Below are 72089 nucleotides of genomic sequence, written 5' to 3'. Positions count from 1 at the left end.
AATCTATGAAGAAGCAGAGTCAGAAAATAAAGGGGATCTGGGAGCAAAATACACAATCAAAATAAAGTTTCTGCCGAGTTAGAGTAGGATGTGGACGAGCCTCTAAATGCCAAAGGTGGCTTTTCAGCTTCCCAGCTCACATCCCCCTCCGCTGTCCTGAGAAAAGAAAGCAGCAAAGGGCTCAGCCTCCTGGGGAATAAATACTAGGTGGTGATGTGGGGAAAATAAAGCCTTTCTTACCAGGGCAGAGAGCACTGATGCAAAGGGCCAGTCAGTGCTGGGTAGTTGCAGAACTGTCGGAAGTAACCCTTGGAAGCTCAAGATGGGGCATAAAAGAGTTGAAATAACTTATTGTGAGCGCAGAGCTGTGTAGTCTGACAGTTGTTTCATGTGGAAAGATCGGGTACTTGAGTCAATCACGGCAACTTCGAAATGTTGTCATCCCTCTCTGGTTTAGTGTTCCCCTCCACTTGCATATCTGTAAACTGAAGCCGACAACAGCAGCCTTGCAGACACATGGAGAGAACTAAGATAGTGTGTATGAAAACACCTACTGTAATATCTGCATAACTTACGTCCCCCTGGAAGTTCATTTTTCCTCCGACTGATGTCAATGATGCTTGGGGCATAGCACCGAGACAGAGTGGGGACTTCAGAGATGCACGGGTTCCACCTGAGACCCCTATTCTGCCTAAGGAAGGACCATAGGAGTTATCTGATCTCAGGGCATGCTGTTGAGATGTTTCTGAGCTTCAGTTTAGTCACTTATAAAATGGGGTCATAATAATTGACTACCTGTGGTTGTTACAAACATTAAAGCAGAGAATGAAAGAAAATGTCTTTGTGTGTTAATATGAGCCTTCATTATTATTACCATCATCATTAGTATAAGGCCCAAGAGTCCACTATACTAATACTAGTCCATTCACTCTCCCTTCTCCCTCTTTCTTCTTTATGTATAAAGACACTTGTCATTGGATTTAGGGCCCACCCCAAGTCCAGGATGACTCCATCCCAAAATCCTAACCTCAGTTACATCTGCAAAGACCCCTTTTCCAAATAAGGTTATACTCATAGGTTCCCCGGGGCTAGGAGATGGGCACATCTTTGGGGGAATCACAATGCAACCCAGATGTGAAGAATAGAAATGAATGCATTATGTAATACCAGGTAGTGACAGGGCTACAAGAACGAGAGTTAAGGATGAATGGGGGATGCTTTTTGAGTAAAGGTCTTCCAAAGGTGATATCTGAGTCAAGAGCTAAATGACACCAGGAGAGAGTAAGACAAGCAAAGAAATGGAGGACATGTGTTCTAGGCAGAGCAAGCAGCAAATACAAACAGACAGGAAAACCCAGAGTTGGGGTGGCTGGAAGCACAATGAGGGAGCAGGGTGGTAGGGAAACAGATGAGGGGGCTACTATGAATTGAACGTTTGTGTCCTCCCCAAGCTTGTATGTTGAAATCCGAATCCCCAGTGTGATGCTATTAGGAGGTAGGGCTTTGGGGAGGTAATTAGTTCATCAGGATGGAGCCCTCAGGAGCGGGATTAGTGGCCTTATGAGAAGAGACATGAGAGAGCTTCCTTCTTGTCCCTGCCCCCCACCACAAGAGGTCACAACAAGAAGACAGTCATCTGCAACACAGAAGAGGACTCTCACCAGAACCTGGCCATGCTGGCACCCTGATCTTCGACTTCTAGCCTCCAGAGCTATGAGAAATAAGTTTCTGTTGTTGATAAGCCACCCAGTCTGTGATATTTTTGTTACAGCAGCCTAAGCTAAAAAACACACAGGTCATGAGGAGGATTTTGCACAAGTTTGATGGGGAGCAAGACAAGACTGAGAGCAGCAGAGACTTCATCTTTAAGGCAGACATTCTATTTTAAACCAAACCCTAGAAATAGGCCTAAACATTTCAATAGTTACGTTCTCAAATAATTAGCTCTAATAATAAGATAACACTCCAGGAGCAATTCTTTGCCAATATTAAAACTAAATTCAGGATTTCCTACAACGTCTTTTCATCATCTTGTGCTTCACTGAACATGTCATGCGTTTGCATAAACGATTCCTTCTGTCTGCATGCCCTTCCCCTGTGTGTCTCCTCCCTCTGCGGGTTGGTCAAAGGCCACTCACCCTCCCTCCACGCTCCAGGGCACCTATTCCCCTGAGCACTTCCTTCACTGCCCCATCAGTGTCTGTTTACAAGCCTGCCTCCCCACATCAGTGTCTTACTCATCTACGGAGTCCCAGAAACTAGCACACTGCACAATGGGTGCTGAATAAATGTCTGGTAAATGTGTGAGTGAATCTTGGTCTTATTTAATCTGATTTTGCCTGCATTTATTTATTCCATCCCATTATTTAATTAAACATAGACTCTCTTCTGGTGTTTAGTGAATTTGTAGAAGGTTGGTACCAGGATACAATCTAAACATTTTCTAATAATTCACTAGAATTGCTTTCAGGTATGAGCCTATTGTTCTGAAATTGCAAATGCCTCAAAAAGCAGATGAGTGGTAGGTGTTTTCCCTACATTAAGTTTGAGATAACAAAGCCAAAGCAAGCTGCATTCACCTGTCCGGGGACACCCACCAAATCATTGCAACAGAGCAGCTGAATCTGCATCACAGGGAGCTGCTGTCTTCCATCCCTGTCCTGTACTGAGCTCACTGAGCTGTGCTGTATTTTCATGCACATGAGTTCCGAATAATCAGTAAAATCTGTGAACCATGCACCTCCCCCGCCACCCACACATACAAAAGCAGTGAAAAGACTCTGCTCCCTTCAGTTACCCTGGTATGAATGGACACACCAGCCGTGGCCTTCAGTGGTACTTCCAGGGAAATGGGGTCTTTGGAAACATTCTATTTTTTGATGAATTCTCAGATTCTCCTGATCAAACTTTCTCTCATGAAAACTCTAAAGCTGAGTATGTGCAATTGTGTTAAAGCATGGTGATTGTGGAAATGAACACAGAACCCAAATGGGTGCATTGCCCCAAAGGAAAAAGACACCTGAACCATTGTAGACAACATGCATTCTCAGTTATTGGTGGGAATAAGACACATTCCAGATGGACTTCTCTTTCATGTTTGAAAAATGCCTTCCTTTATATAAATATTGACTAGATCCAGTTAGCCTGAGCATCTAGACAGAAAGATATGCATTACATATCTTCTGGAAGCGAGTGGAGTACACAACACTTCTTGCATATGTTTGACCACACGAATGCTTTATTATTTTTCCCCTGGATAAATATTTGGGAATGCTCTGCCGATGGAAATTTTAGCACTCTATAGTAATAGACCTTCCTAGACTTAATACACTCCATAGAAAAGGCCCACAGTGTAAATTATACTGTGACAACACTGATGTAATTACCTTGGCTAGCTTTACCACGGATATTACCAGAATTGCATTATTTCACAGCCATTAAGATGTCAAGAAAGATCAGGACACTAAAATGCAATATTGGGAAAAAATAGAAAAAAAAAAAAGAAAATCATCACTACATATACTTAGTGTTTAATATGGTTATAGAAAAATATCCTGTACAAAGATAAAACTTATGACTCCAATTATATTTCACTGGTGATTTTATGAAAAATCTCCACTTTGAAGCTCCCTGATAATCAATGCTTTGCACTGGAAAGTCAGAAAACTAGAGAGAGCAATGTATCCTGGTGACCTAGAACGGAAAGTAGAAAACTGGTTCCAAGTGGGTTCAAATCCACCAGTCAGGTCCCATTAGCACCACTGGCCCATAGTACTACTTGGTTGTGCTGTGAGGACATTCTTCAGGTGGTGGAACATCCTAGTTTCCAATTTTGAATCCAAAGTCAAATGTTTCCCAAATAAATGAACAAATTTAGGCCATAGTGAGTCTGCTTTCCTTCCTGGTTTTGTAACTATAGAAAATGCAGTGGGGGGATATGAATAAATGTTGTCAAAAGATACAAAGGTGTAATTGTAAGTCCTGAAGATGTAATGCCCAGCCTGCTATAGTTAATAGGACTGTGTTGTATACTTGAACGTTGCTAAGAGAGCAAATCTTGAATCCTCATCACAAGAAAAAAAGAACGTTGTTAACAGTGAGAGTGATGGATGTAACCTAAACGTATCTGGTAATTATTTTGCATTATATACATACATCCGATCATTATGATGTACACCTTAAACTAATGCAGTATTATATGCCAATTACATATTAATAAAACTAGGGACCATATGGAAAAAACCAAGGGACCCAGGAAGGAACGAGGATTCTTCCGCCACAGTGGTCAGGTGCTGGTCCAGCAATAAAGAAGTGCACATGGGGCTCGTGGGTGAGAAGACAGGGGAAAGGGTGTGAACGCTAATGCTGAAGTTCCTGGCTGAGAGTCAGAATAGAAGCTACTGTGCGGGGGATGTGGCTCTGATGTTTTCTTAATTTAAATGTAGCTATCTGTGACCAGAAACTTCGCATAAACCAGAGTGCACTGCATCCAAGGGCCGTGCTACAGATCAGCTTTCACAGGCACTGAGCCTGTTACCTTAAATGAGATGTGGTCTGTGTTTTTCAGGACATCAATTTACCAAAGTAATACAAAGGAAACATTGCTAGCCTCATTAGGGAGTGCTGCCTTACGAGGTGACATTAAAAAGAGATACCCAGGTGCAAAAACTAGGGACATCAACACCATTTATTTAGATACCAAAACCAAAAGTGATGATTAAAGGAAAACAATGATCTCCTGCCTCTTTAGAGACAGGCCATCATAATAAATTAATCGGAACACGGAGTAAAGACTTTACAGATCATGCTTCACTGGATGTTACAATGTTAAGACTGTGGCGATTAAAAAGAAGTAGACAGCTTGCGAGTGGTATGAGTAGTTCTTACTTTGGCCATTTATTCTTTGATGTGACTTCCTAGTCCTACTCACTCTGTGCAAGGGATTTCACTGAGTCAATCAAATTACTCTCAGTCCACACCTGTAAGGATCTTTCTCCGACCCTTTTTACCTAGTGGATGAGAGAACTGGCTTTGGAATCAGGGGGACCTTAATTTACACAGAACCCCTGCCATCTGCTTTGAATAAGACAATCAAGTTTTCTAAGCCTCTGTTTTCTCACCTGTAAAAAGTGGGGTAATAAAAGCTACCTAAATAAGTCTATCTATGGCAAAGTGGAATGAATATAAAGCCTCAGAACAGTATGTAGTCCTAATCATTAGCAAATTAATGGTGAGAAATAATTATAAAAATAATTAGCAACTACTTTTGAAGAATGATAAAAGGGAACTCAGAGGTCGGTTATTCAATCCAAATCTTTCACTATTTGAGTGAGGACACTGAATTGTTTACTTCTAAATGGTTTCCAAACACTCTTTTTAAAATGTATTTGGCAATATATTGTAGACCCACCATTTGTCAAGGTCTGTGGTAGGCACTGGAAATTCAAAGTATATATTTATTCACTGTGCATGCATATATACTAATTACTCATACCCAGATTTATTCAAGAAATAACTGATGGCAGCTGCCCCTCGAGTTCAAAGCACACAAGAGGGGAACGAGGCACGTGACTGATCCCATGGTGTGATGGAAATCTCACCAGTGTCGATGAAAAAAAAGAAACAATGACTCTGCCAAGAAGGTCACTTCACAGAGAAGGTGGTGACTTACTGGGTCCTGTAAGAAGAGAAGGAGCAGAGCGGACCATATCCTTGTAGGGTAGACAGAGGGAGTATCAACTCCACCTTACTAATGAAAAAAATCAACAACATGGAAAAAAAAAAACACTTAAATCATCCATGGTTACATAAAAGATCAGGGGCAGAGTTGGATCTGAAATTCAGATCCTATGACCTATATCCACTTCTACTCTTTTTTTTGCACACATAGGTTGGGAAATCTCTTCCATGCCTTGCATTTAAAAAAAAATTATTTGTTTATTTGTATTGAAGTATAGTCAGTTACAATATGTCAGTTGTCAATTTCTGGCATACAGCATAATGCCCCAGTCATGCATATACATACATACATTTGTTTTCATATTCTTTTTCATTAAAGGTTATTACAAAATGTAGAGTATAGTTCCCAGTGCTATACAGAAGAAATCTGGTGTTTTAAAAATACTTTTATACATAGTGGTTAACCTTTGCAAATCTCAAACTCTCAAGTTTATCCCTTCCCACCCCTTTCCCCCCAGTAACCATAAGATTGTTTATTACGCCTGCAAGTCTGCTTCTGTTTCCTATATGAGTTCATTAGTGTCCACTCTTAATAATCCACTCTTTCTCTTATCCTCCCAAACTAGTAATACCTAAGTTTGCAGAAGGAAATAATTTCAGCAGTTCAGTTCCATTGGGGGATAACTTTTTATTTCATTTCTTCACGTATCATAGAATTTTTTCTCTTACTTGATTTGTGCCATCACTTGCTTTATTTCACTTTACTTTTACTCTTTCCTTCTTAATCAGATGCTGCTCCTTTGAGACTATTTCATTCTCACTTTGTATATAGCAATTTGTTTCCTCCCCTTTGGGAGTTAATTTATGCATATTCTAAACATAAGCAAATAATGTAAATGCAGATAGGCTTCCAATGATACTTCCCAAGGGCCTAAGCTGAACTTTGTTTCACTTGGTGTGGCCTGATGCACAATGTCCTGACCATAAGGCCATGTCCCATTGGGCTATTTCAGTTGTAAAATGAACTCTGCATTTGATTTTCAGACCACTGGCTCATCGTGATTAGGGGCTGTTGCGGCAAATGGACCGTAGCTGTTTTGCAATTGAGAATTATTAAAATTTAAAATATATCCATAAATACATAAGTGCCTATTATAGATCAAAGTTCTAAAGATTAAATATGCACAAATACAGCTCATTTTACAAAACCACAGACTCAAAATTACTGAAAGCCAAATAACAGTACCACTTAGTACCAAATAACCTTAGTTAAGTCTGCAGTAAGGATACTGCATTAATGGAAAGCAACTTCTTTTACAGCTTGAGAAGGCATTTTATTTTATATGAGGAACTCAGCAAACACAGCTCTCATTCATGGGATACTATAGCAATGTTAATGTCTAGAAAATGATAAGGTATCATCTAATATTATTTAATGCATGGACAAGGATACCATTTTAGGCTTATTTACTTCACTGATTGACTTGATTCTGGCCCTTTGAACAGGTTGATAAATTTTAGCTATTTCCTTTTATGATTATTCACAGACGATACCAAGCTTTAAATTTGTAACCCTCTAGGAAGGTTCAGCCAACAAGTACAAAACTGGGTGTTGCTGTGACATGTGTAGGTTGATGCCTCCACAAATGAACAATGAAGCCTTGTTCTTACTGATACTAAATAGATTATACTACAGAATTAAAAGGGAAAAAAATCAATGCTGGGAAAAGAAAAACAAGCAATACAATTAGAACCACATTTTGATTTGTCTTGGAAACATATTTTTTGTTGTTATTAAAGTTACTGGTCTATTAAATTGCATGGGAAAAAAAATAGAACTCATTACATGGAGTGTTCTACTTTGCCACAGCTGGAGTCTGGATTGCACACTTATTAGTTATGTGCACTGGAGCAAACGGGGAAATACAGATTAGGGGAGTTTCGCATTAGGGGAGTTTCAGTGTCCTCAGGACCTTCTGGATGATCCATGGGGACAGAAAGAAGAGTGAAGTATCCGTTTGTCACCCATTGTCCAAAGCGAACAACAAGCACTAGGAAAAGGTTTCTGTTTCTAAATCCTTTCCTGATAGGAAGGAAAAAGCAAGAGAGTGAAAGGGAGAATCCACTGAAGATTAAACAGAGAAGGGAGAGAACCACAACCTCCTTAGAACCACTGAGATGGGAAAGTCTGCTTGACCAATTCCTTAGACCAAAGACTAAAAAGAACTTATCCCTCAAAAGTGATCTCAGAAACAACTCACGGGACATGTCCTTCTAATCCTGATCACTTAAACTCTGGTGAACATCAGACTCCACTGGGTTTCCTCATCAAACTATGCCAGTTTGATGCACGCTATGTATTGCGGCCAAAACATCAGCACCAAAACAGTTAACAAAACAAAGATAAAGGTGATTGTATAATTTACCACCATCACTAAGGAAAGGATTCTAATGGATGCCACTAACTGAGCACTCACCACTTACTAGGAGTGGTATAAAGTGTTTCACACACATCACATAATTTAATCTTTTATGACAGCCTGCCTCAAATTACTTTTTTGGTAACAGAGCCCATCCTTGCTTTTTGGAGTATCATGATGCCTTCTACACAGCTCATTTATAAGGAAGGTCCCATCCCTTGGCTGGAGGGGCAAACATATGACTGGTTGATGAGAACTCCAAGCGGGTGGTTAGTTTAGCAGTGAACACACGCTGACTAGTGTCTGACCAGTCTGACGGAATCCAAGGACTTTTCCTGAAACTATCCAATTTTGTGAAAACCCCTCTGGTCACCTACTGTAAAGTCTTTCCCTTCCTTTCTTTCTCCCTATATGTCCTCTCCTGCTCTTCTAACCACACAAAATTAGCCAGTTCATTCACCATGGAAACTACTGTGGAAAAGTCATTTTTGTATGCAAAAGAAATAAAGTGAATCTTTAATATACTCTTGTTGAAAAGTTGCTGAACCCTGGGACATGTAAGACTGTCGAAGTATTACTGAAGCATAGAAGCGATTTTAGGAGAGTCAGAATGAATGATTAGAATTTAAGTGGCTATCATAAGATTTAATTTACAGAGGTGGATAAGCCTTTCACCACTGATATTAGGGAGCCATTACCAAGAATGAATATATGTGCACATTACATTTAAATGGTTCCTCCACCTCTTGGAATGGCTTGGGATCCCTTCTAACTAAAGGATTATTAATTGTTTACTTTTAGTAAACATTTGTGCTTAAATTTCTCCAAGAAAATGACATGTAATATTTGAGGGTTTAATGATGACTTGATAACTTTTAATATCAGACCCAAAAGTGAATCATGTTGATTGTATATCAAATAGAAATGAGACAACTTTTCCTAACCAACACAGAAAAATACACAAAATCATATAGTGAACTTCATATTTTATACAAGGCTGACAACAATAACAAATCCAGTTTTCAGTATTTTGTTTTAAAATCTGAGACTATGTGCACGTACAGAGATAAGATTGCACCAAATTTCAGATTTTAACTCAGCAGGAAAAAATGTTGTAGTCTAAAAATTATTCCAAACTCAAGATACCAAAGTGAACAAAAATACTTTCACATTTATATTCTACCTCTCAACCCTTGCGCAAATACACAGAACCCAAAATATCTCTTGCAATTATCTTAATTACTGTTACCTTTGATTTATCTTACAAGGGTAATGCATTTGAAATTGTAATTTCTTATTAATATCTGCTAGATTTTACTGGATTTTAAAAATATTACTTCTTTGTTGGTCGGTCTGATATCTTAAATATATTTGAGTCAATGAATAGAGATGTTAAAATAACCAGTTTTCACTTCAAAGGATCAGTTTCTGTAGGGCCATAATTTTGCAATGCTAATAATTAACAGATTCTTTTAAAGACAGATCTATTTTGTCACCAACATTTTAGTATATGTTGGTAGAAGAAATCAATATATTAAATACTGATCCAAACTCAAGATGTCTTCCACCAACCTAATGCTTTGTACTTTGTGTTTGAAGTATTTCTCCAGATAGGACAGATAGGATAATGGAATATGCACTGGAAAGAGAATCTGAAAAACCAAATTTTTATTAAAGGTCTGTAACTACTTTGCTGTGTGACTTCTGACATACTGCTTAACCTCTCTGTGCCTTACTATATCCAAACTGCTTTACAGATCTCCCCTCAATCAATACGAGAACCAAATGGGATAATAAATATGAAAGGCAATGAAAATGACAAAATGCCAAATTAATGGTTGGACCTGTCCATCACTGACTAATCAAATATTTAATGAGAAACTACCAAACATAGAGATGATTTGGAAAAGAAAAAAACCCCAAAGTGGACAATGGGAGAAATATATAAATTATACCAACTGCTATAAGAAGAGTTTAGTTCAAATGCTATGGGAGTTCAGATGGGGAGAAAGATGATTTTGACTAAAATGAGGGATAAGAAGAGAAAATAAAATGACAGTATGTGAAATGGGTCTTGGGAAATACTAGGACCTGGATTTCAGATGAGAAGACACGAGGCAGGTGGGGGAGGAGGTCAATGGTTTGAAAGGACAGGATTATCTATCACCTGTTTTGATAACACAACATACAGGGCACCCCTTTAGTCAACAGTGGGGATCACCTAAAGCTTTTGAAAGAAGAGGAGGAGGGGAAGGAGGAGGATAAGAACAATCAAATACCCTTTACTGAACAACTGATATATCTAAGACACTGTTTTTCCATCCAGTATCTCAATGTTGTGATATGACTATTATTGCTATTATGTTCACTGATAGTTTGGAAAATTGAAAGGAAATCAAGAATTACTTGGATCTAAGATCAGTTTTTTTCAATTCTATCTGTTTCATTTCTTCTTAAAAAAAAGAAAGAAAAGAAATAGGAATCAACTGAGTAACAAAAACATGGCAGCCTTTCCACTACATCCTGCCCCATGATACTCTCTGGCAAGAGGATTGTGGTTGATTTTATTTCATAATTTAAAATATTTTTACACTCCTATTTCATATGGCTGATTGATGAGTGCAGAGATAAGGTGCTTGCTCCCAAATGAGAAGTAGCAAGCTGCAAGACGGACCCTACTCCAGTGGATTTAATCAGAAATCAGGTTCAGAAATGAGTACTCATCTGCACCTGCTCAGCTCTCCAGTGACCTACTGCTCAAAAGACTACATATTTAATTTAGTTGGAAAAATACACGTCTTGGAGGAGGACGAGCATATGGCTCCCCGTCCACATGCCCCTTGAATCACAGGTATTTGGGGAGTTCTCCATCTGCTCTTCTCACCCTCAGCTTCCTGCCCATTCCCACACCTGCCCACGGTTTTATAAGGGAGGCACCAGAGTGTATTTATTAAGAGCATGAGCTTTAATTCAGACAAACATAGGGGAAACTCATAACTCTACTTGCTAGTCATGTGACCTGAAGCAAGCAGCATAAAGTGGAGATAAAAATATCATAGAATAGTTTGAAGCTTTCATAAATATAAACATGTGAACTGCCTAGCCTTGAACCTGGAATATCAGCACTCCAAAAACTTTGTGTTATACAGACTATTCGTGTTTTATGTCCACATCAGTATCATCTCCTACAATACACAATAAAGGCATTGATTTGCAATCAATACCATTCGCTACAGGTTCATAGCTATTCAGTAATCATTTAGCGTGCTCCATGTGTCAGTCACTGTATTGTGTACTGGGGAGGAAAAAGGAAACACAGTGTGTGTGAGATAAAGTCCCTCCTCTTGAGAAGCCCACAAGATAATGAGGTGTAGACAGAACTCTAAAGAGATTCCTAGAATATAAAATAGGCTAAGAACATGGGGAAAACTCGTGACTAATCCTGTCCAAGCAAATTAATAAAAGCTTCACAGAAGAGTGACATTTCAGGTGAATCTGGGTATCCAAGTAGAATTCTCTATCGGACAGCATGAATGAGACTAGGATGCTCTAGGAGAGAGGATAGTATCTGATGTGGGAGCAAGCAAAAGATTTTAAGGACTAAAAGACATTAGGAATCACTGGAGCAGCAGTCACATAGAGGGAAGGGTAAAGAGATGAAATGATAGATATAATTGATCTTTAGACTGTGAGAGGCCTGCTGTGCCACAAAAATAGACTGGAAAAAAACAAAACAAAGAGTATTTTTAAGTTATGTTGGCAACAGCGTGAGGGATGGATTGGTCTAGGGAGAGACTGGCAGCAAAGAGCCCAGTTAGGACACCAGTGTCACAGTCTCCAGACAAAAGATGATGGACGGACTGATCCAAGACAGTGGTAAAAAGAAGCAACACAGAGAGGTATTTGGGGAAAGAATCAACACAGATTGGTGACTGGATATGAGGCAACAGAAAGAAGAGAATGTTAAGATTTCTAGTCCTAAAAAGTTGGCATGCGGGAAGGGTATAACTCAGTAGTAGAGTGTGTTCTTGGCATGTCCATGGTCTTGGGTTTAATCCCCAGTACCTCCATGAAAAAAAAACTTAAAAAAAAAAAACACCCTAATTACCTACCCACCTCCAAAAAAAAAAAAAAAATCTAGGGGGAGGTATAGCTCAGTGGTACAATGAGTGCTTAGCACGCACAAGGTCCTGGGATCGATCCCCAGTTCCTTCATTAACTAACTAACTAAATAAATAAAAACCCAATTGCCTCCCCCAAAAAGTATGCATGTAACGAAATAGAGGGGAACTAAGAAATATACAGAGAAGGTGTGATTATCTGCAGTTCTATTAGCCTTCTTCCCACTCTTTCCTGACCCCTAGCCCAATACATATTAGCAAAAAGCTGGACTGTTTGTTATATACATTTCTTGAATGTAAAATATGCCTGTTTAACTCAAACTATTTTTCTACCATTTTTAAGAATTATGAGTTATTTTAGCACTCAATTAATGTTCTACAATTAAATATGTGATAGCTCTTACAGCCCAACTCTAGATTCACATAGTCATCCACGTATAGTGGTATTAAGCCATGGTTAGCAAGATTTGTATAATTAAACTTATTCAAAAAACCCTCAAATCCTTTTTCTTGCTGACCCTTCAAATAACCCAGTAAGATGCATAAATAGACCTAGAGCCTCCTTTTTTAGGTGGATTAAGAGACTTAAGCCTACATAGAAAACAGGCAGAGACTGGTTGCTAGAGTAGAGTCAAATTTTATGACTGCAACATCAAGGAATCCACAAACGTAGCCTCGCAGACATAGAAATGTGAAGAAAAACTGCAAAAGATAATGTATCAAAAATGCCTCCAAATTATGTAATGTCAGATTTGTGCAAATCAATCAGGAACTGCCAGACTTACCAACTACCCCCTTAATATCATGATGACTATCAGTATAGGACACTGGCATCTCCTGTTATAGTTTTTAAAAATCAAAATTTAAAAATTCAATGTGAACAACAAACATTTATTGATTATCTTCTATAATCACAGCTACATAAATAGTTAATTACCTACACAATACCCATCCTTATTTCCACTTTAAGAAGAGAACCTTGATTTTATTAAGACTGGAAGGTAGCTGATTTTTTTCCATTCTCTAATGAAACTAGGAGTAGTCAGTGAGATATAAACGAAAGTAACTGGGCAGGGCATCTGGGGAAACACTTTAAAGGAGGCTAGACTTTGTGGAAATTGAGCCCTTTTCCCCTCTCCCTATTCCTTCTTCTTGTTTTTTTGGCTTGTATCTGTATGGACCATAGCTCAAGAAGGGAAAGACATACTAATCCTTGTAGGACAAAAAGAACGGGCTTGCCTCTTCCACATCAGCCTGAGTCAGCCTACTGCAGACCTTCGTGTGCACAATAAAAATATAACACTTTAAGTCAGCTAATGTCACTTGGATTTTCTGATGTGTGCAACCAAAACTAATTAATAAGTGGTATAGATAGCCATATGTTTAGAGCTTGGGAAAGTAAAGCTAAATAAAATGCGTAAGTAGTATGAAAGACTGGAGGAGAATATAACCGTAAAATCAGTACTTTTTTATTCTCTGCCCTCAACAGTCTAACCTACATTGAAGAATGGATGAGGGAAAAAGTTACATTTGTGGTCATGATAATCTTGAGTAGCATGAGGAATGAGCCACTATCACATAAACTCGAGTGATCAGTCATGGGGTATCTTAAAACCCTATATTTTTCTAGGTACCAGTAGGGAAAAAAGATATGATCCTTATTTTCAAACAGTTTATAAACTAGAAGGGGAGACAGGCTAGTTCTTGACAATGAATGGCATACATCACAGCCACAGCAAGTGCTGCTAAGCAGCTTTCAACTCAACAAATACTCTCCCAGGGTGAGATGCCCTGAGAGGGCAGACATGAGTGAGAAATAATGTTGCAATACTTTAAAGCCTAGCTCCCTGGGGAGGAGAGACAATTCTCGTGGTATAATATGGCAGACTTGTGTGAATTTAATAGTCATGGTTTCAATTTTTTATAAGTAACTTTTTATGAGTTGAATTTGTGTTGTCCCCCCCCATCAAATTCATATGTTGAAGTCCTCACCTTCAGCTTCTTAGAATATGATCTTCTTTGGAAATAGGCTCATTGCAGACATAATTAGTTGAGATGAGGTTATACTGGAGTAAAGTGAACCTCTAATCCAATACAACTGGCATCCTTGTACAAAGGGGAAATGTGGACAGAAATGCACATGCGGGGAGAACATAAGAGGAGAAAGGCTGAGAACTGGGTGATGCTCCCATTAGTCAAATGTCAAAAACTGCAAGTAAACCATCAGAAGCTAAGGAAGGGGTCAGTCAATTCTGATCCTCTGATGTGTGTCAGGAATGGGTCTCAGTGCTGGAGATAGCAAAGTGAGCAAAATAGATAATAGTACTTGTGGACTATTTAATTTGAGTAACAAGTGTGCATGAGGGAACAGTCGGAAATCAGACTAAAAAGGGAGGACAGAAGCCTAGAACTGTATTCTAGACAGCCTCGGACACCGATAAGAGGGAAGTACATATGATCCAACAAAACGTGGTTGATCTTCAGCGTTTCTGAAAATGGGTCTGCATATAAATCTGTCAGTGGGTTAGCAGAATTAATTTAGAAAACTTCATAGGATAGACTTACTTTTCCTAACAGTCATACTTACAATTTTATTGTCACTAACATCATCGTCACCATCATTTCCATTACCACGTTACACTGTTTATTTAGTACTTAACTATGTTGCAAGAATTGAGCACTTTCCTTAAATCACATCAAATCCTCCAGACAACACTATGGAGTATGTATAATGACCCCTCCTTTACATGGGAAGAAACTGAAGATCAGAGATGATAAGTTATTTGGTCAAGGTCATGTTGATTATAAGTGGCTGAACCCGGATTCAAAACCAAGTCCGACTCCAGATCCCTTTCTCTTAGCCACTGCACTCTATGACATTTCAGAAAAGTCATATGGACTCACACATTCTTTCAAAATATTCTAGTCAGCAAGGTCATTTCAAGACGTAAGTACTGACAGCTTGAGCCATCTCTCCAAGTTCTCTGCTCAGCTCATTTACAGTCCCCTCTGAGTAGTACTTCCCCTCCCTCTCACTTTTTAAGGTTGGTCGCAGTCCTCTGAGATGACAGGCTGAATGATGGTGACGAGAATGTGCTAATATAAAGTCCATAAACAGGAGAGGGCAAGAAGAGGTTCCCAGAGGACACGTCTGAGCGAGGGAGCCCCAGCTGTTTTAACATATGTGCAGATTACCGGTCTGCCCGCACACCCACGTAGACCCGATCACAGTTGTTCTGAAGAAAGGATGGTTAAACTCAGAAATGCAAACGTATGGGCTACAGTTGCTCTATTTCCTAAGCCTTCATGGCTTGGCTCTTCATCTTACACATATAAACACAGTAGACAAAACCACCACATCAATAAGCAGCAGGTGCACCGTCTTTTCTCGCCAAGATATTATGCGAGTGTTAAGCCAAGCCGATCAGCAGAGGCACACATCCACCGGTTTCACTGCAGAATGTGGGAGGAGGAAGGGAGCGCTGAGCAGGCGGGTAAATTAAAACTCATCTGGCTTACAGAAGGGCCACTTACTGCCCAGAGTTGGAAGGTGCCCAGGGGCACTCAAGAGGTCTAATTGCACTGACTAAGAGAAAATCGAGCTTGTGAATTTTGGAACGTTTAAGGCTCAATGGGGAGTTTGCATACAAATGCAAAATGATTTAGAAAAAAGGAAGCTACCGTAATAATCCTAATAACAACCCATCTAGCACTGTGCTGCGGGTTTTGCTTAATACCCCATTATCACCTCAAACTTATGGAATGTGTATGGTGCACTATTTTATTGAAACAGAAACTGAATCTTAGAGATATAAAGTAACTTTCCTAAAATATAGGTATTTTAGATGTATAGAGACATTGATATTATAGATGTAATAGATAAGATGTAGAAAGAGAATTTTAATCTAGAACTGCCTAAATTAGTAATTACTATAACAAACTGCTATAACTCCCATCTTGATTGCTGGAAATCCTTCTATTTGAAATAGCTAGATCATTTCTAAGCACACACTCACACTCTAAAACAACTTCACCTATTTTTAAAGAGCCTGCTAATTGTCAAATTTTCTGGCAAATGTGGGTTCTGGAAGTATGATGTGTTATATCCAGAATGAATCTCTTATTTTAGCAAAATTTGATGCCTGTATTTTTTCTATTTTTAGATACATCAGCAAACCTTGGTTTGTTCTGCATGAAGACTTTAAAGTAAATTCACCATGGTTTCTTTTATTTACCCTGCAATGTATTCAAACTCTAGGGCAAAAAGATATTTAAAGCATGCACTCAGGACAAATCATTTTAAAACTCAGTATAGGATATCATGTAGCTAAGCCAAGAAAACCACAATAAAACAATTTTGCCAAAATGGGTCTTAACGACTTAATAAATGCATCCGAATTCATACATACACTTCATTTCTTATAACTTTCCCTTTAACTCCCATACATAATTTATATAACAACAGTATTGAAAAATGGATTGGGTGCACCGAGATTTCTCATCCTGCTGTGCCTTTGTGCACTCTTTTCTCTCCTTTCCTTTCCTTTCCTCCATTTCTTAGCTGTACTTCAAGATTCAGTTTGGTCCTCTTCTCTTCAGCAAGTCTTCCCTGACCTCTCCATTGGGTTCGGTGTCCATCTCAGATGTCCCAGGAGCATCCTGGACAAGCTGTCATCATCATCACTGTTTAGCTGTGGCAATAATAGTAGGAAGAGTCAGCAGGAGTCCTGGTACTAGTGGTGGTGCTGGCAGCAGCATAACAGGGATTCGAACATCACCAGCAGCCGCAGTGTTGGCCGTGATCTGCATGCCTCCTACGTGCCAGGGACAGGATCGAAGCCTTTAAATATATTAACTCTAATCCACTGAAGTCCCGTGGATAAGCATGAATTAATTATCCCCCTTTACGACTGAGGGAAACAATTCCTCTTCATTTCTCTTTATCTGTTGCTACTTCTCCCTTATTATTTCTCATTTTCTGTCTTCATGCCACCCCCTTTTCTCCCCTTATTAAGTAGCTTAGATATATATTTTCATTTATTTTTCCCAAAGAACTATGTTTTGTATTTATGTTAGGTCTTCTATTTTTCTGATTTCTAAATCATTGATTTTTGAGTTTTTTTCTATTAAATTCCATCTTTCTTTTCTTAGGTTCATTTCATTTCTTATTTTTTTAACATTTGGATCCTGGATACATTCATTTAATTATTCACGTTTTATGAATGCAAGTATTTAAGCCTGTGCTCACACTTCCCTAGTGCAATGCCTTAGTTGGGCCCCCTACTATCTAAATCCATGTCTCATCAATTCTGAGACACACTTTTTAAGGTCACTTCAAGTAGTAGCACTTCTTAGAATCCAGAGAAGCCTTCATCAAAGGTTGAACATATGTATCTCCTAGCACACTAAGCTCCACTTTGATCAGATTCCAGGGGGTATCAGCCAGGCTGCAGCCCTGACACAGTCGTCAGTCTCAGAGGATGCAGAGCCTCGGGCAGGCTGTTCCTACTGGCACCACTCCAGCTGAGCTACGTGCATGACTGGTGCTGAAGAGCTGAGTTTAGTTCCCGTTTTGAATACCTTCATGTTGCCAACCGAAAATATTCTATAGACACCTTCTAAGAAGATTAAGAAAACAACACTTTCAAATAAGTGTCAAGGGCTTGGAAGAAAATTTTAGAGATAACAGAGGACCACTCTCTTAAGTGATGCACTTGGCAGCACAGTGGAAGAAATAAGGAATTAAAAAAAAAAAAAGAGTTACCATAGTTTATTGGCAGAAACCTTCTCCTTAATGGACATAAAGTAACCCTGCAACCCACAACTGATACCCTAGATTTGAGGAAAAATCTCATTTGGTGTCTTTCAAATTATGATTCACTAGAAATTTACAATTTTGTTTTCATTTCCATTTTGATCAATGTGTGTTTAAGAAAGAATTTTGAAGTCTCCAGGTTATACTGACTTTTGCTTTTCAGTTTTGCTTTAATTTTCAACTTTACTATATAAAGACCAGAAAATATTGTCTACATTATTTACATGTTCAATAATCTACCTAGGTTTTTTCTGCAGGTCTCAAAATGGTCAGTCTTACAAATGTTTCACAGGCATTTGAAAAGAAGGTGGTTTTCCTTTTTTTAGAGAACACAGAACCCTTATATACTTGGTAGAATTTAATTTAAATGGGACTATAAATAAAATAAAATTCTGAAGTCCTAGTAGGAGTTAAAAAAATTGGAGAAAGAAGCAACAAGATTTGAAGGAGAGTGATCATCTTTAGTTATTGAAGGTGAACACTGAAACCAGGAGTCTAAGGCTGAACATGTACTTGAGGAACTGAATAAAATAGCTGGAGAATAACAGAAGATAAGACTGGATTTGCAGATGGAAACAGAAAGAAGTGTCTCCTCTTTGAAGAATGAAGCCTTAACACCCTGTCTATCCACTCTCTTCTTCTTGTGTTTACCTTACTTCAGCATTTTTAGTATTGCCTTAAATTTTTGACAATTCTGAGAATTCTGTGAATTATCTCTACTATTTTTAACTGAATAACTTTATTTAGATCTATTTTATATCAATTCACTCTTTATATAGCATTGCCTTACGTAACAATATCCATGAACTAATGGAATGATACCATGTATGGTATTAAATATGACCATTAAGAAAGCTTGTCTTTGAATCTTCTAGAATAATTTCCCTTATCCTTTGTACAAAAGACTTTGATAAACACTGCATAATCAGTAAATATTTTACATTTAGTCTGGCACCTGTGGTAGAGCCAGCATTGCCCTCAAGCTAACTGCAGGGAGGTAAGTCATTGAGGTGATCGTTTGCCAGCCATGGGGCTTGAATTAGGAGTCACCTGAACAAGTAGATGAGAGGTTACAGATTTAATGTTTATTGAATTAAGAGTCCGAGATCGCTTGGAATTCTTGAGATAGGAAAGTTAAGGGCAAAAATCACTTACTGTGTTTTGAACTAAAGTCAATAATTTCTACATTAGAGGTCAGATTTTCAAGAACGTAAGAAGGAAAATATATCTCCCTATGCTTTCTTATACCCAAAAAACAATCTGGTTATTGAAAGACAATAATGTCCAATGCCTTGCTTTCTTTTTTCCCTGCAGCTTAACTTCTAAGCAGTTATTCAGGCATAACATACATTAAGTTTTCTATTATGTACACAATTCAATTGCCATTTCCAAAAGAGACTACATTCAAACAGTCCCTAGAGTCATTGTCCTATACTGATACCCATTGTCAAATATTTAAAGCACATTTTATATTACAATCTTCATGTCATAGTTTATAGCAAGCCAAATTTATTTCATTAATCATAGAATAGGTATACACACAAATATATCACAAATTATATAATTTTTTAAAAATGCTAGTTTCTATTTATTGAACACTTAGTCTGTGCCAGGAAAAATGGAAAATGAATGTAAATATTGTTAGTTTGTCAGTGAAAATATTAAAACTTAAATAGGTTAATTACTATTTTCAGTTAATATATTCATACAAGGAGTATACAGCAGAACTGGGGTTGCAAATCGAGACTGTTAGGCTGTAAGCCCATGCGGCTCCTAGACCTCAAGAGGAAATATAACAGACCTCAAACTAAATTCTTGTTTTTAGATGTTTAAATAAGTGCCACAAAAGAACTTCTCAGGCTGTTGCCCACTTTGTATGTTAGTAGTGAAGATTAAATGAAATAATGAGAGTGAACGTGTCTATGAGCCCCACCTACTTGGAATGCGTAGGTTTCATGTACTTGAGCTCCCTTCCTTCCTCAGAATGAGCAGATGACCCTGGCAAGCTCTGCACCAGGCCCGTCTTTCCTTCCTTCTGTGCGTGGAGCTAGCGTGCATTTACCAGACTTCTAGAAGTGGCCACATTACTGAATTCTGGCCAAGGGGACGTGAGTGGGTATGACGTATGCCACTTTCAGAAAGGCTCGTAAAAATCTACAAGTGATCTTCCAATGCAGGTGACCTCCAGAATGGCCTTGGCCATCATTTTTTGAAGATGATGAAGCCACAAGAGAGAAGGAGCTGGGATCCCTGGGCCACTGCTTGGAGGAGAGCATTTTAATTAGGTATATCTTTGGTCTATAGATAAGCAAGAGAATAAACTTCTACTTGGTTAAATCACTGAAATTTTTGAGTTTATCGTTCACAGGGACTGGCCAATTTTGTTAGGCTATGGATGTCTCCTGACTGAAAATAATCCAAAATCCTTGAAAAATTTTGAATACCAAAGTAGAAATTGCATGGACACAGACTAAAAATCAAAGTCCTAAAATTGCTTAATGCACTCAGAATTATTTGAAATTCTGCCCAAAGTTGTTTCTGGAAATATATCTCAGAGTTGAATTGTAAGTCTCTGATTAGTAATTTATCAAAATTAAAAAATTTTTAGAACACTTCAAAGTTTTTATTTAATTTTGATTATTCATTTTATCGAATTATTACTTTCTTTAATAATGCGTTTTTCTCTAACCTTTGAATTAATAACATTTGAAGTGGTATGATTATAATTATCTTACATTAATATGCTAATTTCTTCAGAGATTATACTCAATTGAAACACTTAAAATCTTACCCACTGCAGATTTAATTAGGTTAATTAAAATACTATTGTATTTTATTTTTAGTTTACGATTGCCCCATTATCATTTAATGATTTTGATAATAGCAATAGAATTTAGAATTTATCGAGCATACTTTTTTTCTAAAACATTAGTTTTATGGCTAACTTCAATAGAGAATCAGCTGCATACCTACTGTGGTCTTGCGTATTTTTTCTTCGGTTTAATAAATTCCACCCTAAAACTCATGCCAACTTATCCGTCTAGTCATAACCTGCGTTACAAACTAACACAACCCTGTTAGCTAAAAGGTGTTTCCTTGTGCCTTGAATATGCTTCTCTGGATGCTACCATGGGACTTCAGTCCAAGCAGTTTACTATGTCTGGAAAACCCCTGACTCTAAGAAGGAGAACCACAGGAATCTCTCTCAAATGTCAATTCATAAAGAATGTGTAGATTTCAAGAGCTTTAATGATCTGGGGTCATGCAATTTTATATATATATATATGACAGGGGGAGAGAGTCAAAGAGGAAAGAAAGAAAAAGAAAAAAGGAAGAGACAGAAAGTAAGAGAGCAAATGAAAGGCTTTAAATATGGCAAATTCTTCAACATACCATTCTACTCATTAAGTGAATGACCACGAGTAAATAAATGAGAGAGAGGGAAGTGACTCTGCATCTCAACTTCTGTGACCTCACAGATGTGCGCATCTTCCAGTCCTGAGTATGATTCCAGTCTTTAATGTTGTGTATTTTTCCTACCTCTTGGCAACCAAGGACAAGCCAATGACTTCACCTTTTAGTCAACCAAAGAAACAGGGATCTTTTTCTAGCATGGAGGTGATACAACCCACACTGGCCTAATTCAGAGGCATTTCTCTGTCTGTAATGTTGCACCTTCTTGAAGTATGTTTACCTTGCACATTGACTTGAGGATATCACTGTTTTGCATATTGCAGATGCTCAATAAATATCCACAGAATGACTTACTGAGTCAATAATAAATGCTACTACTCACGAACATTTGTTTCTGCATGTAGAAGCCTACGGTTTTTAGTGTTTCTTCCTTCCCCAACTTAAACAGTTCTACATCAGAGATTCAAAGGGATCAACTGATTTAAGGCTGTTTCATGTAAAATATCTTTTATGAGGTGGAAACTCAAGAAGCATGGAAATCCAGCGCTCTGCTTCGCTGCTTATGACAGCTTCCCTCGGCACACCATCAGCCCTGGTCACAGCAGCGCTACGCCAGAACACAGGGGCTTAGATTTTCTGGGAATGCAGAAAAACAGACTTAAAGCCACAGTGCTGTCTGAACACAGCAGAAGTACAAGATGAGCCTGTGAGTGTGTCCAAAAGGAAGAAGACTACTTGGGAGGAAAGTTGACACATTAAATTGATTTCATCCCTGAAGAATATATGAAGAATATCATTTGCATTCTTCTGCGTGCCTTGCTCCCATTCAGAGTCCTTTGTGCCATGTTAAATATTGATTTCGTCTTATTTATTCATATCTTACTTGCTATGCAGCCTATTAATTTCTGTTTTAATTGACTTACATATATTCCTTCATGTACTTATTTATCCTCCCATGGATTTCTATTTCTTAATTGAAGGATAGTCGATTTACAATGTTGTATTAATTTCTGTGTACAGCATAGTGATTTACATATATATATATATACACACATATATACATATGTATACATATACATATATGTGTGTATATATATATATTTCTTTTCATATTCTTTTTTTATTATAGGCCATTACAAGGTATTGAATATAGTTCCCTGTGCTAGACAGTAGGATCTTGTTGTTTATCTATTCTATATATAGTAGTTAGTATCTACATATCCTGAATTCCCATGGATTATTTGTTATCATAATTCCACGCTCAGAATTTTGCATGCAGTTACCCACTAGAATCAACTACACTCAACCACCTTGCTTTTCATTGTTGAAGGCCCTCAAACTATACCGCAGGCAAACTCTACTGGTACTTTCTATGTTCTCAAAGTCAATGGATAATTCAATACATGTTGAATACAATGCCATTCTGGTTATTATTCTCCATAAACTGCCTTTCAGCCTAGAGATAAAAACTTAATTTAACTAAATGTTTCCATCTATCCTGACTCATGTAGCAGAACCAGAATATATAGCCCCAGGAAAATTACTTTTGAAAAATAATTTTTTTAGTTAACTTGGACACAATACAATGACCCTTGTAGTTGTTGATACAGGAACTCTTAGGCTGAGAATCATTATGTTTTACAATAAGAACTATCAACTGACCCCCAAATACAACTAAATATATCGTTTCCAATTATAATAATAAGCACCCAGATACATGCTGTAATAAAATATTTTTATTGGTGTGATAGAGTAACAATATCTTTTTTACCACTGAATTTTTTCTAGGTAACTTAAAAAGTGCAGGAGTTTTTGATACATGAGTTCACAATGTTTGGAAACAAAAGAGAATAAATCTTTATTGAGCCTTGACCTTGAGCCAGGAACTCTTTTAGGTCTTATTTATCTCACTTAACACCCACAGTACTGCCTTTAAGTATTATTGCCCTATGTTGCACAGAAAGACACCTCAGCTCAGAAAATTTAAACACCACATCCAAGGTTATACTCTTAAAAGGCAACAAAAACTACATTTAACTCTAGAAGTCTTGTTTTAAAACCAGACTTTTTTTTGTATCAGAAAGTTCTGTTCAAGATGTTTTTTAAAGTAGTTCTCTATGAAATGAAGAATTATGTCTTCATGGGATTGTTTAATATTAGTTAGAAATTATTTTTAAAAGATAAGCTAATACATATTACTGAATAAAAACTATCTTTACCCTAGGGTGGCGTGGAACAGACACTCCTCTACGGAATTATGTAAAATGCCTCATGCAAAGTAAACAAATGTTTAAAAGCGCTCATTTTCAGCAGTTCCCCACATTTGTCCTCTTGCAGTTGTCGAGAACACATGTAAAGAATATCATTCCATAAAGGATGGTGAGCTCCCAACCTGCCTTTCTTTCCTCTAGAAAATCAACTTGGCCATTGTGTCAACAAGTACTTTACACACTGTCAGGAGGAGCCATTAAAGATATGGTACAGAAATTGGATTTCCTTTCCTGAGAATCACAGTGAAGACAGAGAGAGAGAAAAGGCAAGCGGGTAACATCTGTGCTTTTGTAAGGACGTATCACCCCTTCTGAGGGCAAATGACCAAGTTCAATGAGTGTGCGAAGAGTTTATCCACAAGAACTGACACTCAACTGGAGCTCAATTTAGAAACCCTAGTGCACGTTCAATTTATTTTATTTTCTGTGCTTCACTTTGTCATCCTGAATGATGACATTAAGAACAGACCTGCAGAGAAAATGATACCTGTTTCTGAAATGTTTACATGAAACATCATTATCTCCCTAACAAATAAAAACAAGCACCTTGGTACAAGAATGGCATAATAAAAGACCTGAAGGAAGTTTATTTTGTGATTTTTCAAGGGAACTGATGACTTGACTCATTCACAATTCTAGATTCAAAATATCTTTCTTGTTAGAAAAAGTCCATGGTCCCTTTCCCTGAGAAATCTGGGAGAGATGACAGACATTTCTTCAGATGTATGTTACTGATCCGTGACAAAATGTACTGAGCTATGCACAATAAAAGACACAATATTTTTGAGGGGAAAGGATATAGGAACAGAATGTATGAGAACTTGGGCCCAGTCATGTAAATTTACGTTCAAATTCTGGCTTTGCCAAATACAAACTATATGAACTTAAGAAAAGTATTTCCAAAGCCTCAGCTCTTACATTTATCAAACAGGGATAAGAAATAACACTTATTACATACACAACTGTTTAGGGGCTTAAATGATAGAAATGATAGAATGCAGTTAAAGCTAAGTTTTTCATAGGGCATTCAGCAAGAAATTATTTAATTAATGTTGACTCTCATCATTATTTGGTTGGTTCAGACCCTCCTCATCTCTCTTGGAGAACTACCTCCTTCAATCTGAACATCTTAAACACTTGAGATCAAAATTTTGTGATCATGTCATTCTTCTGTTTATTCACATCTCAGGATTACCCACTATTTACACATAGTGTTTTTCAAGCTTTAGGCCCTGATCCACTAATGGGTCATGAAATTAATTTAATGATGAGTCAGGATGAGACTTAAAAATAAAAGAAGAAAGAATGGAAGGGAAGGGAATGGAATAGACCAGATAATAGCAGAGCGCATCACACATAGTAAAGATAAAGGTTATTTTCGAAACCTCTCATTACAGTTAGTGTGTCCTTGTGTGTGTCTATCCGTGTGTGTGTGTGCATTTGTACACTGGATTATAATGTGAAATTTATTACTAAGTGACAATCAAAAATGTCTGACAAGCACTGGACAGGATGACACCCAAACCTCAGAGCTCTAGGGCCCATGTGGCCACTAGACTTGGTGACTCTGTTTAGGACTCAGTGACCAGAAAGAAAAACCACGTATTTTGCCTCATTTTCACTTTTGAAATGGGGTAAATAGTTTAATATGATGGGAACTGGAGTGTAATAAGGCTTAGGACTGCATAAGTTGGTGATTTTGTTACTTAAATTTACTAATTCACTAGTGGAAATGTATATAATTTAGACTTTAAGTGGTAATAGTACATCCATTTAAATGAGGACTGCTCCATCCTCACAGAAAGAGGAATTTTATTTATCATTGCTGAATACATTATGCACCAAGAACAGCTCAAAAATACGAGTTTGAAAATTTCTGTTGCCTGGAATTTTTGTATAAATATTAGGATAATGATTTTCCATTTGCTGGATGAAAATATTTCTCCACAGAGATACATTTTCAAAGGAAAACATTTCCAACACAAATCCATGTCTCCATTTTGTAAATAATCTATGAATACGAGACGCAAAGAATGCAAATAGGGCACCTGGTACAAAAATATAACACTTCTGAGAGAGCTGCGAAGTTTCCACTTTACATTTAGAGAGTCATTCAACCATGATGAGTGTGGTCTTTGGGGAAGGAGGAGAAGAAAGAGGATCAGTTACGTTAAAAGGGATGTAAATATCCCTCCCCAGATCACGGTGTTCTTGGTTTCAGAGAACCTCATTGTCCTTCCTTCTCTGTCATTTCAGAGAAACCAGGGTACCTTTGAGAATTACTCACAAAATACTAGGAATTGTCCTAAATCAGGCGCTTAACTAGAAATCTGTAACTCCCTAATTCCACCCAGTGAGAGAGAATTCGTCCACAAAATCAGACGCGTGCACACACCTGTGGTGTTTTCTTTTCTCCTTTGAAGATATTTCCCTTTGAAGAAAAGCTGCCCTCAGAATAACCGAGAGAGAATTCTAAGGCATCTCCAACATCTTTAAAAACTGACTTTACAAATCAAACACTGTGAACAATGTATAAGCACATTCATTAAAGATAGTACCACAGAATTAGGAGTCACGGATTTTAGAATGTGATAAACCTGAAGTTTGAAAGTCTGAGTTCAAATGCCAACACAATTATTTTCTAGCTTTGAGATTTTGGAAAATGAGGCTTTCTGTGCGTCAGGATTCCCATGGGTAAAATAAGGACAACAATATCTACTTAACAGGTAGAAGAGATGCTAAAATAAGGCAGTACAAATAAAACAGTTATGCCAGGACCTGACATAGAATAACTACCCAATAGCCAGTAGCTATTAAGGGTGAAAACAGTCATAAACTTAGGGACTAGCTACTTGGTACAACGCTAGGAATATTTGCATAGCCTTCCGTAAATTAAATTATTTTAAGGAAACCATTTTAACATCAGCATTTAAAATTATGATGTATTATTTTAATGCAATTTTAACATGAACTTAGACATAAAAGACAAATGAACACAGCTGAAATAATGAACAAAGCCCATTATAAAAAATGCCTTTTTTTTTTTTACTCATTTCTTCTGAGTTCCAAACAGGGAAGAAATGAAGAAGAAATAGAATGAGTGGATGATTCGATTTTACGAACTTAAGAAAGACAGAGATTGTGCTATCATGACACTGAAGAGTTCCTTAAGTTCTTCACAGTAAGATGATTTTTGTGGAGTTAAATTTCTATTCTTTTTCTGCATTTGTCCATTTATAAACCCAAAATATATCTCACTCGTCCTCATATCACTGGGGTCTCCACAATGCCTGGTAGACACCCAGCCAGTCACTGGACTTATCATGAATGATACTGACATATGATTTATACAAACAATTAAACAAGGGTTTACCGCCGAGCAAGCTACGTAGCCCATGGTTAGTAAGTGGCTGGAGGATAATTCATTACTCTCACCTTTCATTTTCTTTTCCCCCACTACCACTTAGACTTTAGTGAGAATAAGGTTAAATGAGTATACTCCTCCTCTTAGGATATTTAGATGTTACACCTAAAAAGTGTGTTTACCTTTAAAAAATAAAATCAGTTTTCAAACATGTAATTGGTTTGTAAATGTTTGTTTAGTTTATAGAGGGCTACTCACATCAACTTGAAGTATACCATGCATTTGCCCCAAGTTACTGTAGTCATGAAGAACTCACATGCCATAACAGAATCTGCTTTCAAGAAACTTAAAATCCAAATCAATATACCCACATAAGATATGTAATAAAATAACAAGGCAGAACATGATTAAATGACAATTTGCATAATTTAGACAGTAAATGGCCTGAATTAACAATAAATACAATTTACTGAGCACCTACAATTATTACTGATCCTCAAAAATAACCAATTAGCTGACCTCCTGCCCAATTCAGACAGAATAAGGCTTAGGTTCAGAGACTGCCTTGTTCCAGGTCACACAGCTAGTAGGGGCAGATCCTAGATTCCATCCAAGATCTGTCAGCCTTCAAAGTTTTGTTTCTTTCCACTACACTTCGCTGCAGGGATAACAAATTGGAAGGAACGAAACTGAAAAAAACAAAAGAAAAGGGAAAAAGGAAAGAAAGAAGGGAAAGGAAAGGAAGAGGGAAAGAAGGAGGGAGGGAGTGAAGAAGGATGGAAGGAAGGAAGGAAAGGAGGAAGACTGCAAGTGATGAGAAAGTGAGGTAGGAATTCGAAGGAAAGATGAAACTATGTATTGAATGGGTTGGAACTTTGGTAGAAAGCAAGCTGCATCACCTCCCCCAAGCAAGACTGACCGTTTCCTACGATTGACTGAGTTTCATTTTATTTCATCTTTAAGAAGAAAACAAACCAGGCTGGAGACGGCAAGTGGCTCAAGGGTCGAAACAGCTCTTGCACAAAAGCTTCACATACTGAGTCCTTACATTTGGCACAGTACTCAGCAAACACAGGTGCTTCATAAACATTCCTGGAGTACACAACAGTAATAGCAAATGTGCACTGAGTGCTTACCACGTGCCAGGCCCTGCTAAAGTATTCCACATGTATTAACTGGCAAATTTCTCATGACAACGCTGCAAGGCAGTTGCTAGTCTCACCTCCATTCTCCACAAGGGGTGAGGAAGCCGACACTCACAGAAAGCACGCTACATGCTCACCTCCAAGTCAGTGGAGAACCTGGCCTGACCCAGGAGCAGATCTTACCCACTGGGCTTCACTGAATGAATGGAATCATCAGGGCTTTCTTAGCTGATTCCAATTACATATAAAAGAAAATTTTACCTTAAAAGTGTATTATCAAGCCATAAATTGCTTTCATAAAGTAAAACAAACAGCACTTACACAACAGAAATGAAGTACAAACAACTGAAAGGAACTGCACTGTATTTCACTGTATCATAAGAAAGAACCGTTGATTCTGGCAGGTGTGATGCTTCCTCTTTGCTCTTTAAACACCACGCTGGTAGGTTGTCAGGAAAAGTGGAAAATACACTTGAAAACTCATCAGTACACATATATTATAGGAAGCCTTTCTCATAAAAACAATGGTGCTTGAACATGTAATAAAAGTACTAGTGTATAAAGCCCATTATTTCAGAAATTATAAAAGGAACTTCCAAGAAGCTTAATTTATTGACTGTTATTTTTATGAAATGAAGGTGCTGGAGGGAAAGCAAAACTTTGAGATAATGGAACACAGACACATAAGAAAGAAATATTGCTTATGAATGTCAGTTTGAAAGGCTGCAATGGATCATGATTATGACTTAATTGAATGTTTACCATTGAATAATTATTAAATTAACATTTACCTAAAAAGAGAGTCTCCAGCTTTTTGATGAAGAAATCACTTTTATGAAGAACAATAACATTGATTAAAGATAATGCACATTTGTGAACCTGTCCTAAACCTTCACCCACATCATGTCAGTTAGTTATGTCTGCAATGAGGTAAGTATCAGTGTCTCCCTTGCATGAACGATGGGACTGACGTGGGGAAATTAAGAACTTGACCTGTTCTAGCAGCATCTTGTAGTTTTCATTTGTAGCACATTTCCAATCGTTAACATTTATCTGTATAATTTTAATTCAAACAGTCCATATTCTTTTCAAAAATTTTATTAACGTGTGGTTGATTTACAATGTTAGTTTCATGTGCACAGCAAAGTGATTCAGTTACGCATACATAATATGTATTTTTTCTTTCCAGATTCTTTTCCATTATTTATCGCAAGAAATTGAATATAGTTCCCTGTGCTATACTTTGGACCCTTGTTTTTTTAATCTATTTTTATATATAGTAATGTGTTGTTAATCCCCAAGACCTGTTTTTATTCGTTTAAGAACACATGTTCCATGAGAAGAGAAATGGTGGATTTTATTTATCTCTATATACCCTGTGTCTGGCTCCTGACAGGTGCTAGAAAATAAGTGTTGAATAAATAAATGAATAAAAGAGGTGAAGCAGGAGTTCCAAAATATATGTGCATAAACCATTCCATGCAGTTGCCCCTCCAGGGGCCTCACTTTGCGTGAGTAGGTGAGCAGGAAGGTGATAAGAGTTAGAAACAGCACTGAGATCATGAAACTGATAGGGAGAGATGGAGAAAAAAAAAGTCGAAAGAAGTTGTGACAGGAACTAATTAAATGGCCTCTAAGAAGAAAAGCTTCAAGACACGAGATTTCCCCTTTGATAGTGATCAACTTATCGGAGACTGTTAACAAAGAACAGAGAAAAGGCTCAAAAAACCCCTAATAATATGGAGCCTAAAGCATTAGCCACTTTGGTAACATTTCTTTACAACTGAAGAGAAAATATATTTAGCTTTCAAGTATATTTATAAACATATGGTTCTTCTGATGTTAAAATAATCCTTGGATTATTCCTTAATATCAAAAAAGAAAACAAGTAACCATCATTGACGCATGTAGTATTCAGAACTCAGGCTATTTTTAATTGGTATAAGCCATCATGTCTCAGCCTTATTGTTTTAAAGTAGTAGTTCCCATGAGGTATGTTTTCCATCATTATTTACAACGCAAAGCAAAAGCTGTAGTATTATTCATACTAGTCAGGAGTCAAACGATGTTCACTCATCAACAAAATTATCCTTGTTCTCAACTTGAAATTACTACCTACTATGATATTGTGACTTATAGTAAGACATATATATATTTGGTCTTTGTTCCCATTTCTAGCACAGAGCTCTGAAAACCCCTGGAATTCTCTTTAAATGGTGAGAGCAGTAAAGGTGTTTTTTTGTTATATTAATGAGGTTACTTGGAAACTACACCTAAAGATGGGGGCTGCTTGCCAGGAGAACCAACCTCCTAACTAGAAAGTTAGAAATTTCTGTTTCATCCCTCTGACCTTGAAGAGGGGTGAGGAGATAGAAGCAGACTTAATTGCCAATGGCCACCAATTTCATCTATCATGACAATGTAGTTAAGTTTCCATAAAAACCCAAAGGACAAGGTTCAGAGGGCCTCTGGGCTGGTGAAGACACGGCAGAGTGGCTCTCTGGATGAGCAGGGGGGTTCCACACTCTTTCTGACATACTTTTCCTTATATATCTCTTCCCTGGCTCTTCCTGAGTTATGTCCATTTATAATAAACTGGTGGTCCAGTAAGTAAAATGTTTCTCTGGGTTCTGTGAGATGCTCTAGAAAATCAGTTAAACCCAAGGAGGGGGTCAGTGGACTCCCCAGTCCATCTTCTTTTGTACCGTGAGTTACATGAGGACAGGGGCCGAGGATGGTCTAGTCTCCATTCTATTGCTGCCATTCCTAGCACAGTGCTTGTCAAAGAGGGCATGTCTAATAAACAGTGGTTAAATAGGTGAAGGGTTGAATTAACAAACTGATTTCCCAAACTAAAGATAGTAAGACATTTTATAAAATACTTATGTTCTAGTGAGTTGCTGATGTTACATAGATTACAAATAAAGCCTTGGGGAGCAGGAGGAATTAAGAAAGGGTTAACCAGAACATAGGGACAGATTACTGTTTGCAGATTAGGCAAAATTTAAACCCAATGCTGTTGAGATTTTTTGAGTATGAAAGTAATGTGGTAGAAAAAGAAGTATTTAGGGTTTGGTCAGGTCCCATGTGTCAAATGAGTTAAAGGCAGGGGCAGGGGGTGATGGCCGTCAGGTAGGAGAGCAAGACAGCTGGGGCCCTCCTCAGTCTAGCTGGAAAAGGATGAAGCCCTGTTCAGAAGCATTTCAGAGAGGGGTGGAAAGGGAGGAAAGGCATGGCTATCAGCAAACAATTGTTTGTCAGTAAGAGGACTTAGACTTGATTTGGCAAGCAGAAATAGCTGCAGAACTTGCTGGGCCCTCGGCAGAATGAAATGGCAGGCTACCTTGTTTAAAAAGCATTGATAATTTCAAGACAGTGACACCCGTGCATTAAAACAAATACCAGGCCCTTCTGAGCATGGACAGACTGCACACCCATGAGGCTGGCTCTGTTGGCAAATATTCCGTATGAAGGAAGGAAGGAAGGAAGGAAAGAAAGAAAAAAGAAAAGAAGAAATAAAAAGAAGGGTAGAAGACAAAAGGTTTAGAGAATGTAGTTGACCGTATACTCAAGTCGTATCACACAGAAACACACAAATTCAAAACAACCTTAAATTCCATGGTCTGTCATAGCTCTTAAGTTCCACTAATATGTAAGCCCAATGGGTTATTGCTGTCCTCAGTGCACACTAGATGGTATTAGTTTATCGTTTTGTCGAGAAGGGAACTACCTAACATTTAGACTATTGTATCAGTAAGGCTATACCTACAAAGGAAATAGCCTCACCTCAACATGAGATCATTACATTTTAAGCTACATAAAGAAAAACAGTATTCAATACAGGAAAGTAATTCAATGAAGGAAAGTAACCCCACTATCCTACTGGATATTGCTCAGCTCAGAACCACTGTGGCCATGTACTGTATTCTACTGCAAAAGATGTTGACTTTTTCATTTAACTTTTCACCTGGTTTTCCTTAGACAAAGGGTGATAATGATTGATTGACTGACTGGAGTTTGAAAAGGCCCAGATAGCTGTGTTAGGGTTGATAATCATGATTAGGCAAAAAGAAGAACTTAGATATTATGGCATCTTTGGAATGGAGCACGCAATAATGTCATTTATGGTTGTTTGTATTCTAGGAATTCCTGAATCCAACCACACCCTTGAGTTCATCCTCATTATAATGCACATGCTTATAACAAAGTTGCACCTTCAATCTTCTATCTCATTGAAAAAGGTATAATTATAATTCTGCCAGAAATGCAACCATGCAGGCACAATTAATAGTTTTCAACTCTGTTTAGGATCCGGCAAGAAAGAAATTATTGAAAGAGTTGACTTCAGAAAATTGTTTTGCTGTTTCGATGGGGGAAGGAAATAATAACAATCCATGATTAGGAAGCTTCGTAGTTCCTCTTCAAAGAGAAGATCTCACAGCTGCACGGGATGTCCAATGAAATGAGATGAGTAGGAAGGAAAAACACATGAGTTTATTGAAATCTCCACATTATAACCTCCGAAGAGTCTCAGCAATCATATCCCATCACTTTCCAACACCTTTTTACCCCTCTCTAAAATGCCACATTGCATATATTCAGCTTGCAATTTAAATAATTTTTGCTGTTTTTATAAAGTGGAAAAAAAATGTCCCTCTACTCCACAGCTACTGGGGCAAAGAACAAAGCGAGTGCTTGTATAAACATACTGGCACTATAAATTCAAGAATGGAATCTTTTACTTAAGCAGCCATGACTAGGCTGAATGCCCATGCTGCTTAACTTTACCCTAAAATTGCAGGAATTAAAAATGAGACACATTTATTATCCAGGAAAGGGCAAAGGCAGAGTGGGAGCCTCTGGTGGTTTTGCAGTCTGGGCACCAGGCTTGTGCACTGACAATCTGTCAGTGTTCCATTCCTTTCTTACCCTTAATTAGAATTCTCTATTCAGAGCTTGCTGTCTGTATCACTCTTGCCACTCTGGTGTCCAGAACTGGCGTAAACATGGCTAACCTCGTCCTCATCCAGTGATTCATCACATCCCTGCTGGTCCCCTTCAGCACTGCAGATTTGCAGCAGTCTCCACGCCAGGTTGTTTCTCCCATCCTCCCCTCTGCTCCACAGCACACTCGAACCAACTGGTGAAAGTTTCCGAGTCTTACTGAAGAGGACATTTTTTTGAAACCTCAAGACAGACACATGCCCTTCAGTGGAACTATGCTAAGACCTGAAACAGGGCATTTTGTCCAATTCTCTGAGTCATGGAGGTTTTGAAAATTGTTGTTCCACAGCGGTACTAAAACCACGTCAACCAAAAGAGAAACAAGGCAAGGAACCATCGCTGAGTAAGCCACGATTGAGGCTGTTCTTCCTAGCTAAAGAATCCTTGTTTCTAGTGTTGTCAACGTAAAACAGGAAGCATTTGTGTTCAAAAACACTTTAAAAACCTATTAGCCAACAATTTGCTTACTTAGTATATGTGTGTGCTCTGTTGGAGGGTAAGGAATGAGGCTTGTGGACCAGCTGAAAGGGAAATAACACCAGTAACTTGAAAAACATGATGCCAGGTTTCTTGGGACCCAAAGGAACTCCACAGGAACAATGTGAAGGAACAGAGGCAGCTCTATTTGTTCTGTGAGTGAAGCTGTTTTCTGGGCTGTAGGTTGCACTGCCTCTCTGAATCCTCAGAGCTACACCATGTTATGATACTATTTTAGAGATATGAGAAAAAACAATTCAATACCTTTTAAATGAGCTATCAGTCAAGGTTGCAAGATGATTCAATTCAATAGACGGGAATAAAAACAATAAACAACAACAAGAAAAGATGCATAATGGTTCTGAGCAAAAGCTTTGGGTTGGAAAACATATGATTAATTACTCCATAACCTTGGGCAAAGCTTAACCTTTATTAGAACAATACTAGTATCAACCCGCAGGGTTGCTGAGCAGACTAGACTGAATGCAAGATGCTTAGGGCCATATCTGGCAGAGAGTGAGGCTTTAGTCAATGCAAAACAGCGTTGGAAATTATGATGGGGAGGGCAGGAGAATGAAAAAGGAGAAAGAGTAAAAGGCGAAAGATTTATGTGATCTGGAAAGAAAACTACTATAAATAAAACAGACAAACAAGTTTATACTGTATAGCACAGGGGACTATATTCAATATCTTATAGTAACCTATAATGAAAAAGAATATGAAAAGGAATATATATATATATATGACTGAAACATTATGCTGTACACCAGAAATTGGCACATTGTAAACTGACTATACTTCAATCAAAAAAAAAAGGAGAAAGGAACAGTAAAATGCAATCAATCAATCAATCAACCAGTCAAAACAGAAAAATATGGGTGAATATTTAACTTGATCTCAGGAAGGAAAAAAAATGCTCCCTAAGCTTAAAAGGAATGAAAGAAATCACAAGAGTTTTTTTTAAAAAAGATAATAGAAGTGTCTATGTAAAAATTTAATATTTCTGCCTATAAGAACTAACCATAAACAGAATCAAAAGGCAAGTCAATCACAATTATAGGCACTGATTATTTGGAGAAGAGGAAAGGAAAGTAATTAGAACAAGAGAGTGTACCATTTCTGCTCCTGTGGTGGTTAGCATTTAATTGGAAATTAGGACTACATTCACTTAAAATAATTTCTATTTATAGAACATCATACATATGGAAATATTAAGAGGGAATGAATTATGAATATAAGTCTGACCAATTATTGGGAAAGAAACAAGCTACACCAGATGGGACAAATGCTGGGTGGCTTGCTGGAGCTGAGTACACACGTTATGACATCCAGTTAAGTGCGAGGAACCTTGTAGGTTCCTGATCCATGTATATATTGCACAGAATTCCTTATTTGTCCCACCTGACTGGGCTTTATAAGGTCACAGTAAGGTTTTACATTTGGAGTTCTTCTTCCTCCTCTCTTCTATTCAGAGGTTTATTGGCCCATTTTGAATGCTATAAAAGACGTACCTATATTTTACGAAGATTTGGGCTTGAAAATGCCTAAGGTCACAGGCGTATAATTACACCTGATCTCTTCTTTTCACATTCAGAGGTTATAGTGTATTAGAACACACACGCACAATTCTAAGTGTCTCTAGGGCAAGACAATATTTGTAATAAAGTAGATTGCTTTTATGAATATACTTTAAAAACTCTTCAATGCATTTTTGCCTATACAACACTTTGTGCTTTTTAAACTAAGTTTCTAAATTTATAGTCTGATCTACCTGAAAGTTCTCATAAATGGTAAACAATTTACGGTCTTGTGATTCCTCACTGGAATTATATTCATATCTAGGTCTTCATTAAGTTCCCATTCCAAATTTGTTTTTGCTCCCCTAGCTCTGACTTATGAAGCAAGCTCTCATATTTGGACAGGTTTACTATTTTAAGAATATATCTCTCTCAGTGCTTTGTGTAATTAAGAGAATTTTGTTAGCAATAATATTCAGACTCAAGCATGCTGCAGACTGTGAGCTATAAAGCTTCCACGCAGCTTATCTTTCAGTGTATGTATTACAAATACAGTTTCAGAATAAGGATGTGCATGATCATGAACCTGCCACGTGGTTTTCACGTCTCATTGAGATCAGCCAGTGAGTGGTAAAACATCATCTTAATCTTGAATTGGAGCATAAATCATAGTTGTAGGAAGTTGCCCATAATACAATGATTGCACTGATAACTTTTGAGAATCCCTTAGTAAAATTAATAGTAAATGTTTAATAATACGGACTAGTGCTACAGGTAGAGTAACTATAGATTAATGGTGCTCAATGTTCGATGCTAATAGCATCCTTTGGAGAGCTTTTATCATGATACCAACGTCCCAGTTGCAAACCACTTCTAACCAGTGGCTAGTGTTGAGAACCACTAACCTGATAAATGAAAGGGAAAGGGCCAGTTTGAGGAGCTAAATGTGACATATCCTTACCATTCTGACTTCACCACCATTCACAAATGGCTTTGGCAAGAATAATATGGTAAAAGCCATGAGATTGTCTTTGACTGTAAGGAAGGAAGTTGCAATGGAAATGGTGAATTTGTGTCCTTGGAAACTGAAATGCTGAGTCCAAATGGACACGTGGGCAAAATCCTCTTATACAGCATGATCACGATCTCTATGTCAATACTTCATTCTCTGATGAGTATCCCATACACTTGGCACACGTTTTACTACTAAGAAAGAAGAGGCTCATTTTACCCCTTCAATTCACCTGGCAGCAGATTATGGCATCTTTGGGGAACTCAGATAGGGTACAGGTTGAGTTTTGGGGATGATGAAAAGGTGTTCCTTCGCTTCCTTCTTCCTCGGAGTAACAATAAAAGCTGTCATCTAAAAGTTCTTCCCTGATGCCTGATTTCCCCCCGGAGTATCTTGTCACTGGAGCCTCATTGACTCAGACTAATTTGATGTGCCCTGTTTTGTAATGAGTTGGCTGCTACCATGATAACCACTGCATAAATACCTAATGAAATGAGAACTGTCTGTCTCCTCCATCCCCAGCCAGGCTTGCTGCCTCTTAGCCAAGAGAATATCCTGGAGGAAACTGTCCAGACAGAATGTCTTCTGCAAAAGTTCATGTTAATAAAGTTTTAAACTAAGGACATTTTTTTTTCAGTTTCAAGAACTATAGCATTAGTAAGGATGCTTATTTTTGCCTAGTATTCTACTAATGAAACACTCATTAGCTATCTCTTTCAGGGCTTATCACTTTTAAAACTACCTCACCAATGGGGCAACTGCAATACAATCAAAATCTGAATGCAGAAAAGTATCTCTGTAGTCATGCAAAATTGAAATCCATTGTTTTTGGTCAAGAACTCCACATTGAATATTTTTCTACTCAGCAAGTGTGGCAATTGTCAGATCTCTTCTGAAAGACTAGTTCTCATCTAAAATAGAGACCAGTTGAAATGTGATATTTCACATGCACTTTATCAGGTGTCTTTAGTTGCCCACCATAGTAACAGACTGGCTAGCTAATAGAAAATAAATTGGTTGGAATTTGTATAGTACACTGGTTTGATGGGAAGGTCAGCTTGTAAACAAAAGGTAAGAATCAAGGCAATAATGAGAGTGGAAGTAGCATAAACCACTTGATAAACTTGTCAGATGCCACAGCTGGACTAAATGAGCTCCAAGTATTTTCTCCCTCTCATCTCTTAATGGAAAGTTGACTGTTGCAGCTCTAAACTTATATTCTCCCAGTTCAAGTTCAGCAAGAAAGCGAACCTGTTCTCCTGACAACATTCATGTCATTGGCCGCAAGAATCAAGTGTCCATTCCTGAAGCAACTACTGTGACCAGAGGATTCAATCCTCTGATTGGCCAGGCTTCTCTTCTTTGCTCGCTCCCAGAATAAGGGGAGGGACCTAATCAACTCCACCTGAAACCTAGGGTCTGCACATTGAGAAGGGATGTTTTCAGTGTCCTGTCACAAAAAAAGCACATAAATGCTAGGAAGCCACAAAACAAACGTACGTTGTCCAACAAAAGATAGTCTCCACATAGGTTTGGAAAGAGAATTTAAAGATAATGAAGGGCAAATGACCACATAAAAGGATGTTCAATATCATATGTCATTAATTAAAACAAAAACGAGATATTACTACACACCACTTAGAATGGTCAAAATCCAAAACACTGACAACAACAAATACCGGCAAGGATGTGGAGCAACAGGAACTCACATTCATTCCTGATGGTTTCTTACAAAACTAAACATACTCTTACCATATGATCCAGTACATTGAAAACTTTTGCCCACCTGCACGTGGATGTTTACAGCAGCTTTATTCATGGTTGTCGAAACTTGGAAGCAATCAAGATGCCCTTCAGTAGATGAATGGATAAACAGACTGATACATTTAGACAATGGAATATTTTCAGTGCTAAAAGAAAATGAGTTATTACGGCACAGAAAGCCATGAAAGAAATGAAAATGCATATTACTAAGTGAAAGAAGCCAACTTGAAAAGGCTACCACTGTATATGATTCCAACTATATGACATTCTGGAAAATGTGAAATTATGGAGACAGTAAAAAGATCAGTGGTTTGCCAGGGGCTGCTTGGGTGGTGGATGAATAGGTAGAGCACAGAGGATTTTTAGGGCAGTGAAAATACTCTGTATGATACCATAGCGATGGATGCATGTCATAATATTGGTCCAAGCCCAGGCAATGTACAGCACCAAGAGTGAATCCTAATGTAAATGATGGACTTAGTGATAAGGATGCATCTACATGTAGGTTCACCAACTGTAACAACTGTACTACCCTGGTGGGAGATGCTGATAGGAGGAGAGGTTGTACATGGGGAGGGGGGTAAAGGATCTACAGGAACTCTCTGTAAGATCCCCTCAACTTTGCTGTGAACCTAAAGAAGCTCTAAAAATCAAGTTTATTTTAAAAAAAAGATAGTCCCAGAGGTCAATACTCCTGACTTCTTTCTCGCCCTTCTCATTAGCACCAAGGTCCCTGGCACACCACAAGGCTCTGGAATGGACAATGCTGGGCTTTAATTTTGCCAGGCACATTTTCCTCTCTGTTTGACCTTGAGTAAAATGCCTAACCTCCAAAATCTGGGATAAAATGTGATAATCTGTGTCAGCCACATGGTTAAGCATCCAGTAATCATAGGAAACACTTACTGATCACTGTGTACCAGAAACTGGAATAAGCACTTTATATGATAACCCATTTAACCATCACGTAACACTGAGGTAAGCATTACTACTTCCCTGTTTTAGAGATAAATAAACTGAGGCAGGAAGAGGTTAGGCAAGCCGCAAAAGGTAACATAGCTAATAAGCACGAAAGTTCCAACGTGAACTCAGATAATTTAGATCTAGAAGCTTTGTTTTTACCACTATGCTAAACAGCCTTTGTGTACCATATTCACAGAGTAGAGCTTACAGCTCTTAATTTCCTTTTTTTCCCTTGTATCTAATTGCGATTGGATAATAGGTGTTCCACTAACTATATGGCAGTTTTCTAAGTTTACAAATAAGGGAGGAAAAATAAGGCTGAATGAGGAATTCTAGATTCTAAAATAAATAGTTTTATTTTCATTGGATTTTAACTTTGAATAGATTTTGGGTTTTGACTAAGGCGATACCTAGCTCAGCGAACATAGTTTAGATTGATATTAACCACTATTTCAATTCCTCCTTAATTCTTCCCAACTCCACTTCTCTGTTCATCTTCTCTTACAGAAGAAGGGAAGAGTAAAAATAATGCCTAATTCAGGCTTTTGGTATGAGACAATTTTAGGTTTTGAAGGGTAATGCATTTATGGAACAAAAGAGTCTTAAGTGAAACTGAACAAGAACAGAAAGAAAAATAACACAACATTAATCTGAAAGTAATGAATGTTCAGAGGACGATCTTTAGCTTCAATTACAGAAAAAAATATCACTGCTCTTCTCATCTGCTCATAGATGCATTTTGGTTTATGCAACAGATTCATTCCTGAGTCAAGTACGTCAAATGTGGGCTGACAATACTCACCCTCTGAGTTTTCTGTTCAGATAAGGTCAATCCATCTTTTAAACACAGTTAACTGTTTTCTAAGGCTCAGGGTTTTGTTGCTGCTATTTTGCTTTGTTTTTCAATGTTCTGATGCTTGCACAGAACTTCCTCCAGCTGCTGAGTTCGCAAAGATTCAACTTAACCCCTTCGTTTCCTCCTCCCTTCCTTCTTTCACAAACATTTATTGGGCACCTACTGTGAACAGTATTTAGGCTTTGTAGATGATGTAAAGATGAATAAGCCACAATTCTAAGAGATCAGCAGTAGAGCTACACACAATTCACGGAGGGAGTTTATTCACTGGAGCAATGATATCGACCAGTCGGCTCACTGAGTATTCATAAGGTACCCTGGACAAGGAGGAGGGGGCACGCAACTAACTGTGCCCGTCAAGCTACGAGCAGAAATAGGACTTGCTAATTTCCAGGCAACTGTATTTAAATTACGGGTAGGAGACTTTCCAGCAAATTCTTTCTTGTCCAGATGACTGAAGAAGCCACATGTTCTAGACTGTGCTGTTTCAAAGTGGACAAAGAGTCATCAGCCCGGGTTGACAGATGATTGTATGGGATTCAGCTCCCAACTGACCACCACAGAATATGGGCCACGAGTGAGAATTAAATTTCTGTTGCTTTGAGGAACCTCAGGGCTAATTTGGGATATAGTACGGTCTATCCTGTTCTGATTAATACCTTCATAAAGTGGGTTAGAGAACACAGAACATAATGACAGCATTTATGGTCTTACTGTGGGCCTGGAACTCTTCTAAGCACTCACCACATGTTATGTCACTGCACCCTCACAATAATCCAGTGAAGTAGATACTATTATTGTCACCATTTTATAGGTGGATAAACTGAGACACGAGTAGGTAATCAACTTTCCCACAAATAAATAACTGAAAATGTTGGAGTTGAGAGTTAAGCCCAGGTCATCTGGCTTCAAGGTTCATGACTTCAATGACTATGCAATTTTAAAATTTAAAGGTGTGTGCCATTGCACAATGGAAGTAGAAGACCTTAAGGTTTCAATGTGGAATATCTGTATCATCTATTCTCCCGGAAAATACTGAGAACCCACTACGTGCTGGCCACTGCACTCAGCGATGGGTCTCAACCCTGTCCCAGGTGGTCCGTAACAGAATCCTCAGGAGCCTCTGGGGAATGAGGCAGCTGCGGGGGCCACTTGAAATCTCCAGCTTTCCAGAAGAACTTGTGCTGAAGCACTGAGGAGGTACCCCAGACCGCTGGCTCAACAAAGCCCCAGATACAGAACTGTTACTAGGAGATAGCTAATTGGTTTTGCTACTGCCGACATGTTTCATTGGCCCAACTTTCCTAATTGCCCAGCTCTCATTTTCTGCTCATCGTTTAAGGTTTATACCTCACAGAGTTTCAAATGAAAACAGGCTGGTTCTGTTATACTGTAAGTCATAATCATAGTAGTTCAATTAATATTTACATTTTGCAGTATTACACTAAAATCTTCCAAGTGTTTGGATGAATTCTTAACGGGCAAATATTTAAGTAAACCATGACTGTCTTTTGAAAGAAATTTTACTAACACTTCCTATGTGTGATACCAGGAATCTATTGGCTCAATAAATGGTGACACCTGTTAAAATTACATTTTTACAAAATTACATTATTACATTCTATTGCTTTTAAGAGCTGTTCTGCTTTCCTGGGATAAAGACTGTCTCATTTAACTTGAAATGTTGCTAAAGTCTTAGCCATATCAAATATGTGTGATGGTTTTGAAATCCTCCGGCCCCATCCACCCCTCTGGGAAGGAAAAAGAAAAAAAAAAATAAATACAAGCCAAACAAAGCTGCCTCGACCTGGCTCTGAGCCAGGAAAGAAGAACAAAGCTTTTGTATCGCTGCTATTTATAACTCTGAATTACTCTGTGTTAGAGAGATGGAGCCTCATCAGGGGACAGTCTTTTGTTTGCTTAGCAAAACCGCATCTTCACCCTCAGTAAAACCCTTATTTAAGACAGTACCAAAAAGAAACGGGAGGTACCAGGTATGGAGCTGGAGGCTGAGGATGGATCAAGATATTGTAAAGCAACGAACAACGAGTTCCAGGCTGACTGGAGAGGAGAAAACAGCAGCTGAAGGGGTGGCGAGACAGTGGATGGGGGAAGGCTCACTAGCAACAGGGAGCCCGTGGGACCGGGTCTGAGGAGCTAAGAAGAAAAGAAGTGTCTAAAGAAACATTGTGCCAAGTGAAACATGATTGGCGGGGTGTGGTGAATGCAAAGCCATTCCACCTACACCACCGTTGATAAAATATTGCTCATGAATGACTCAGGGCAACCCTCTAGGGAGAGGGCCTGCTTCCGACTGGCACAGGGGAACACTGGGCTTCTCTCAGACAGATGAAGTGAGGGCCACGTCCGCCATCAAAGGGCACTTCCTGTTAGTCCACAGACTTTCCCAAAGGGTATCAAAGACTTCTTTTGACTGGTCCCTTCAGTGTCCACCCCTCACTTGGGGCTCGGCCTGGGTCTACTGTATTCACCCAGTTAGAGTTTCCTTTCTCCCAGCAGATTAGAGGGGGCTGAGGAGATCTTCTTAAAAAAAGTTAATCTCTGTTACTTCTCAAAAATAAAAAGTTGAAGGACTTCTCTTAAAAAAAAAAATACCCTTTATTACTTCTGTTGCGTCAACAGCAAGGCAACCAGACATTAGAGGCTTTTATGATATTATGTCTTTCAGAAGAAATGAAATGAATTAGACTCCATGTGGTAAATATAAAAATTAAAAAAAAAGACTTATTTGATGTATGGGAAAACAAACATTTAGCTAAAAGAGGAGAGAAAGAGGACAAATAAAGAGAAAAGGAGAAAAACGTAGCTTGAGTCAGGACAGTCATAATTATAAACCACTGATTCAGTTGGGAGAGTAAATTATGCCTGTACATCTGAAAAAGTAGAAAGCTGTAAAATTACCAGTTAGCATGGCACCGACTATTCTGGATTAAAGCAGCACCTGCTAACATTAAGTGAAAGAGACAGGAGGAGGAAGAATGAAATACTATTTTTAACGGTAAACCAGATTCTAAACAGTATGCTGGGATTTTCCAAGATTGGTATGATTGTGTCCATTTTAGCACTGGGGAAAACTGAGTCTGGGGGAGATTAACCAGCTTGCCCAAGGTTATATAGATGGTATAAATTCCAAGCCCATTAAAGACCTACTGAACTCTTACTCCATGCCAGGCTGTCTACAAGATCAGGGGCTGGAAACTTCTGCTGTGAGGTGCCAGAGAACAAGTATGTCCACCTTAGCAAGCCATACTGTTTCTGTTGCAACGACTCAACTTTGCAGTTGTAGGGTCGGGGTTCCGTAGCCAATATGTCAAAGAAAGAGTGACTGGTGCCAATAAAACTTTATTTACAAAGGCAGGTGGCAGGCCAGATCTGACCTCGGGTTTATCAATGTACTGGAATGATGGGGACACGATGGTGAGAAAATCACCTCGCTAATATGTCATGGAGCCTCTCTAATGCTATGTGTGTGTGTGTGTGTGTGTGTGTGTGTGTGTGTGTGTGTGTGTGTAAGTATAGTCAGTTTACAATGTCGTGTCAATTTCTGGCGTACAGCATAGTGCTTCAATCATGCATGAACATACACATATTTGCTTTCATATTCTTTTCCACCATAGGTGACTACAAGGCACTGAATATAGTTCCCTGTGCTATATAGTATGAGCCTGCTGTTAATCTATTTTACATACAATAGTTAGTATGGAGCCTCTCTAATTCTAAAGGTGCTGTTTTTGCTTTTATCTCCTTTGTTTAGACACCCACCCCCACCCAAAAGGCAGTTCGGGGGCATTTTTAGTTAAAAAGGTTTAACTGAGCACATTAAATATTTGTGAGATCTACCCATCGGTGCCCTTGTTCTTCTTCATTCATACATCAGTGGGACCCCGTAGGTCATTCAGTTTATGGATTTTTCACTTCCTCTCGTCTCTTCCCATAGTTCCTCCACCCAAGTGCAAACATCCTCCTAGCTGAGTTTCTATCAAACAGAGCCACATTATGGCTCCTGGAAGACACATTACGTTGGGTTTATTAGACTTCTCTTCAGGGGACAGCAATCTCAGAACACATCAGAATTTATGAGGTTGATGTATTTGATTAACTACACCAGCCCTGCAGCCCCAGGCCTGGATTATTGTTTCTCTGTCAACATTCTTCAAATCTTGAATTTAGCATCCTTGTAATATAATTGCCCCTCTTTTCAATCAGCTTCTAAGTGAGGATAGGGACCCTTCAGGGATTGTTCTGATACCTCCTAGGTCCTGCTTTGGATACTCATTCCCTGTTCACATGTTAAGATAAAGAATACAATTAGAAATTAATACACCTTTTTTTGAAAATTATGTTTCAGTTCTGTACAATCTTTTGTTTATCTATAATTTTCTTTCTTAGAAAGGGAGAGTAGTCAAGAGGGCTTTTTAAATAAAGTTTCTATTGTAATTATGACTTGTTATTTGTATGGTACTTTAATTTCAGAAGTTTTTAAAATTACTTTCCAATTTCACAACTTCCCCTGAGGAAAAAAATGCAAATAATAACAATAATATGAAAGAAGACATGATTGCGGCAACCATGTATTAAGTACTTAATCGGTGTCATAGACTAAATTTAGTACCATAGTATATTGATTTTTTTTAATATGCAAACAAGAGCAGAGAAAAACTCATGAGCAAAACACAATCACAACAACCAACTAGGGGGGCAGAGCTGAAGAACAGAAACAGCAGACATTTCCACAACCTCCCTCGGGTGCTGCTTCTATAAAAATGTGATCTAGGGTTTAGGTTTCAGGAGTGCGGTTCTGGCTTTTAGGTATGAGTTCAGTATCTTGAGCAGACTTGCTCTGGCCAAGCTGATTGCTATGCTCACTGACCTCATTTACCTACCAAAGGTGAACTGTTCCAGATGCCAGGAGACTTGGCTTTAAGAAGTCAGGATTTTGAGCTGAACTACACAAAAGGGAGCAAACTCAAAGGAGGGTCTAGAGATTACTAAATATATGACTTGATTGGAAAAGAAAAATATCTGCATTCCTAGAGATCTTGAGTAGATCTGAGTAGGATTTAGGAGTCTACTAATTTTTTTTTTTAACACAAATTCCTAGCGATTCTGTTTTAGGTGGTCCTGAGATGACAGTCAAAAAAATATTGATCTAAACAGAACTGGTGAAACTACATGTTTTCATTCCTTTGCTCTCTCTGCTAACCCAGTTCTGCCATTCAGGCCACTGGGAGAGCCTGGCCTGGTCATGCTTCCTCCCTGATGCAGGAAAAGAATACAAAAGAATTCAGGCAGAGACAAGGTATTGACTCAGAACCAGCTTACGGCAACCTTATGCATTTTGTACTTGGATTCTTGACCGGATCAACGTAAGTTTTGACCAATGCTTCCCAAACTTTCTGAATTACTAACTTTGAAGGTTCATCTGGCTTTCCAGCCTTGCATAGATTCTTGCCCAAGTACTGGAAAAACACTCACGTCCTGCACGTCCAAATAATACTTTTTTATTTCTACGAGGTTGTGAGCTATTCTTCATAGTGTGGTATCTGAATAGACTCCCTCCGGACTAGCACACGCTCCACTCCGTTCCCACCATGAGCCCTTGCTTCCAAGTTCCTGCTCAGATCCACAAATGTCCTGTATTCCCAGGTGGGCATTGTGTCTCCTTGCACGTCTATTGGCTAGTGGACATCTCATCCCCACCTTGGAATTCCAGCCCTCCACTCAGCTTCTACACTCAGCATATCAGCACCTCAAACCTGACTCCCTTCCTGAGATTTTAAAATCTTATTTAATTGTGCCATCGCTCATCCAATCACTAATGTCAAACAAACAGAACAAAACCCAGGTGCCACTGTGGAGTTCTTATTTTTCCTTATGCCCAGCACCCACTCACTCACCAAACTGACGTTGATTCTGTACTGTTTTAAAGCCATCCCTTCTACTTTATGCTTGCACTCACCCCTTAATTTAAACCCTCAGTATTTCTCAAGCAGCAGTGCCATGGAGTTCTATCTGATCTTCCTGGCTCCCATCTTCCCCCTCCAAATTCCTTCTCCATAGTGCAGCCTGAATGATATTATAAAATCCACATCTCATGACACTGGACTCTCCTTTCCTCCTTAAGACACCTGAATGTTTCCTATTACCAAAAGAACACATTTCAACATCCATACCATTAAAAAAATGAATTTATAACTGAGACCCTGCCAACTTGTTTTCCAAACCAATATCCATTTTTTTCCTTATATATATATTAAATATACAAAAATCCAGCCATAAAAAATACTTAGAGTGGCCCAAATTCTTCTGGCCTCTATTGTTCCAATTCAAACCACCATCATGTTTCTTTGGCCCTCGACAGGACCCTTTACTTTCTTCCTTCTCACCGCCTAAATATATTTACCACTCGACCCCCAAAGTGAATTTTAAAAACATAATTAGATTATGCGCATCCTTTGCTTTGTTCACCAGTGGCTGCACCTGGATTAAAAAAATCCATACTTCATCCTTTGGTCTATAAGGCCCTCAATGACCTGACTCCTGCCTACTCTCTGCCCTCCTCTTCCCACTCTCCCACTCATTCAAATCACTCCAACCGAACCGACCTTCTTTCTGATCCTCAAGTAAGCCAAGTTCATTTCTGCTCTAGGGACTTTGCACTTGGAAACTTCCCGTAGCTTTTCCTCCACACATAGGCATGGCTGGTTTCCACTTATGCAGGTTTCAACTGTCACTTTATCAGAGAAGCTTTCCTTGGCCACACCAGCAAATGGGAGCTGTACTCAAAGTAACTTTATATTACATTATTTAATTTTGCTTTTGGCATTTCTCACTATGGAAAAACACCCTTAATTAATCAGTTTACTAATTTATTTATGCACTTGATTGTAACCTTACCACACACAAATACTAGTTCTGTACGCTTTTGTTGAATGTCTCAGTGATTTCGTATATGTTATTTTTCTGTTCGGAATATGGTTCTCCAACCTGGCCACTGATGACTTGACTGGCTCTTGGTCACACCTCAGTTCTTGGTTTCAACAACCCTTCTGCTGGGATATCCACTCTTAACCCCAAACAGTTGATCACACCCAACTTTGGCTCTGCTGTATGTGGTCCCTGCCCTTGTAATGGCATCACACTGTTTCATAATTGTTTGCATGCCCTTCTTCCGAGCTAGAACACCCTGTAGTAAAGATTGTGTCTTGTTCATCTCTCATCATCTCATGCAGTATCCTCTGCATAGCACAACAAATTTGCTGCCATAATCTATACCACAGGGCAGGTCAGATGTGTGACAACTGTGATGATCAGAGTGGTACATTCCTAAAATTAATAAATAAGCTGAATTTAATGTCTGTGTGTGTGTGTGTGTGTGTGTGTTGAGGTGCATGTCTGCTTTTATTATAAAGATACACAGACATGTAAAGCATGGCTCACCCTCAAGTACAATCACTTAAGGAAATTATATATAACTGATCCTCATTATATTATTTAAAATATATTTTCAAACATATTTGATCATCTGCTACTGATTCTACAATTGGTTGTAGCTTACTCATTCTTCTGATTTACAAATGTATATACTTTTCTAAATTGATAAGTTTAGGAGGAAGAAGGAAGAGTAAGAATCAATTAATATATAATACTTAGTCCATAGAAGGGATTTTACAATACTTCTTAATTGAATAAATTAAGAAAAAGATTCAGTGGGGGACTAAACACTGGATTTCAGCTCTTCCACCTCAAATTTCATGAAACCCATTACTGGGCGAGATATAACGTCTATGTTTATGTGCATTCCTACAAATGTTAAGTGTACTCTTGCGTCTACATATCTATTCATTTTCAATTATCTTTTCTTTTTGGCAGCTGCATTTAATATATTTATTTTCAGGAAGAAACAACTTTAACAACTCTTAAGAGACTCATGATCAAGTCTCTCTTCTGTTGGTACTGCCAAAGAACTTTAAAAAATCCTTTATCACCCCTCATTAAATGGATGGGTAAGCTTATTTGGGCATTTATTTACTAACTTCTGCAGTTTCTTTAGTTTTCTAAATTCTGTGGTTTGAATCATGCCACTGTGTCAGCAAAATGACCTTGGAGTTGTATCTCCAAGTTAGATAAAGCCATAGAGATAACTGAAATTCATTCAGGTATTTTCAATATCTATAAGAATGTGTGATAGAAATAGGAAAGACAAGGAAGGAAGGAAGGAAGGTAGGAAGGAGGGAAGGGGAAGGGAAGGAGGCGGTGGGGAGGAAGGGGGAGAGGGAGGGAGAAAGAAAGTAAAATGCAAGACACAAAATGAAAAGAAAGAAGAAACTGTAAAATCCAATCAAATAATTTACCTAATTAGAGGCTGAGAGCAGGTGGAGAAGTACATTATGTGAACTAAGAAGTCAACCTCTTTTTAAACATTTTGAAGCCCATGACATCTGCAGCTCCAGTACCCTGCCAGCTGAGCTAAAATCACTGGATTCAACCACAGAGTAATTGGGAAGGCAATTGCTTGAGTAGACACTCATTGTCCAACCCTAAGAGAATTAGAATTAAATAGCAGTGACAGAAAATAACTCCAGAGAAGAGAAATGATAATTGTCTCTTTGACTAGGAATATATTTTTCAATCTCAAAGAAGATACAAAATCAAGAGTAAAAGGATTTAAAATCAAGATTATAGTATTTAAAATTATACAATTGATCTTTATGTCTAATAATTTTGCACATTTAGATAAATTTATCTCCTTGAAATGGTGAAAAGAATTTGGTCTATTGAAGTGATAGTCTTGTATTATAACTTAAAATGTGAAATTAAGTAATTTACAAAAATACGTGCTTTTAGGTTGAAACTTTAGTAGACTTATTGCAATAGACGGAAACCTAAGTGCATTTTTTGTTGTTGTTGTTGTTCACTGATTACCAAGGTTTAGTTTTTTGGCTTCACAATAATTATTTAGTGCACAGAAAAGTGAGGGTGAGTCACTTATCTAAAAATGAAGTAAAATATATCACTTTTAAAATTATATAGCTTCTATTACTGCACATAATTGAGGCTAATGAAATAATATTATCTATCACTATGGTACAGAAGGGGAGTCTTTGCCTCAAGTCAGTTAACCTGCCCAGAACCTTAAGAGCGCTAAGTGCCTTTCTACTCTCCGTTATTTTAAATAACAACTACATTGATTGTAGCTGTTACTTATTGTTCTCATTCTGTGCTAGATAGTGGGCCAAGTGCTGTGTGTGTGTGTGTGTGTGTGTGTACACATACATATATAATATAAAAATATAATATATATAAATATAAATATATAATTTAATAAGACAGTTTTCTTACTCCCTTTACTTATAAATGAAGAAACAAGAGGGGAAAAAAAAGAGTTCAAGTAACGTGCTCAAGTTTACACATCAAATCATTCTGGGAACCAGAATTTTTACTCAAGAGTTGTGTGATTTCAGAGTAAAATGCAAAAACTTTGCAATCCAGCAATAAGCAGCCATACCACCTTTATCTTGTTTATCACAAAAATGTTTCTCTTCAAACATCAGGTACAAACGGAATTTAGCAAACCAAATTAAACTGAAGGTCTCTTTGTTATCAGACTCCTTTTCCAACAGTAAATAATGACGCTCTTTTATCTCTTATTTCGATGTAGATTTTCATACACTGGCTAGGTTTAAAGTAAACCTAACCGTCACACGGAATACCTTTGAAAAATAGAAACTGGACGCTATTTTTGTCTCAAGAAATTAAGATGCATTTTGATATTCTTTCTGCTGCCCTAAATTTAGACAAATTCATGCAGTTCCTTTGAAAGTCATTGTGGGACAAAGAGATTGGAAGATAAACTCAGAAAAGCAAAGAAGCTGAGTGGAAACAGCTTTCACTTTGATCAATTATTTCAGAAGCCTCAAAGCGGTCAAATTACTTTACTCCAGATCTCCAATTGTGTCAGAACATTTCCAGTGCAAACAGATACTGTAATCCAGTTAGCTTAGCATAAGTGTTGTGCCTGTGGCATTCTCTGAATTTTAAAGGACACAAGAATGTTTCTGGGGACAGAATATTAAGTCTCCCTTGGTGGGCTTTTAGGTGGGCTGAACACTGGAAGGTAAATGTAGTTTTGATTGAAATGAGGAAAAACTATCTGCCTAGGGCTCAAAAGCTGAGAGACCAAGAGACCAGGCACATCATAAACATGAACACCAACCCCTCCAAGGGACGACGCCACCTGGTTCGCTGCAGACACATTTGTCAGAAATAACGGATTTGTCGGGTCCTCATTTACTCTGTTGGTCTGTGCCGTGTTTAAAATGGCAGGCTGGGAGAGGCAAGCAATAAGGCTCATAGGGTCAGTAAGCTTTCCTCGGATGCTAGAGGCTCTTCCCTAGAGGAAGTCAGTCAAAGGCAGTAAATGAGGCAAGTGAATTTTAGAACTGAGTTCTCATGGAGGGTCTTAACGCGATTCAGTCCCGTGCCCTACTCTGCCACGGGCCATGGACAAAAGCTTCCAGGGTATGATCAATACACTCTATTTATAATACTCCCTTTTAAAATGCTTACTTTACTGACTTGAAAAGCCAGTATGGCTTAATGGTAAAGCACATGCTTAGCATGCACAAGGTCCTGGGTTCAAGCCCCAGTACCTCCATTAAAAAAATTAATGAATTACCTAATTATCTCCCTCCTCAAACAAACAAAAAACAAAACAAAAACCAGTACAAATTTGTTTTCACTTGAAAACAAAGATGCTCACTTCCCCACCAAAAATGTAACAAATCTGTTTCTGTAAACAAAGATAGTTACCTAACCCCTGCCACCATCACCACCAAGTAACAATGGTGGGAAGGCAGTGGCTACGAGTGGGTGGAAGGTGAGTGAGTCTTCTCCCAGGCAGAGGAAGCTACCTCTCTGATGTCCTAGAAATGCTGCCCAGTCTGTTTCCTTTATCTTCCATTACCTCTTCTTTGGGCAACAAAATACATAGAAAAGAATGAGACATGCCTTACACATTAAAACCAGTACTTTGGGCAAGTTTGTGGGGGAATTAAAATCATGTATGAATAGCCAAAGAAAATATTCTTTGGAGGGTGGATTGGCCATGGTCATCCAGATGTGGGGACTTGGAGTGGGGATATCCCAAGATATAGAAAATTCATAACTGATTTCTAAATCATGGTATTTGATTGGGGAGTGCAGTAGAAATCTTGAGACTCCATATGTATGCCAAGCATGACACATTTAACATAGCTTTGAATATTGCTGGAGATAAGGGGAGTTTTCTTTTTCAGAAACAAATGATGAGAGCAGCAGTTAGCAAGTGTATTAGTTTTCCATTGCTGCTGTAACAAATTACCACAAACTCAGTGGCTTCAACCAACACAAATTTATTATCTTAAGATTCTATAGGTCAGGCCTAATTTGGGTTTCAGTGGACTGAAATAGAGGTGTCAACAGGGCTGAGTTCTTTTCTAGAGGAGAACCCCTTTCTTTGATTTTCTTTAGCTGCTGGCTATATTTGGCTTGCTCTCTGCCTTGACCTTTAAAGCCAGAAATGGCGGAGTGAGTTCTTCCCCCATCACTTTACTCCAAACTTCTCCTCTGTCTTCCTCGTCTACTTTTTAGGACTCTTATCATAACATTGGGCCCCCACAGATATTCCAGGGAATTCTCCCTATTTTAAGGTCAGCTGATCAACAACCTCAATTATTTTTTGCCATGTAACATAATACATTCATAGGTTCCAGGGCTTAGAATGTGGACATTTGAAGGTGTCTTTAGTCGGCCACAGCAGCTGTGAGAAACATGATGTCTGGAGTCGTCTGGTCTAGATTCAATCCTGATGCCACCACATAACTAGGTGTGCAACTGTGAGTTAATGAACAGCCTCTCCATGCCTCAGTTTCTTCATTTATAAAATGCAACTAACAGTGTCTATCTAAGACGGTTCTTGTAAGGATGAAATGAGCTCATTGATGAAATGTGCTTAGACCATTACAAAATAAGTGCTCCGTTAAATGTAACACCTCTTATGTCCATTTACTTCTCCAAAAAATGGGCAGAATCATTACATATAGTGAATGTCTAAAGTCTTCAGATCTAGAATGGGGACTTGATCATAAGCATAGAGAAGAGACATTTATAGTGCTTTCTCACACATCAACATTCTAAGTATCCGTGGACATAATTAACAAAGACCTGATTTGTTCGCAGGACCCCTGAGCCATCCATTCACTCTGGGAATTCCTGTGCACAGAGGGCTTCACACAGACAGGCAGATTGCCTTGTGCAGCTCAGCTGGTTTTCTTAGTCCTTCTTCTCCATTGAGAAGCTGGCATCCAGCTGCCCCCAGGGTACTGTACAAGCAGCTGCCTGCCTGTCCTCTAAGGCATAAGAAGTCCTGTGCTGGTCCTGGATTTTTCAGAGTATCCCCACAGCAGAGCTGATAACAATGATCTCCACTGCCCTACAGGCATCCTCCTCACATGATAAACAGGCTTCTGAGAACTTGGAAGTGGAGACGCTTTACACAGCTTTGCAAGGTGCTCAAAGCCATTTCCAGGTTCTAATTCAGGCTCCAAGTAGCCCACTCTGCCAGGCTTTTACATTTTGGGTTCGTTTCTCATAAGGAAATTATGTTTTTTTCCCACGGTGGTCTTCATTATGCACTTTCCCTGCTCTGCTCCTGTATCAGTTTTCTATTGTCGCCATTACAGATTACCCCAAACTTGGCAGCTTAAAGAGACCCTAATTTACTGTCTCACATTTTCCATAGGTCACAAGTCCAGGAGGCTCAGCTGAGTCTATTGACAATCTCACAATCAAGGTCAGTGAGGCTGCATGACTTTCTAGAGGCTCTAGAGGAAAATCCTTTTCCTTGCTCATTCAGGCTGTTGCCTTGTGGTTCCTTATGGTTGTAGGACTGAGTTCCTATTTTCTTGCTGGCTGAAAGCTGAGGGCCTTTCTCAGAGTCTAGAAACTGCCTTCATTCCTTGATATATGGCTACTTCTTCCAACTTCAAAGGCAGAAGTGGCAAGTTGAGTCCTTCCCATATCTCTCTGACTCTTCTGCCTTCCTCTTCCACTTTTAAGCATTTGTGTGATTGCACTGGACCTGCCAGTATAATTCAGGACAATCTTTTTACACATCAAGGTCCATAACCTTACTCACATTTGCAAAGTCCTTTGAACATTAATGTAACATATTCACAAGATCTAGAGATTAAAGAATAGATATTGCTGGGGACCATTATTCAGTCAAGCATTGCCCCCACTCACCCACCCAGAGCATTAGGTCTGCATATATCTCATCTTTTTGGTTCTAATTCTTTCCCACAGAGACTCAAGTTCTCAATGAAAACCACAGCATATGTCTTGGCATCTCTTTCCACATCCCTGAATAGTCTTTGACAGCTAAGTTATACCCCAAGAATGTAGCAATTGAAGTCAGTTCACTGCAGAGCACACAGACTGGGACTGGTGGTGCTTTCTGACAGCCAAAGCCTGGCCTCATCACTGACCTAGCCAAAGGCCATCTGTTTAATCCACATTAAGAAGTACACAAAGTACAGGGAGAAGTGATGAGAGATAAACTGGCTTTCCTGGGTGAATTAAAGAAAAGACTTCCACAAGATTACATTTAATTTGAGCTTTGAGATATGCAGGCAACTTAGCAGGATAAAGGGGGATGGGTAAGAGGAATCATTTTAATTAAATAAAAGAGAAATACATGGTTACGAAGGTTGAGAAAATATATTTTGGACAAAAACATACTTAAAAATGTGTGTGGGTGTTTACATTTAAATCAGGCACATCTATATTATTGATTGGTCAGCCCCAATAGGGTGAAATAAACAGAGGTGTAGCTCTTTGATTTTCCCCACAGAGTTACAGGTAGCCGTCTCTCTGCACAGCACCAACACTGTATTGACTGAAACATTCATTTCGACCAATTCCTAATTTTGCACAAGTCTCAGTTAACATGGTTCTGTACAAAATAAAGAATATCTGTACGTCTGTTTTTAATCAAAGATTAGAATAACAAGGAGAGGACAGACTTATTAATTCAGAGTTCCCTGAAGATAGGAAAATATGTTAATAGTAAATGAAACAGGACTAGATTTTAAAGTGATCTGGAAAAATTAGAGCAATATACACTCAAAGGGACAATGAGATTTCTTAACAAGATATCCTCAGGGTAAAATAGGGAAGGGGGAACATTATCTAATCAAAATATGGACACTGGCCAGTTAGCGATGGTAACTGTAGAAAAGTAATCAGTGAGTTATGCTGGCCTACAAACTGAAGCAAGGACGAGGAAGACATGCAGTGAGTGCCCTGATATGTGCCCAAACTGCACTCATCTGAGGAATCTTGTGGTCATGATACCTAATACTTGAAAAATCTCTGTAATACAGATTTTATCATGCTTATTGTAAATATGAAGAGACGGAGAGTCAAAGGAGTTAGGTAAACATCTTGGTGGTCCTGGAGGTGGACTTTAAATCCAAAACTATCCAACCTGAAAGATTATCCCATGCTGACGAGTCCTCACGTCACGCCAAGAGTATTGGCATGCGTTGTACGTAGTGTGCAGGAACCAGGCAGTACCTGTTACACCCTGCAGGTAAAAATATACTGAATAGATACTACCATGGCTAAACTATGGATTTCCTCTAGATTATAAAAACACCTGGACTGCAAACTGCTTTTTTGTTACAAGTTATGATGAGTCATACTCTTAGGGAAATTTGCAAGTTTTTGTAGAATGGAGTTCCTGTCTTAACACTGCAGATACAAGGATAGTAAAAGGATGTGAGACAAAGATCGGTATAAGATGGCTGCATGAGGAGGGAAATGAATGTGAAAAATGTATTACATCCATTGGAGATTTTGTCTGAGAGAATGTAGCGATTTAAAAGCACAGTGTATCAGTAGATGGTTAGGGCTGCCGTAACAAAGCGCCACAAATTGAGTGGCTTCACCACCAGAAGTTTATCTCCCCACAGTTCTGGAGGCTAGAAGTTCCAGGATCCAGGGAACAGTAGAATTAGTTCCTTCTGAGGACCATGAAGGAAGGATCTGTTCCAGACTTCTCCCTCCTTGGCACTAGAAGTCTGTCTTCTCCCTGAGTCTTCCCATCATCTTCCCTCTGGACACATCTGTGTCCAAATTTCCTTTTCTTATAAGGACACCAGTGACACTATTCTAACAACCCTTTAATGACTTCCGTAAAGATCCTGTCTCCAAATGTGGTTCTACTCTGCAGTATGGGGGAGCGGGATTGGAACTTCAACATACGAAGTTTGGAGGGGAGAACACAATCCAGTCTATGACACAGAGGGGAAAATCATCACATGAGGGATTTTATCCATGTGACATCAAATATGTATATTAAGAATACATGAAATACCAATAGGAATATGAAGTCATTTATGTAAATGAACAACGAAGGAATGAACAAGGTACCGCTGTGGCCTCTTAGCATTACTGGCCAAGATAAATATGTAGTCCCTAATATCACTCTCCATATCTTTACCTGGTTTAAGCTTTTTTTTTTTATTTTCCGTATCAGGAGGTGCTCTAACTCTTCCTTCTGCAATCCCAAGAACAGCCATGTAGACACATCACATATTTTTTTTGGGAAATAACATTCCTCAATGTCACTGGGCTTTGGGTGGACCGCTTCATGCCTCGGCATATTGTTAGGGAGATGGAAGAACAAGAATTGAAGAATCTAATGCCTCCAAGCATTACATGCAACATAAAGATCAGGAACACTGTTTGCTTTCTTAGAAAAAGAAACTTGGAGAAACTGCATGTTTTTCCTTTGCTCAGTGCTTTAACCTTTGCTTAGTCATTAGACAGCCTTTGGAACTGTCACTCACTGAGGAGAGCGGTGATATTATTACTTTTTAAAAAATAACTCTTCCAAATGTATGATACAGGCCTGCCAACTCAAAGTTAGAAGTAAACATTCTACTTGCCTTCTATTTATTTGGTGAGAGAAAAAAAAAGATTTTTTTTTAAAACTAACACTTTTCTCTGTTTTGTTTTGTTTTAGGCTGAAATTGGTTGTCAGGATTGAGCCTGGTTGAAATATTATGTGCACTAAATGAATGGAACTGCGTTGTATTCCATAATATGCCCTAAAAGTGAAAACACAACAAACAGTTTTTGTGCAGAAAACTAGCATATTGATGATGCACAGATTTGGACTGAACTCTGGTGTCACTGAATCATAAAATTTCAAAGCTGGAGGCTGACTTTTTGGATTGTCTGTGGTGAACACTTAATTTAACTAAAGAGATAAAAAGTATCTGATGGAAACAATTAAGCCATATCGGCATATTTTAAACAGACATCTAGTACGCTATGGCTGTTTAATGAAAAGCTGAGTATTATGTTTGACAGATCAATTATTCATTGTATAGACGGGGCAGAAAGGGACGTGCAACATCAAAGCTGATTAACTCAGCAAAGCATTCAGTATTACCATCACTTTTTATCAAAGCCAACGGCTCCAAGCCCCGCAGCTTGATAGAGGAAAGAGTAATCACAATACAAATCATAATAAATGGTAAGTGCAGATCAGAATGAGCGCCATGTAAAGGATATTATGAAAAACAGAAGCAGTGTGTCTTGCTTTGGCAGTATCACGAAAGCCTCCTAGTAGAGGCAATATTGTTCTCAGTTTTAAAAAAATGGCAAGCAAAGAACACTTAAGTTATCTGTTCAAGGATCTTAGGGGGAATAAGGCTCATTTTAATGTTCCCAGACCTTGTTTTCATCAGTTACATGTTGAGTGCCTAGGGGCTCAGGGACTACTCCACCAGGCTGTAAAATGAGGACTAATTAAGATTTCTTTCTCAATCGAGTATATCCTATATCCGTATAGGTAGACGGGTGCAGTCAGGGCGTCCAGTGCGTCAGCCCCCCAATACCCACAGGCGTCTGCCGTCTTGGATAGGGCTGAGGGATGCTAACCAACAGTATGTAGTAGACATGAGTGTGCGCTTCAGAGGCAAGGCCATGCGAGACCTTGCAGCTTCAGCCTTGCTTTTCATCTTGGATCATCCTCTGTGGGTGGAGCCAGTAACCATGCATGAGGACCTTCAAGCAGCTCTGTGGAGAGAGTCACACAGGAGAGGAACTGAGGCCCCCTGCCAACAACCAGCGCCACTCACTTACCATATGAATGAGCTACATTGATGGAGGATGGTCCAGACTCTGTCAAACCTTGAAATGGTCATAACCTGAGGAATTCCTGGCCAGAAAACAGCTAAGCTCCTGCATTCCTCATCCACAGAAGCTATGAGATAATAAATGCTTATGCTGCTTGGAGACCCTAAATTTTGAGGTAATTTGCTACGTAGTAATAGATAACTAATAAGCTAATATACTCTAACTCTGAAATAATCTCTTGAAATCCCTTAGTGTTGCCCAAGTACTACCATTAAATATGACCTAGGTGTTTTCATAAAGGTACATGGTGAGGAACATTCATGGACATATTTACATCTGTCTCTGGAGGAACGTTCTATGAAAACCAATTCATCCATTTGTCAGTGGATCCAGCTAGGGCCCCAGTGACACTTTCATTTCTCCTGCTGTTCAGAGAAAATTAATTCAGCCTTGAGCTGAATAGAATAAACACAAACTAAAAAGATTATTAGAGTGTGACTTGGTATCCATGCAGACAGCACTCTCCTTGACATGAGGGATGCAACTGTTGAGGCATATGATACACAACCTGCCAGGGTATAAAACCACACCGGCAGAACGTGTTCTGGTCAGACAAGCTCACCGGCTTATAAGCAACTCTCCCTACTGTTGACAGAAAATGGATGTACTCCCACCTTCTTTAGTGACTATTTTTACCCTCCCAGCTACAGACATAAAGGGGGGAAAACACTTAACTGTGTGAAATCTAAATCCATCATACATACAGATATGTATTACTAAAACTCATCAAAAAAGCTCACATGTTAGAGTCATTCTTAGGATGGATAGCTACGGGCATACTTGGGTAAGGAGTCTAAATCACTGAGAAGCAAACGCCCTGGAGCCAACTGGTCTTAAAGAGACAAAACTATTGATTTTAATATACGTTTGGCAGACTGAAAAACCAGCCTACATCTCTCTGAAGTGGAGCACACCTGTATTGTTCATAGAAATAGAGAGAATTAGGCTGTCTTCTTCTGAGTGTGGCCACCTCCATGGAGCAGGCTTCCCTTGTTATCAACTAGTTAGTTTAAATCTAGGAACTTAAGAGTAACATAGGTAGAAAGAAGGAATGAAAAAAGGAAGGAGAAAAAGATGGAGGGAGGAAAAATATTTGAAAATTGAAATTATGGAAAAGGAAAAGGAAGGAAAAAGGAAAAAGAAAAAAAAAAAGAATGGCCAGAGTAAGATAAAGTAAAAGTAATGACATGAAAAATAGCCATCTTAGAAACAGAGGGAATACTTCCTAACTCATTCCATGAGGCCAACATTACCCTAATGATCAAAACCAGACAAATGTATTACAAGAAAAGCAAACTACAGACCAATCTCTCTCATGAACATTGGTGCAAAATCCTCAACAAAGTGTCAGCAAATCAAATCAGTTTATAAAAAGAATTATACACCAAGCCCAAGTGGGATTTATCTGAGGCATGCAAGGATGCTTCAAAACTTAAACATCAATTAATACAATCCATCACATCAACACCCTAAAAGGAAACCCCCAGGATCACATCAATGAATGCAGAAACAGCATATGACAAAATCCAATACCCAGGACAATATTCTCAGCAACCAGGGATAGACAGAGACTTTCTCAAATTGACAAAGATTATCTACAAAAAACCTATAGCTCACATCATACTTAATGGTGAGAAACTTGAAATTTTCCTTCTAAGATTATGTACAAGAAAAGAATGTCCCCTCGCACCAGTTCTTTCAACATCATACTGAAAATTGTAGCTAGTGCAATCAAATGATAAAAAGAAATAAAAGGTATACAGATTGCAAATGAAGAGGTAAGTCTTTCTTTGTTCACAGTTGGCATAATCATGTATATAGAAAATCCTAATAAATTAAAAACAAACAAACAAACAAAAATTACTGGAATTAATAAACAATTATAGAAAGCTTTCAGGATACAAGATTGATATACAAAAGTCTATCACTTTTCTATACACCACCAGTGAATAAGTAGAATTTGAAATTAAAAGCACAATACTGTCTACATTCAGCACCCCGACCAAAGAAATACTTAGTATAACTCCAACAAAATGTGTACAAGATCTATATGAAGAAAACTACAAAATTCTGAGGATTGAAATCAAAGAAGAATGAAATAAATGAAGACTTATCCAATGTGAACAAGAAGACTCAATATTATCAAGATTTCAGTTCTTCCCTATTTAATCTATAGACTTCAATGCAATCACAATAGAAATCCCAGCAAGTCATTTTCTGTGTATCAACAAATTGATTCTAAAGTTTATATGAAGGTGTGAAAGACTCCAAACAACCAATGCAACATTGAAGGAGAAGAACAAAGTTGGAGGAGTGACACTATCAACGTGAAGACTTAATGTACAGCTACAGTCATCGAAACAGTGTTGTATTAGTCAACAGACAGACAAATAGATCATTGGAACAGAGTAGAGAGCCCAGAAATAGACCCACATAAATAAAGCCAATTGATCTTTGACAAAGGAGCTAAATCAACACAATGGAGCAGCAGTCTTTTCAACAAATGGTGCTGGAACAACTTAGACAACCACATTAAAAAAATGAATCTAGAAACAGACCTTATACTCTTCACTCAAAAGGGATAAAAAAAAACCCTAAATGTAGAATGGCAAACTACAAAGCTCCTAGAAGATAACACAGGACAAAACCTAGATGACTCTTGGTATGGTGATGACTTTTTAGTACAACACCGAAAGCAAGATTCATGAAAAAAATAGTTGACAAGCTAGAATTCATTCAACTAGAAACTTAGCTCTTTGAAAGACAATGTCAAGAGAATTAAAAGACAAACCACACAGTAAGAGGACATTTGCCAAAGACACATCTGATAAAGAACTGTTCAAAACGTACAAAAATTCTTAAAACTCAACAATGAGAAAGCAACCTGATTAAAAAACAGGCCAAAGCCCCTAAACACACATCTCATCAGAGAAGATCTATAACTGGCAAATAAGCATTTGAAAATATTCTACACATTACATGTCATCAGGGAAAGGTAAGTTTAAACAATGAGATATCACACACACAAATTAAAAAGGCCAAAATCTGGAACACGGATAACCCCCAGTCCTAGCAGAAACTCCCATTCATTGCGAGTAAGTCTGTAAAATGTCACAGCCAGCGTGGAAGGCAGTTTGGTGGTTTCTTATAAAATGAGAAAAACGTTTCTTCCAATACATTTTCTTGTCATAGATCCAGCAATTATGTTAAAAACACAAGTCCACACAAAAACTTGAATGCATATTCTTATAACTTTACTCATAATCGCCAAAGCTTGGAAGCAACCAGGATGCACTTCAGTAGGTGACAGGATAAGCAAACTGTGATACATTCAGACGATGGGCTGTCATTCAGTGCTGAAAAGAAACGGGCTACCGTCAAATCATGAAGACATGGAGGAACCTTAAATGCATATGACTAAGTGAAAGAAGCCAATCTGAAAAGACTACAAAGTGTATGATTCCAACTACACGACATTCTGGGAAAGGCAAACGATGATGACAGTAAATAAAAACAGAGGTTTCTAGGGTTGCAGATAGGGAGTAGGTGGCGGAATGAATACATAAAGCACAGAGGATTTTTAGGGCAGTGAAAATATACCATATGATACCATAATGATGGGTTTATGTTATTACACATTTGTCTAAACCTACAGAACATACAACATAATGTAAACTGTGGGCTTCGGGTGATCATGATACGTCAGTGTATGTTCATCACTTATAACAAGTGTACCGCTCTGGTGAGGGATGTTGAAAATGGAGGAGGGAGGCTATGCCTGAGTGGATGCAGGACATATATGGGAATTCTCTGTACCTTCATCTCAACTTTTCTGTAAACCTAAAATTACTCTAAAAACATAAAGTCTTATTTAAAAAAACAGACATCATATGAAAGTAACAAATCTAGATACTAAACGTTGAAACAGACTATATTTTAAACACAAAAAGGAACTGAGGAGTAAGAATTGGCAAACGAAGTAGATAAAGTACATCTCCAAAAGGGAAGGTGTCCCTGGCTCCGACCCCTCGATCTGCCTGCACATTTTAGATGACAACAATGCCATTCTTCTAGAGGACAGAAATCTAGGCGTTATCTTTAACCCCCTTCTTTTGTTCCTACCCCATGTCCCATGTGCCAGGAAATCATGTTGGCTCTCTCTATAATCCAACCACTATTGACCCCTCCAATGCCATCACCCTGGTCTAAGCATGGTCTTTTGTCTGAACTGCTGAAATAGCCTAGGAATTGGCTTTCTGGCTCCTGCCCGTACCCTTTACAGTCAATTGTGAACACAGGCACAAATGTGATTCTTTTAAAAATAGACAAACAACCAGTTTCTTCTGTATAGCACAGGGAACTATATTCAATATCTTGTAGTAACCCATAATGAAAAAGAATATGAAAACAAATATGTGTATATATATGTATGACTGAAACATTATGCTGTACACCAGAAAGTGACACATTGCAACTGACTATACTTCAATAAAAAAGTTTAAAAAACTCCACATTTTTCCTTTTTTAGCTCTTTAAATGTATCCAGTAATTTTAATGCCATTTGTTGAAAATGCAGTTTTCCACATTTGAATTGATTTCATATCTTTGTAAAGAGAAATCAACAGTATTTGTGTAAGTCTATTTCAGAACTCTGTGTCACTGAATAATTAACTGTACTTTTTTCAGTACCATAATATTTTCATATACTTTTATATTAAGTCCTAAAATGAGATAGTGAAAGTCTTCCAAATTTAATTCTCTTTTTAATCAGTTTTTCAATTTCTATAAAAATGCCAGGTGACATTTTTGTTCAGATACATGTGTTGAATTTATAAATGAGAGATAATGGACAGCTTTCAACCCATGATATATCTCTATTTATTTTGGTCTCATTTAATTTCTTTCTGCAATATTATATAAGTATTAAACATGGGAATCTTGAATCTTGAAATGTATTTTTAGACTATGTTTTGTTGTTATTGCAATATATTTTAGACTTAATTTTTCATATATTTCTGGTTTGTAAAGAGAAATAAAATAGATTTTTCTGTAGTAACTTTGAACATGCCTTAGGATTTTTTATGCAGACAATCATTCTACTTGTAACTAAAGAAAGCTTTCTTATTTCCTTGCCGATTAAAAAAAACCAAAGTTGGTCAAGACATGTCATGTCCTTGCTTTTTTAACCTTCAGTGGCTCCTCATTTCATTTAACAATAAAACCACGCAAGGCCCTGGAAGAGTGGTTCCTCTATTACTGCCCTAAACTCGGCTCCTTTTATTCTCCCTCTGGCTCACTATGGCCATCGTGACTTCTGGCTGTTCTTCCAACAGACTGGGCAGGTTCCACCCCTAAGGCTTTAGCACCTGGGGCTTTCTGCTCCTGGGAATGTTTTTCCCCAGTATTTTACACTTTCACCATCTTCAAATTTTGCTCAAATGTTACTTTTATCTGGGCACACTTTCCACTGTACTCATTACCATTGAACATACTGTCCAATTTACTTGTTTTCCTTCCCTCTTGAGAATATAAACCTTATCAAGGCAGAAATCTCAGTCTGTATGGTTTACTGACGTACGTCAAATGTCTACAGTCGTTCCTGGATACATTGTCCCTGCCTGTATCAGTTTCCTCAGGCTGAACTAACAAATTAGGGCAAAACGGTGGCTGAAAAGAACAGAAATGTATTTTCTGGAGGCTAGAGGTCTGAGATCAAGGTGTTAGCAGGGCCGTGCTCCCTCTGAAACCTGTAGGGGAGAATCCTTCCTGGCCTCTTCCTAGATTCTGGTGGGTTTCTGACAACCCGTGCTGTTCCGTGCTTTGCGGCCCTTCAGTCTCCATCTCCATCATCACGTGATGTTCTTCCTGTGCGTCTCTGTCTGTGTCTCTTCTCTTCTTATAAGGACACCAGTCACATTGGATTAAGGGCCCATCCTACTTCAAAATGATCTCATCTTAACACCTTAGTTACATCGAATTAGTTAGCCTAAGTAATTAATGACCCTGTTTCAAATAAGATCACATTCTGAGGTCCTGGCAGTCAGGACTTCAACATATCTTTTTGGGGGATAAAATTCATCCCCTAACAGCGTCCTGATATATTTTTAAATAAATCAACTGAAGTATGAAAGTGACACAGGCTCTTAGAAATATTCTTGGGCTGAGGATGATGTGGGATGCCTGTAACTATGGTCTATGTTATCTCTGCATGAACAGACCCATTAGAAAGGCAAATGAAGCTGCATTCATAGTTACTTTCGAGTTTATACGTTTATATCATGTACCTTTTTTATGATAAACATAAAAAAAGTGCATTATTTCTTTTTTAAATATGGCTTCACATTACAAAATAGGAATAGTTATTCTTTAATATAATCTTCAACTATAATACTGAATATGTTCTTAAATACACATCACTCTGTATTCCCTCTGCTATGAAAATCGCAATGAAATGAGCCTTAGTTTCAGAAAATAAGATGGCAACAAAAGTGAGCTTAAACTCTATGTCAGTGAGGGAAAAATCAACATGCTATTATGAATATGACAATTATTGCTGCATTTTTCCTTGGTAGAAATATACTTTCCTTTAATTTCCCTAGAGGGCTATAGCCTTATTTCTAAATCACATGCCACCATAATATCTTTTTGGAATCTTAAATAATAAACTATCATTGTATCATAAATAAGCAAATTGTAGAATAATTATTCTTCTCCAAAGCTCACTGTGATTTTCCGGGTTTTCACTGTAATGTCTCTTATTCCTCTTTAATTGAGTATTTGTATTTATGACAGGTTTTCCATTGAAAAAAAAAAAACCAAACTTCTGTGATGTTAGGATTAGGTAATATTTTATTCCACCCTCCTTTGTCTGAATAAACTTGTTCAGAAACTGATATCCTCTTCTTCCTAGGTGGGCGCTATTCCAAACTCCTCCAGGCAAGAAGAGGAGCCCCCACACTGACTTCTGATCATGTGTTTCAAACTTTTTGACATTAGCAAAGTCTTACTAATCCAAACCCAAAAGGTCATCTGGCCCTTCAGGCCTCTGTGAGCTTGGATTACCCGATGATCAGTAAGAAGATATATATATATTTTTTAAACAATGAAACTTTTATAGAAGTTAAAACACAGAAGGGACTTCAGAAGAGACAACTTGTCCAGAATTTTCCAAATCATGATGGACTGGGTGCCACTGAGGGTACACTGGATGCTTCCAGGGAGTAATGTACTCTGTTAAAAGTTTATTTTAATAGGAATATATCTGTCTTATATGTGTGTTAATTCAGTTCGTGGAGGTAAGCAAAAGACTCAAAAAGTCACTACTCCTAGTCTGGGTGGGTAGTTTCACAAAATTCCATACAGATGTGTCAAGAAGAAATAGCAATTCCAGCCTATGATTTCACAGATACTGTTGTTTAAGAGAATGTACGTTTAAAAAAAAAAGGTTGATTGATTTCATGTCTGTTCAAAGGAAACAACTAGTATAAAAGCAGTCCTTAGATCTATCCAGGATATGAAGATGGTACAAAAACGACTGACGTTTAGGAAACATTGATCTAGCAGGTAAGCAGACCAGAGAGCAGAGTTGGGACCAAGCCCTCAGGCCTCCGCTCTCCATCACTAACTCTCCTGTTCCCCTTCCACCTAGTCCAGGACTAGATCCACTGTACCAGGCATCCTACGTTTAATGCTTGGATATTCATTTCTTGAGTCAGAAATTAAAAAAGGTAATATTGATGCACTCTACATTTTGAAAACAAGGAGAAAAAAATCGCAAGTTAGCATCCAATTAAATATGTCAATGTGAAAGTAGTTTTTCAAAAAATTAGTGCTTGATTAAGCAAATATTAAACATGGCAGTACCATTGATTTAGAGTAAGCAGAGTAGGAAAAACAATAATCAGTATTTATTATTTACATATGCTTTGATCGGAGCCAAGTTGTTAACCTGTATTGCACACTTCACAAGACACGTGACCAGACAGTCCAAATTCTAACGGCAGCTCTGCTGATTACTTCTGTCTGGATTTGCTCAGATCGTGAACACCCAGAGAAGGAAAGTAACCACCCCAGGTGACTTATGCCTGAAATAAACCAAATAAGGCCTGGGTCCCAAGGCCTCTTTCTGTTGATTATTTTAATCAAATACATAGATTCATATCATTCAATATCTATTCAAGAATTAAGCCTGGACTCAGGAACCAGGACTTCACCCGGTACAGAGGATACTAAAATGAGTAAGTCACAGCCACTGTCTCAAGCGTTTCACAGTCTGGTGGAGGATGCAGCCTGCAATACATCAAAGATATCATGAAATAATAAGTGCTATAATAGACAGACATATTCAGCACTTTAGGAGTTCAGAACGACTGATTTGGTCTTGAAGAGGCTGCGTAGAATCAGGAGGCAGCACCCGAAAAAGATGACAACTTTGGGGCCAGAAGGTGAGAGTTCAAATCAGGAGGTGTGTCACTTTGGGCCCTTTATCATGAATTATAAAATTTATTTACAGCACATTTATAAAATTACAGTTCTGTGAGATTCATTCTTGTCATCTGTAAAATGGGTATGACAGCACCTACTTCCTGAGACTACGGCAGGAATGAAATGTAGTGATATAAAGAGTGTAGTGCTTGGGATTTTTTGAGTAACGAAAGGCAGGCAATATGCATTCTAGGCTGGAGGGGCAGCTTGCTGGGCATATCAATAATCATTTCTAAAGATCAGGGGAAGAAACCAGTAGAAGGAATCAGAAGTGGGTTTAAAAAATATACTGTGAAGATTAAAAGTGTAAAAATCAGAAGTAAGTAAGAAATCATACATAAAGGACAGGTAAGTGAAAAATAAGGTAGGCTGTAGAAAAAAATGCTTTTAGAACCCTTGCCCTTCTTTCTGAAGCTACGCTCAAATGTTGTTATTTGAACAGAAAAAAGCAGTGAAAAATAGCATTAATGACTAATAGTTACAAAGATCTGCTTGGCTAACTAGCCCTAATCAAGTGTTCCAACCAGTCCCTAGATCTAGTTCCTCTAGTCCCTATATTTATTGTCCACTCACTCGGCCAAGGTTTTGGGCTCGGAGTCCTTAATGGCCTGGATATAAAACCTTGACCCCTTGTCTTTCAGGGCCAGCTTATGACCTGTACCATCAATGCTCTCCGTAACTCCTCTGATGATCTGCCAACTCTGTCTGGTTGCTGAACACTGTTTCCCTGAGAGCCTAACTCGAGTGGTTTAACTAAGAAACTTCTAATTTTCTCTATTTATGCAGATATTCCAGGCTCTAAACAGAAAATCTGACCAAGACTCACAGTATAAAACTGGAAATACAGGGGATGTGAAATGGGCCCAGGGAAAAGCAGTACATGGGGCGTTTCAGAGCTGTGGCAGACAGCAGTCATGTTCCAAGCAAAGCACTTAGATTCAACTTAAAAAGGCAAAACACCGTTCCAGACAAACAACAGATGCCCGCAGGCCTGGGAGATCAGACTGCATCCGCTACAGAAACACTTCATGCAGTCCAGACTCTCCAGGTAAGTCTGCAGCCGCCTCCAACCCCGGAGGGAACTTTTCATTTGAGAATGTGCCATAATTTTGCCATCCTAAAACTATTACTAACAGACTAAAAGGCTTAAGCTGGTTTTCACAACAGACAACAAGGCCTAAGCTAGTTTTCCATAAGATCCAATCCTCCAGGGCACAGAGGCCTGAAGCTGGCCCCCTAGGGTCACATCATGCCAAGGAAATTGCTGCTTCATTTGCCCAGAGTCACCGTCAATACTCAGGAATGTTCTGAGGTTAATGCAAGTACTTTTCTTCTACTGGGAAACAGGCATAAAAATTAGTAAGAAAGAAGTAAAAGGATATAAGCCCCCATAAGAACGGCAAAAGGCACACATCTAAGAAGACCCTGAAGGGTTTCTCATCTTAATTACGGGCTGTTGGTGGCAGCCAGCACCCCAAAGATTTGGAAGCCAGGAAATCATGCCCCTTCACTGTGAGTGTTGCAACATTTCTTGCTCTGTTTTGCTGTCTTCACGCAGGTCAAGGAGGTCTTGTATCCATTACTCATATTAAAGATGTGTTCCCTGCCTGGTAGCTTTCTGTCAACTACTATCACCCAGATAGCAATTTCCAAGCAATTATTTGCAGATGTACAAATTGTGTATAATTAAAAACTGCCTGCTATTCATCTCTTAATGACTTGAGCAAAACTGCTCCTCATTTTTATCTTGGGGTAAGAAAAAAAGCACCTTACATATAACTTAATTGAGGCCATTATTGATCGATGTATTCAATCAGGTCTTCCATGTGTTTCTCAACATCTTGCCCCCCTTTCCCACAACTCCATCTTAAAAAAAGCAAGTTTATTAAATATATGAGTTTTCTTTTCCTAGTAAAATCTGAGTCACTAAAGTATTATTACAAAAAGGGAACATATCCCTTCTTTTCCAGTTGTTAGTGAGGGAGAGCTATGCCTTTGAGTCACTGTGCAGAGCTTCTTACGAAATAAAAAATGTTTTCATAATGTCTGTTGATTTTTATGTTTATTATATGACAAGAGCATGACTCCTGCATATAAAGGAATACAGGGTTTATAGTGGGGAAAAAAGAGACATTATTTATGAAAGTACCTAATTCTGCCTTTTTATAATTTTTAAGATACCAGTAAAAGCCTGGCTAGGAGGCATCAAGTTCAAAAAGCAGCTTGAAAATAATCTGTGTCAAGGAAGGAGTGACCTGAATATCCCTACTGGAGACTTGCTGAGTTAACACCTGAATTGTCAGGACAGGTTGCACTTAGAAAATTCAAATCAATTTCTGAATGTGACTTGTATTTTATATTCCTGTTGCCCTCATTTAGGAAACTTCCAAATACAATAATTGAAAATATGGAACCCTTCACATTTTTATACAAAAATTAAACATTCAATATGATAGGTTGTCTATAATAATTCAAATGGATTAAGGAAGCTTTGAGGTTAGCCGAATATAATACTAGCAGTAAATGCTCCATTATGTTGTATGCAGTACTACGGTTCCCAGCACATTTTCAGCTAGATATTTCTAGTGATCTGTTTGAAATCACAAAATCATAAACATTCTAAATTAGACAGCATGGGTCTTTGTTTTAAAGATTAGGAAAACGGATTCAGAAATTGTAAGTGGTTTACAGATGATGAATTACAACATATACCAAGTGAAAAAGTAAGACAGTGAATGGCATCACTCAGTAGGTTAGAAAAGGTATTAAACGTAAGACATGCTTTATATGAAAGGAGATTATACCTTTGAGGGGAAAAGAAAATGACCTGTTCACCTTTCATATTTGTGATCTATAAAGTTCAATATTTTACAAATAGTAAATACTCAACAAAGATTAAATGGAATAGCACTTTGAATTTCCACTCTAATATAATTCACTTCCTTTTGTTTTTTTAATTGAAGTACTATCAGTTACAATGTGTCAATTTCTGATGTACAGTACAATGTCCCAGTCATGCATATACATGCATGTATTCATTTTCATTTTTTATTAAAAGTTATTACAAGATATTGAACATAGTTCCCTGCGCTATACAGCAGAAACTTTTTTAAAGATCTATTTTTATACATAGTAGCCAAAATTTGTAAATCTCAAACTCCCAAATTTATCTCTTCCCACCCCCTTTCCCCAGTAACCGTAAGATTGTTTACTATGTCTGCAAGTCTGTTTCTGTTTTACAGATGAGTTCATAGTGTCTTTGTCTTTTTCTTTTTCTTTTCTTTTCTAGATTCCACATATGGGTGACATCATATGGTATTTTTCTTTCTCTTTCTGGTTTACTTGACTTAGAATGACGATCTCTAGGTCCATCCATGTTGCTGCAAATGGCATTATTTTATTCTTTTTATGGCTGAGTAGTATTCCATTGTACAAATATACTACAACTTCTTTATCCAATCATCTGTCAATGGATATTTAGGTTGGTTTCATGCCTTGACTAGTGTATATAGTGCTGCTATGAACATTGGGGTACATGTATCTTTTAGAATTAGGGTTCCCTCCAGATATATACCCAGGAGTGGGATTGCTGGAGCATATGGTAAGTCTATTTTTAGTTTTTGAAAAATCTCCATACTGTTTTCCATAATGGCTACACCAAACTACATTCCCACCAGCAGTGTAGGAGGGTTCCCTTTTCTCCTCACCCTCTCCAGCATTTATCACTTGTGGACTTTTGTAATTCAGTTTCTCGCTCTCCCCCCTCCAAAAAATAAGTGGTGCCAAACAGATGATCTTTAACATTCATTCTTAATCTGGGATTGGATGACTCTATGACTCACATTGATTTATTTACTCCTATAGACTGAATGTTTGTGTCCTCCCTGCAAATACTTGAATGTTATAACCTAAAGCACAACATGATGGTATTAGGTGGCAGGACTCTGGGGAGTGATTAGGTCATGAGAGTGGAGCCCTCATGAATGGGATCAGTGCCCTTGTAAAAGAGACCCCAGGGAGCTCTCCTGCCCTATCCACCATGTGTGGTCGGTGAGAAGGTGGCCTTCTATGAACCAGAAAGCACGTTCTCACCAGACACTGAATCTACCAGCACCTTGATCTTGGACTTCCCAGCCCCTGGAACTGTCAGAAATAAATGTTTGTCATTGAAGCCACCCAATCTATGGTGTTTTTAAAAAATAGTATCCTGATGGTCTAAGACATTCACCTATCTTTAATTTGCTATAGGATTTTGCTAAAATTGTCAGTTGAATATATATCATCTGACATGACCAAATAGTCACATTTCATATTTTAACAGCCAAAAAATTTAATCTTAAAATTTCAGTACCCAAATCTTTGGAAATAAAATCATGTTTCATTAGATTCTTAGAAAATAATGAATAGTTTTTTCCCTCTGTTTATAAATAAAAGCGTAAACGCTGAAAACAAGCATTGTGTTTCAATAATTGAAGAGGAATGCTAAAGTAGAAGGCCTTCTTACGTTGTAAATTGAATGTCAACTTTCTTTTTCACCTCTTATTCATCCCACTTAATATGTTCTCTTACAGGCTTCAATTGACTAACATGCCAATTACTTCATTAAAACTTGCATGTTCTGAAACTGAGACTAGAGTTTCCCTCCTGCTTATTCCAAAGTTTCCTAACTTTGTGACAAAGTAACTGACAGAATGTGGCAATTAAGTCATGCTCACATTTGACAGGGCTCAATATATTTTTTTTAACCAAAATGATCTGAGGCTCCAAATTATTATTGCAGCAAATCAACAGTGTTTTCAGGGACAAAATGAGTTTTAATGATCGTGGCTTTGTTGGTTCTCCTTTGCTAAGCACTTAAAATCATGACGATGATGATGATGATGATGATGATGATAAAGATAAAAATAATATACATTAAACAATCTCTATGAAGCTGTACCTACTTACCTGCTCTGTACCTTCCACACCCATAAAATTCAGATAATTATAGTACCAGTCTCCACGGGGTGTTAAGTAAGTTAATAAATTGCCAAGGTTGCCACATAGGAGGGGCTACCAGGATGTCAGTTATTACTGTTAATCCATTACTAAAATCTAGGGATTTTATCCCATTTGGGGAATTGTAGAAGCTGAAGCTTGGTAAGGTCAATAATGCTCCCAAGTTCATGCAGAAAGACAGCCATCCTGGAACCTGGATTTAAAACCCCATCCTCTGACCCCATGTGCTCTTGCCCTAATTCAGAGCCTTCTCTCAGGGAAATGTGAGAAGCTACCTGAGCCATCCACCCAGGGCATGAACTACCAGCAACCTTGACAAAGGAGGCTCTAAACAAAGGCTTGGCACTCTCCTTTAGTCAGTTTAAGCGTAAGACAGATCAGTAGCTTTGACATGCCTTTCAGTGAGATGTCCTTAAAGCAAAACCTTCAAGCACTCCAAAGTCTAAATTGACAGAGGAAATAATGGGTATCATTGACAGTCAATACCCGACACTGAAAAATTACTGTCCCTGTGACACAGCCAATCATCACAATATCCAAATGTCAGTGTAGAAAGCCAAGAGATCATCGCTGTCAGATTCTGTTCACTCAGCCCTCTCTGTTTGGAATGAATAATTGATTGATGAGGCCAGCAAAGGCCTCTGACCCATAAATGAGGGGCTAAGGTTGACAGATTTAGCAAACAAAAAAAATAAGCTGCCTAGTTAAATTCTATTTTCAGATAAACAACAAATGCTTTTTTAATACAAGTATGTTCCAAAGATTGCATGGGGCATATTTATACTAAAACATCATTTACGAATGATGTGACATTCAAATTTAACAAGGTGTTCTGGATTTTACCTGGCAACCCCAGGAGGGCCCACTTTCAAAAGGTCCTTCCTTTCCAGGGTCGATTACCTAAGGAAGGAAGTCGTTATGGACTGAATATTTGTGTCCCCGCAAAAAGTCACATACTGAGGCTCTAAACCCTGATATTGCGGTGTAGGGAGATGAAGCCTTTGGGAAATGACTAGGGTTAGATGATGTCAGGGGTGAGGGCCTCATGAGGAGATTAGTGCCCTAATAAGAGGAGACAGCAGAGAGCTAGCTTTCCTCCTGCAAACACAGAGAAGAGGCCATGTGAGCACACAGCGGGAGGGTGGCCTCCTGCAAGCCAAGAGAAGATGCTTCAAGAGAAGAAACTTTCCTGCAGCACCTTGATTTTGAACTTCCAAGCCTCCCAAACTGTGAGAAATAAATGTCTGTGTTTAATTCACCCAGTCTATGGTACTTCGTTACAACTCCTGAGCAGACTAAAAGAGAAGTACTAAGTACTTGGACTTAGCTAATCTCATCTCAGTCAAAGTCTTCACCAATGGTGGTACCAAGCTGTGCAGATAACCTTTCTCTGCCTAAACTTCTTGGGTCTTCAGAATGGCCAACCTTACAGGAACTAGGACCTGCATAAGGGGATTCATGCATGCTCCATTTTCCTGCCTCATTCAAAGCCTTTCCACAGCTTCCATATTTTTC

Source organism: Vicugna pacos, chromosome 2, assembly GCF_048564905.1.
Source record: "Vicugna pacos chromosome 2, VicPac4, whole genome shotgun sequence".
Taxonomy (NCBI): domain Eukaryota; kingdom Metazoa; phylum Chordata; class Mammalia; order Artiodactyla; family Camelidae; genus Vicugna; species Vicugna pacos.
Note: the sequence above shows the minus strand (reverse complement) of the source record.